The sequence below is a fragment of the Dicentrarchus labrax genome, unplaced genomic scaffold (genome assembly GCF_905237075.1).
Source record: "Dicentrarchus labrax unplaced genomic scaffold, dlabrax2021, whole genome shotgun sequence".
NCBI classification, from domain to species: Eukaryota; Metazoa; Chordata; class Actinopteri; family Moronidae; genus Dicentrarchus; species Dicentrarchus labrax.
In genome coordinates this window covers 15,388,944-15,461,032 of record NW_026136712.1, presented here as the reverse complement: position 1 = coordinate 15,461,032, position 72,089 = coordinate 15,388,944, and the positions used below count along the sequence as shown (strand labels likewise).

The window sequence follows — 72,089 nt, the reverse complement described above, 5'->3', positions numbered from 1 at the left end:
TTTGAGATAGCAATAATACACTGTTGGTGCTGACATTTGATTTCCCTCAGTGCTGTCATCCAACTCGGAACGTGTAATCTAGCAAAATGCTTTTTACAGTGAATCCATTTCTGAAAGTCTGGTTCTTGGAATTTGTTTATTGTCTTTGAGAAAACAGCAACAGCAATGGATAGAATCTTTTATGTGTGTGTATTTTAAGATTTGATTACAATATTCTTCATAACCAATAAGTTCTGATATAGTTTTTCAATGATTATTCATTCTTCAGGGTTACTTTTATCATTATTTAAATGAAGCTGGAAACAGACAATATATATATATATCAGGAAAAATATTTTGTATTAGAGAACTATATGTATGAATTTTGTGAAATTTTATTTATTTTCTGTTGTTCAAGTTTGGTTCGTTCAGCTGATGTGATTTTCAGTGTGGACCCCAGCAAGACTAACAAACACTTAGTGGACGTCAGTGGGGACACAAATAACGAACACTAACTAACAAACAAGTCACATTCTACAAAATCCAAATTAATTTGCATTTCGATCAACTTACATGTACAGTTACACAAAATTAAGTAGACAGTTAATACCCTAAAAATCCCAGTTCACACACATTTATATTTGTTGAGCAACCTTGAAAAGCTGTCATATTTTTTGTCATATACAATCATAGCATGCATTACTGTAAGAAGTATCAAACTAGTACACCCTGTAACAGTTTTTCACCAATTGTTTAATTACTGACTTCACAACATCACTGAAAATGTAAAGACAGGCATGCATCTTCCATTCACTGAATCCATAAAGCGCATTGGCTAAACTGAGGAAACAGCATTAAACTTTTGCATAATAATCACAGTTTGAAGCTAAAGAGGGAAAAGACATTCGGCAGGTTGGATACAGACCATAGCTGTGAGTGTGATATAACCCTGTGTGATGCTGGGCTTCCAGCAGCCATGGAGATAAAACAGCTCATAGTGAGCCATGCGAGAATGCAAAGCAGGCCATCTGATAGCAGAGAGCAGAAGGTAGGAAGGAGGCATGTGTCTGGGAGAGGCAGCCGAGGAGCATTTGTCAGGAGACAGTGACAAAAGGGGGTTGAAGGGGCCTTGCTCGACGCTATTCAGAGACAATTTGTAAGCCCGGCTGTTGAAGCCAGGCCAAAGACTCGCGAACAGCTGGAGCCCTGCCGTGATTGATAAATGTGGGCCTCCAAGAACTTCATTTTGATATGAATGAAGACAAAAGCGCGACAACATTCTGTGAGTGTTTAATATTACCGTCATTAAGTGGCAACAGTGGACAAACGCCCTGTCCTCAGCTGGGGATACACAACGCCAAAAGGGAGGTCAGTACCCCCTGGTAATTAACATTTTTATGACAAAATACACTTTTGTAGCAGATTTGTAATTAATTCAGGTTTCAAGCTGAGTGATTAAAAGAACATTTAATCAGGATTTGAAGGTTTTGAATTACACGAAGGAACAATTAACAAAAAAAGAACATTTTATAGCTTTGATGATAAAACATCATTTTGTTCATTATTACCGGCTGAGATAGCGTGTTAGCCTTCTGTTATATAAATCCAAATTAACAATATAAACCGTAAACATGCCACAGGTTTGTCATCTTTTAATATCGCGACACAAAAAGTCAAATTTTTTGGAACTTATTACATCTTTAGAAAGTCATTTTTGGATCCTAACAACCCTACAAAAGTAAAGACAGGCCTCTCTTTTCTCATATTAATGTGCATGAACCCTAATCCAATTACACTGTAGGCTGTTTGTCATGCTAATCATGCAATAACCAAATTTCAACACGTATTGACAGCGTACCATGAAAAGAGTTTTGCTGCTTCTCTGTCACAGGCTTTTGCAGATGTTGTGACCCATGCTGACATGGGTCATTGAGAGCGAGGGTGACCAGCTATGATCCGTTCACTTACTGGGTTCACTGACTTTTAAAACCTGCTAGAAACATCTTTATCAACAGCTGATTTTTATTTCTCCACAGTGTTGATGAGACTCTCCATTCCAAGTGAAGTTTTTTAAATAAAAGAAATGCAACGAAACAGGCAGGAAGACGAAATTTAATGAGGTAATCCTTTTTTCTTATTGATTATGCTTTTTCAAATAAGCTGTTTTATCAACAGGATTTCCCATCTCTTTTGTAGAATTGAGAGTAAACTATGCACATTCATCCCTGACCTATTTAATGGCTGGATTGTGCCAAAGGCCTACACAGGAAAATTGAAAAGTTTTCCATCATTAAGTGATATATATGGCTGTGACCGGAGTCCATAAAAATTGGGAATTGTTCTATTCTAATTTAAAATTCAATTTCAGACACTCCTCACAGTGACAAAGGAGAACATCCATCCAGTAATACAGTCGAGAATTTGCTGCCAGGATTCACGATGAATGAGTGAATATTGATGAAGTTGAAAACTCCACCGGGTCCCTTTTTCTACATCACTCCAGTGGAGGATGGGATGGGGGGAAGGGCAGGCTTATACTGGGTTTCCATGGAGAGAGGCACCTTTCTCAATATTCAGAATCCCAGTGTTCTGTGCCGAGTCTCAAAAGGAGATCAATCTCACTTTGAAGCACTGGGGGCTTCATTTGTTTGTGAAGGATGTGAGGTGCTGCCTAAATGACTATGCCAATTCTTCAAAACCCACTTGCAGTTGACACTCGGTGCCTCTGCATTCATTGTTTTTGGGGCTCAAGTTCACAGACACATGATTGAATCCAGCCCACTTACTGAAAGGCTTGCTTGGAATACAGATCTGAGCACTTGGAAGTCATATTTGTGACTCAACTGAACCCCAATAATGCTTAGATCAGAAAACCGAACTATAAAAGACACTGAACAAAGAGTAGAAGGAGATTTTGGAAGAGAAAATCAATGTGCAATAATAATTTGCAGAAGAAACCATCATTGGGAGTTTAGTGAGTCTTTTTTGGAGTTGACAAGTAACAAGTATGTTTGCTTAAATAGGAAGTAGGAGCATTTTAGAGTGACAATAATGCAGCACAGACTTTATTCAATAAAATTATGTTCTGGCAACAAAGTGTCTCCTTCAGATCTTAAAAAAAGCTGTAACACGACTTATTAATTGATTTTGGGTATCTGAATGTACAAGAATATCCAAAAAGAATAAATAAATATGTCAAATACAAATACCAAAAACACACATACTAATGCAAAATGTGCAATAAGCCCCAAACTTCTACTAGTGGAAATGATAACTGACTTTTGATCTCAAACTTCAGTCCGCAGTATACTTTGAAAATCTTTGCAAAGTAGATGATTGGTTTATCCAAAACAAAATGTTTTTTACAATATTTTTTGCTTGTTTGTTTGATCAAAAAACCATGAAAAAGAAAAAAAGAAAAAAAAGTAAGATAATATTTTTATAATTAAAATTCATCCTTCGTTTTCCTGAAGTGTTCTTAGTTGGAAACCTGTCTTACCAAAGAATAGCAGAGAAACAAATTGGAAAGTTGCCTGCAGGTAAGTCTCTTCTTACCTCTCTTCTTTAAAACAACAAATAAAGGAAAACTTTTCTATCAGAGACTGCTGCACTATAGGAAACTAAACATAACTCTATGCTCTTTGAGAAATGTCGTGGGGACGAGGGAGTTTGTCTCCTGCTTACAAAACAACCCTCGGATATGAATAAAAAAGACTTGGACCTTGACCTTGATGTGACAGTTTGCATAAATTCACAAGATGCTCTTTATTTTATTTTTTCAGTACATTTTCTGCATCCCAGTATTTAGGAAATGTTACAACAATGAGTCTGCCAGTGGAGCCCAACATAAATAAGTCCTCCCTCAGTCTCCGGTGCTTAAGTAGCAGCGCATCAAGCTATTCTTCTCACAGTTTTAGCAGTGCAATGGCCCATGCGGTTCCCTCACAGTGTGTTTAGAAGAGGACCCTCCATGTCTGCTCAGTTGTGCCTGGTTTACCAACACTATTGATTGCAGGTGATGTTCTGGACAGAGTCCATCTGACCTCTGGAGGGGCTTAAATACATCATTGTCCAGAGAGAGACCTCCTGAGACTCTGCTTATACTGTGTGTGCAGCCCTGCGCTTCACTCCCAGACACACTGATAAAGTGGCAACAAAAAAAGTCAACAGGACACATGGATAAGCACTTCTTACTCCTTTTCAGTGCTCTGCAAAATCTAAAAATATAGCTGGAGGGCAGATAACTATGTTGGGTGATAGTCTGTTCCTCAGCGAAGCAGGTAACACATCTTACGTTTGTCCTCTTTCAACCATCGGACATTAAAAATGTGTTATGAAATGATACGGCCAAGCTGGTTTATGTATATTGTGATTCTTCAGTCAGTACACTTCAGACAATCTTGCTTCCTCCTGTCATAATCAAGCTGATCTGCTCTTCTCATTGCCTTGCTGTGAATTCTAATTGGCGTTATTAATCAGCAATCATGTTAACACTCTCCCTAATCTGTGTGGCAAGCTTTTGCTCCATACACACCTCAGAGCCATTGATGGAAATCCAATGAGACATAGGTTTACCTGCCATGAAAGTACCTCAGCAGCAGTCATCAACACATTGTGGGGAGTGAGGGGGGAAGTACACTTTAAATTAATTAACATCAGACCTCTTGTAGCACTTCATTTCTGTAAACAAACATTCTAATAAGCTGTAATTAATTAGATATGCCAAGCTTCCTTTCTGTTCCTCGTGTTGATCTTTTGTCTTGTAGGTCACTTTTTTGGGGTCAGATTTTGGGATTTATGTCTGGTTACGATGGGAAAGTGCAGAACATGTCAGTCCTCACAAAGAAAATTAAAGACTTGCTCTTGGTGTCCTAATTTTATTTTGAGTTCAACTAATAGAGTCATAATATACTGGACCTGAGGAAATGCAAAGAGCGTCTCCTCAGATGTCAATTTTGGCAATGTCCTGCAAAATGCATTGTATTTCTCCAGTTTTCGGATATAATATAGATATTACATGAGAATATTGGAAACATACAAAGACACATAAGAGTAAATCATTCAGAAATCTGGCAATTGACATTAAATTAACATTATTAGAATATTTAAAATTAGGCTGAAATTGTCAAAATATTAATCCTTAATTTTCTTGGTCATATACATTTAACATATCCACATCCAGTAATTGTCAAGTTGGTCCTGAAGATGAAAATAAAAACATATTTTACGCAATTTTAACTTCATCATAATACAAATGAAATGTTTTTAAATATTACCAATATAAACAAACCTTTAATAGCATCAGAAAAATTAATAACCTATTATAGTTATTTATTTATTTTTAGGCCCCAATTTAAGAGAAATATTAGATTTGAATCCTATGTTATTATTTTTGTTGGTGGGGCGACCTTTTTATGTAGAATCACAGAACCAATCATTTAATATTTTTATTCAAAAAACAACCCAAAACTTATTTGTGAGTTTATTTCTCAGTGACACTTCCAAAAATAGGCCCCTCACTTTTCTGTTTTCCTGATTTCCATTTCATATCTGTAAAACTCACGCGCCCAGCTCTGCATGATAGCTGCTCATGGGTGATGATTTTCGAATCGATTTGCCATTCTCACAAACGAAGGGCACAAAAGGCTGAGCAATCAGTCCAAGGCTGGCTGCTTTTGGCCCAGAGAGAGGAGAGATACTCTGTGAGTGGAGGGCAAGCATGGCTGATCTGAATCATGAAGAATAATGTTTAGCCTGGCAGATGATTAGGGATGTTAATTTTTTTGGAGGGTGGTGGGGGCAAAGGGGGCTGGCACTTGGTGATGTCACTTTGGCTATCTGAACAATCTGGCAGGGCCGATCCTGGCGAAACGCTGCTCAATTTGCTGGGGCTCCTGCTCCATTTGCCTGTTAATGAGCACTGTTGTTGGAGGTACCCATGTGTACCATGTCATGAGGCTAGCAGGCAGCACCTTCACCTGACGCTCTGACCACAGAGGAAAATGGCAGCCGCTGTGACAGATGTTTTCACAGTCCTGGGGAGAGAGCCATGGGAGACCTGTACAGTCAGAGGGCCCGGATATATCGCTGGCAACAACTGCTACAACATGTGTCTGCCTCAGTGTACATCCAGCATGCACTGGAAACAAGGAGTCAGCTCTTTTCTTTAAAACAATATTTAAAATGACAAGTCCCTCAGTGTGACTAAATAAAGACAATTTAACAGCCAAATGACAAAAAAAAAGCTACAAATACTGTTTTTTTCTGGGTCTCACAGGAGTGAATGGGCAGAAATAGCACATATATTTAAATATATAACGGTACATATATCTGTTTGAATAGATAGCGTGCTGTCTCCTGGGGTGTGATTCAGTGGGAGGAGCTCTCAGTGTCACAGGATGGATGGCCACGGTAAACTCATTACGTCACAGCATGACAACAGCACTTAATTACTAATGAAAGGGTGAGCTCTCCACAGTCAACTTCTGTTAAATGAATCCAGGATTAAAGGGCCGTGCCAGTGACACTGATTGTTTTAGCCATTTTACTTCAAATTGTACTTACTTTACTTTTCTTTCTTATTTTTATTTTTTTATTTTTTTTAATGTAAGCTTTATTGATAGCAGACAGTGGAGGCCAAGATGCAACAAATGTCCCTGGCTGTTATCAAACCAGGGATTTTGGGATTGCTTGGTTTGCATCTTAGACAACAGGACACTCTATTTCACCACCTCTTAATGACAAAAGCACTGATCTGAGATGAGTACATGGTGTAATTCAGATGTTTTGTCCTGTAAACCATTGGTTTCCATTCATTTCGTCATAGCATGAAAATCAATTGGCTGACTCTTGAAACTTGCTTGAGTTGTGTAATTCACTTCACTGTGGAGGGTGTGAAGTCAAATACAATGCAGTGAAGGATTCAAAAGGCCTGCTGATTGATTTTTATATCACTTGGAAATCAATGGAAATCAATGGTTGTCTGTAAAGTAGGAAAAACATATTCAAAATTGAAAAAGCCTACAGGCCTGATTTGGAAAATGAAGTACAGTGGTGTAAAGTACATTTACTCATACTTTACTTAAGGGACTTATACTTGAGTATTACCATTTTATGCTGCTTTACTTCAACTCCACTACATTTAAAAGACAAATATTGTGCTTTTTAATCCATTAAATGGAGTTATTGGACCCCTTTCATATTTCACATACAATATATATGATTTTCTTCTAAAATAGTGTCATTCGACCGACTAACCAACAGTATGTACTACCAAACAATATATGCAGTTGCTCTAATTTTCTCCATCCCAACCGGCTAAAGCATTTAAATGCTGGTTCAGGGTCGTTCCTTAATCGGAAGGTTGTGGGTTCGATCCCCGGCTCCTGGTGCCGCATGTTGAAGTATCCTTGAGCAAGATACTGAACCCCAAATTGCTCCTGATGCCATGCATCGGTGTGTGAATGTGTATGAATGAGTTAGTTTCTGTTCGATGGACTTTGCCATCACTGAGTGAATGTGTGTGAAAGGTGAATGTGGCACGTAGTGTAAAAGCGCTTTGAGTGGTCGGAAGACTAGAAAGGCGCAATACAAGTACAGGTCCATTTACCATTTACCATATAGAGTAATATCAACAGTACGAATAGGACCATTCTACATAATGTGTTCTTATATTTTTGATACCCTTTGTACACTTTGTACTGATAGGTGGAGTTCTGCATGACTTTTAGTTGTAACTGAATATATTTTACATTTTGGCATTTAACTATTAGTACTTATCCCACAATTGTAAGAGTTACTGCACATTATTTGTTGTTGGGGAGTTAAAACCTGCAAATACAAGGTTGCCCTCATGCTGAAGGCAACAACAAAAACCACAAGGATTGTGGGATACAAGAAGCCACTGAGTTGAGATGAAAGCTGAAGGTTGCTGTGGTTATTTATTGATGCCACTGAATGAAATGTGCCAATAGCTCGGCTATACATTGTAACACTATTACACAGTGCATCATTAAACAGATCCATAAAACAGACAGGCAACGAGACCAAATTTTAATGACAAATGCGCTGATCTGAGATAAGTATAAATACGGTGTAATTCAGCAAGGTTTCATGCCTGGTTAAGCATGTACATCTTTTGGCGGCCCACTAACTGATATTACTTCAGTGCAATATTTCAGAGCACATCAACATCCCGATGAAATTAACTCTGATGTGTGAGCAGACCCGGGTCCGGCTCTCCAAACTGTCTTGTGATTATATCGAGATAGATAGAGCAAGTCGCACACAAAACTCCCCACAATCTACAAGCTGTCCTGGCAAATTTAAATACGCCTTGAAAAAAAAACCAACAAAAACAAATGGGGAGAATCATTCTCTAATGTTTGTGCTGCTGGAAAATAGGTAATAGATGCAATGCCCCGAGAGTGTTTTTGGAGGCAGTTGGTTTTTCCTCTGTCTGATTACTAAATCCAGGGTTGAGATGTAAATATGCTGCTTAGAAGCCCCCTCCTCCTCAATCCCTCCCTCCCTCTTCTCTTCCATCTGGCAGACAATAGTTTAAAATTCTTAATCCATGAGCAACCATTGAACATTAGTGAATTGCAAATTACAGATGTTTTACTGTCTCTCCCTCTTCTTTTTTTCTGTTTTGATCTGTGCATCCCACTGTCACTCAGTGTCGCGTACGCATCCCTCGCTCCTCTGCATTCATTAGACACCCTGTGCCATCATGGCACCATATGACACTGTCATCATTTGGTAATTAAACCTTTGCTCGTTTAAATATGAAAAGCTGGCAAGGGTGTGATCATAAACAATGTTGTGCAAACCAGATTTTCCAGACTAAATGAGAATTCAAGCAACATCATGGCAGAGATTGATTTTCTTTTTCTTCTTCCTATCTTCACTTGGAGCAAAACAAACATTGGAAAAAGTTGTTCTTGTGCCAAACATATCAGACTGTCACACATTAAAATTCATATAAACAGACACTTTATTTAAAGCACAAAACAATGCACTTTAAAAAACAAACTCCAGCTTTGTGTCTAATGTGACTGACACCATAAAAGTATGTATTTTTATGGTCATAGTCACAGATTACAGCTCTCCTCTCTCACTCCAGAAGTAAACAATGATAATAAACCAGTAGCTGACAACTTCCAACACCAATATGTGCACAATAACATCATGATGGCAGAGGGATTTTTAAATTCTACACTTAAATGATAAGCACAGGACATAACATCAGTGTTGCACTCTTCTATCCCCTAAACACAGTTATGCACTTTATCATGTTGGACCACCAGACGATAAAATCTCCCCGGTGCCTGAGGACAACATCTCCCAGATTCTCATCTACATTCACACAGGCCTCCATCACTGAAGATTTAGCCAAATGGCTGTGGAGAGGAGGAATGCCCGAACCATTACAAGCCAAACTACTGGCTTTTTATTACCACTAAACAATCTTCCTTGCAGCCGTCCTTTAGCGTACCTCTGAGCTCAGAGCCGGTGAGAAAATATGTGGGAGGAGGCCATTCAGTCACATTATGGCTTTCCATAGATCAAGGTCACAATTTTCATGATCATTACACCACTGAAGGTGACAGGAAGCATTTACAGAAGTGATCAGGAGCTTATGTGGGAGTTGCTCATCCGTAGATTTCTGGGGAGAGGAATATATGTGTATACACAGCCTCACACACACACACCCACAGACACACAAACTAATCAGCAAATCACACTGTGCAGCTGACATATTATCATATCATCATTACAATGGAGACAACTAGCAAAGACAAAGAAGAAAAATGAAAGAAAACAACATGACAAAGAGGGAAAATTAAAGAATTTTTTTAAAAAATCAACATTTGTGAGGTCAAAGCCTGCCACCAGGAGGTGACTGCTACATTATGCATTCACATGCCATAGGCTAACACATGTCAGCAGCCCAATGGACAGAAGCTCTGTTTCCCATATTGCTGACATGTGATTTGAAGCTGTTGGCTGTCTGGTTGGGACAGAGGCAGCTGGCGGGACACCTCTGAGCCGCCTCAGGCTGATCTCTGCTGCACGCACACACACACACACACACACACACACACACACACACACACACACACACACTGATCCACTGAAGGATCCAGACGTGGGATCAGCTTCTCCCACAGTGATGAACCCAGGGCCTTATGGGAGGACTGGCTGGTGTGTGCTGCCTTTATCCAGTGGAGGAGAGGCTTCTCTGGTGGTGGTTGTGCAGTAGGTGGAAGTGATGAGGAGGATATTTTAGTCTTTTTTGTGTAAAATAATAAAAAAAGAAATATTAGGGAGATGTCACAGTTGAACTTTTCTTGAAATAGTAAAGATAAATGATCAAATCTTTCGGCTTTTTCTCTCACAATTATCCACAATATTCCTGACTTAAGTTTCCAACGCCCTTACAGTTTTACTGTAAAGCCTCTCCACTCTTTGTTAAGTTCCAACCAGAGGGGCACACATTTAACTATTCATGTGGAAAGTTTGATGGGGAAGAGAAGGGATTTAGCCCTTGTTCCCAGTACAATAAATGCAACACGGAGAATACTTTTGAAAATGACAAGATACAGACCTATTTTTAATCCAGCACTGCAGGGCATATTTAACAATTACTCGCAAATCTGCATAATGAATGAGGAGCGAGAGTGTATTTTAAGTCTTTGGCTCTTCATTCCCCAACTTAGTGTGTTAATGCACGGGAGCTGGAAAGACAGTGTGTCAGAAATATTTGGAATATTTATGGTCATTACATTTTTTTGTATTAATACAAAAGGGGAATAAGATGTGGAAATTAGCTTTGATGCAATAGATTTAAAAGCTTGAAATAATAATAATAATAATACTAATATGTAATGTTTTTTTTGTAATTTGATCCTTCCTTCACGTTTAAATGCAAATGAGATGTTAATTTTTCTTAATGATTTGCTGTACCTGAGGCATGGAAAAGCTCAGAAACTCAACTGTCTGACTGCTTTTGTGCTCAGGGTATGAAAAGTAATTTAACAAAGTGTTTTCTAATCAAAGTAATGTAACCTGATCTCACTTGCATTTGGATCTTTAATACAATACAAAATCACTAGAACCACTCACTATATGGTGTGTGTATATTTGTGTGTGTTTGGGGTGGGGGTTGAGGGTGTGGAGGGGGGTGTTGAGGACTAATGACGAGACAGACCATCAGCTGAACAGCCAACCTGAAACACTGCAGATATAAGAAGAATTTAATTGGAGTTAACACCAGGACTGGATGCAGGTACCTGTGTGGATTTTTTTTTTTTTTTACAGTTACAGTGCAAAGATTGAGAGCAGCTCAAAGTCCTTCCTGTGTGGGTTTTATCATCTGAAATACGACCCTGACAGCTGTAAACTTCCGCATTGACTTTTACACCTATTCTTAATTTTTGATGATTCCCCATCAAAGACAGTAAACGGTTAAATCGGCTGCATTAAACTGACATATTCAGCTTTAAGTACACTCCCAAAGAGTGGCATCGCACTGGCAATCGAACCAGCAATAGAAACAAAACAAAACAAACACAAATGCGACTTTGTTTAATTTTGTTGTGTTTAAATTCCACCCTTTACAAAATGTATTTCAGCTTTTACTTTTATTCTACAAACAACAACAACAACAAATTCATTTTTCTTTTCACCAGCACATCTCTGAACAGAAGATAAAAGCCGACTAAGATAATAATTTATTGTTAATGTCAATTTCTCACAATCCTGCCTGTCATTTATTTACAGAATAAAACGTATAAAATGATAAAAAAAAATATGATTAAGTGCATTAAAAAAGAGATGCAGCCTGACAACTGATGACAAATTAATTGACGATTGGTGGAACCCTACAATAAAATCAGAATTACACTGTACATATAACTGGAAAAACTGGGAAATGATTGTACATATTATATGAATATTATATATACAAAACTATAAGAAAATATAGAAAACTATGTGAATATTTTAGCGATTTTGTCTTAAGAGATGCTGAATAAGACCAGTGTGTGTGTGCCTTTACATCAATAGGCCACATTCTAAGTTTACAATGAGTTTATAATTTTGCAATATTAATATACAGTTTGGTTTTTCTGCATTATACTGGAAGCAGACGCTCAAACAACTAGCGATATAGAATTATAAAACGAGGATTTTTGCTCTAGGATGTTCTTCCACCAAACAAACAAACAAATAAATAAATAAACGAATGATAAGATACATAGATCACATTCTAATTTTACATTTAAACGAGGGGATCAATGGAAAACAGTTGTAATGATCCAATTAATTATGGGCAAAATTAAAAGCAAGTGCAAAATCAATCTTTCACGGTGTCGAGGATAGAATCAAATTGATGCTCCATCTGTTCACGCCAGCAAGATTTGTAGCCCGGAGTATAGTAGCCTCGCTGCTGGAGCACAGGACACAGTGAGGAAATCCAACATACAGTACAGTGTCAGAGATATTTCTGTTAGTGTTACAGGATTATATGTGAAGAGGCTGCAACTGAACTCCTGAAATCTCCTCCTGTCTGTTCAAATGTAAAATTATTAGAATTATCACTCATTTGTGTATATTTTAAGAGCCAATAACTGTGGTTTAATGTCTATTTTTGACCAATTTAGTCTAACAAAGAGCCTTAAAAGACTATTATATAGTTTTAATTTAGGCGTGCAGGAAAATCTTAAGACTCTGCACATGTTTTGATATTATTCTCAGATTTACAGAAGGTGCAAATTCTCAAAAAAAATAAATAAAAAAACATTCGCCACGAATTCATCTAAATCACCATAAATCTCCTGACAGAACCCCCTCCCTTAAATCCAAAAGGATTAATATTCAACTTACAACCAGTGGTGTCAGCTCCCCTCTGCAGGGAAACTCAGATCGATTGGTGACGTTGGAATAACGCGAGACAACCAGCAGAGTCTGCACGAGAGGAGGAGGAAGAAGACGGAAAAAGACCACACGCACACACACATACACACATACACACACACACACACACACACACACACACACACACACACACACACACACACACACACACACACACACACACATAAATGACACCTCTCCCACCTCTAGAAATAAAAGTTCTTTACCACCACACTCAGACGCCTCGATCATCCTCCCCACAGTTGCCTGAAAGTGTGAGCTGATGTTCGGCGGGTGGAGCTGCTGGACCCTCGGTGCTGCTTCTTCCCTCTCCTCCACCTCCTCCTCCTCCTCCTCCTCCATGCCACCTCTCCTCTCTCCTCCTGCACAGGCCATTAGGAAGCGGGGCAAAAGATAAATTGCTCTCTGTCAATACATTACACCTCTCCTAATGGGTGCACCCGGGCTCCAAAAACATTTTCCAAACTCTTGACATGCAGTGGCATCGTCTTAAATACTGCAGTTGTGTGTCAGAGTGGAAGTGAGCCAGTAATTGTGGGGAAATGTGTTCAAATGTATTCAAATGTATTTTTTTCTGAAAGTGATACATTTGGGCTGTTTACTGGCTTTAGTTGTGAGATGATTACAAGTATCGAGGTTTAATTATTAAAGGTAAAAAATGCAACAACAAAACAAAAACAAGAAAAGGAAAGGAAAAAAAGAGATAATTGATTCAGTCTTTGTATTGTTTAAATGGCTTTTTAGGAGCTCTCTGACCCCGTGTTGTAGCAGCTGAATAGAGCGGCCCCCTTCCTAAAAAGAGAGGGGTTATAGGGCCCATCTGACCACAGTGCCGCACGTGCTGTGCAAACACAAACCAAACAAAGTAAACACGTGAAAACGGTGTATTCGTTTGGATATGTGTTCAAAACAACAACTTCAGCATTTTGCACCCCCTCCCCTCCCCTCTCCTTCCCCTCCCTCATCCTGCTTAATTTTTGCAGTGGGGAGATCAAATGCTGGGGGAGCAGGAGGGCATGAGAGAGAGAGGGAGAGAGAGAGGGAGAGAAAACTGAGGGAGGGGGTGATGATGATGGTGGTGGTGGGTTCTTAAAGGGAGGGGGGGAGAGGGAAAAAAAAGGAAAAAAAGAATGTAGCTTTAAGGGAAATGTGCAGCCGGGTGTGAAATTACAGCCTATAGTGCTACATATTGTACCAGAAGCTCACTCCAAAAACAGTAACAAAAAGAGAAATCATCCCCTAACCTGACCAGGAGGCAGAGCGCGAGATGTGGCCGCCTGCCCCTAAGAGATGCCCCCCAGCCCCACCTACCTACCCCACGAAAAAAAATGGCCAAATATGTGGCAAGAGCGCGTGCATACAAAAATAACAAGGGGAAATTAGGAAGTCACCCAAAAATGTGTGTATTTTATTTTGAAAATTATTATTATTATTATTATTATTATTATTATTATTATTATTATTATTATTATTATTATTATTCAGGCACACATAAATATTAAGTTAGTAATTGACTGGTATTTCGATCAGCATGATATTTTAATTTATTTATATTTTATGTATTTTTTAAATATATTTTATGTTGTTTTAAAATGCTTTTGCTTTTATGACTTTCTTCGTTGTTTTCCTTTGTAAAACACTTTGTAAACTTTGTTAAGAAAATTGCTTCACAATTTAAAAGTATTATATAGCCTATATTAATTCTATAATAAGAATAATTGAGTTATGTGTTGAATTAAAACAACTTTTTGAGATTATTTAAGATATTAAAATTTTCTATGGGCTCAAGATTTTTTTTACAAATAGAGTGTTAATAGGATCCAAAGCGATGCACCTTGACTTTATATGATTCCATCATGCATTGTTTAGTTTCATTTCCCATTCCGATGACTTTATACTGCAGCCCAATCTTATCTTCTCTTTAATTCTTTCCAACACCTCACATGAATCTATGGATAATTCTTCCAGAAGAATATTTTTACCTATCAGTTGGACCACAGGCACTCAAGTGCACCCCAAGTTTTACTTTTTTGACTGCTTTGACAGCGCCTTTAAATTTAAGAAACTATACAGCGCCATCTACAGAAGCTAAGCGGCACTGCTGCGTGCAGATCAGTTTCACCTCCAACCTCCAACCACCACCACTGCTCCCAGTTTGGACCACTGCAATCATCACACCATCAGCTGTACGCAAAAAGGTCAATACATCTGCATTTATATACATCAGCTAACCGCGTTTAACGTGTTCTCTAACACATTAAAGCACGAGATAAAGCTATAAACAAATTATTTCAGGCCTACTTGGGTTCCAGAGGGGTTATAAAGACAGATGAGCAAAAAAATTAAATAAAATGATAAAATTCAAAGAGGGATCGAGCTAAAAAAAATCCGGGTTTGTGAGGAGACCTGTGCACACAGAGATATCCTGTATATTCCCAGAGACAGGCTGATAGTCCGTGTAATAAAGGGGGGGAAAAAAGATCAGAAAGACACACAAATTTAAAAAATAATCTCTATTTCATTGATTCAGAACTTCCAACAAGCGAGCATATAATTCACAGCTGTTATAATGTCTAATAAACTCTGATATTTGCAACTCCGAATCCATTCCTTATTTATCTCCCTCCCCTTCCTGCCGGTGTGACAGACCCAGAGACCTCCTCATTTGGACCCCCGGTTTTTTTTTTTTTGCGTTGGCGAATCACAAAGTGTTGGCATCTATTGCCTTTGTCTGACAAGTCATCCATATAAGCAAAAAGGGGGGTCTGCAGAGGGGAGGAGGGGGGGGGAAGTGAGAGAGAGAGAGAGAAGGAGGGGAGGGTTGCAGCTTTTAGAACCACAGACACAGAGAGAGGCTTCATTCCCAGCCCAAAGATCCAGCCTAACGCATCCAGCGCAGGAGAGAAACCCGATGTGTGCGTGTGTGTGCGTGTTTCTCCGCCGTTTTGACGCGTGAATCAAGGCCACCAGGATTTTGAGGAGATACCGGGCCGTCCCCCCCCACCCCCCCACCCCACACACACACACACAACAGCACGCTGGACCTCAACGTTTCATACCTTTGAAAGAAAACGCGGTGTCTCGCTGGTATGCTGAATTTACCTCTGGTCACTCCAGGCTTTTGAAACATACCGATAAACTGAACACAGGTCGTATTCCTGAAACAATCCTTCGGTCATGCTGCGCACCTGCCAGACCTCCGCTCCCGGACCGGACTGTTGAAGAAAAAAGCAAGGCAACTTTTGGGGGAAGAAGTTGCCACCAGATCGGTTGTTTGAACCGGGGGGTGGAGGGGGCAAACTAAGTCCCTCCATCGAGTAGAATCACCTTTTTTTCTTCACATTTTCATCCTTGATAGGAAGGCGAAACGGCGACTTCAGTTGATTATCTGTCTTTCCTTTGCTATCCAATGGATATTCACTGCAAAGCAGACCCCTTTACAGCGATGCACCGTAAGTAGCACAACCCGAGTTTCTCTCTGCCACTGCAGCTTTTTTTTCTTTTTTTTGCACGTATGCGGATAAAAAAAAATAATAACAAGAAGAAATACATCATTTCTGCATATTACAAAAGGGCCTGTAGCAGAGAGCATGGCGAGTTGCATGCGCTAACAGCATCTTGGCGCATAAAAACAGTTGCAGGCTAAATAAACTGACATGCAGCCAAACATGGAAACATAAGGCTGATAGTGGAATAAATAATATCCTCGTGTTTCAACACCTGTGTGCAAATTTCAGCCAATAAACTGCTTTAAAATTCTTTAAAAAAAAACATAACAAATGGCAGCAGCACTTCTGTGCACAGAGCGGCGATGTGCAGAAATTAAACTTGTCTTAGTAAACAAAGAACATGCGTTGGCAGGTACTCTGTAATTTACACGTGTATCACCCTCCAGCTTCCCGCTCACTGTGTGTGTGTGTGTGTGTGTGTGTGTGTGTGTGTGTGTGTGTTGCGAGGCCTAATAAGTCGTCACACATTAGTTACACATGTATTATTCAAATTATTCATATAACAGCAAGATGTGTAAGTCCAACTTAAGTCCACATACAGTGTGGTTGACGTGTAATTTGGTGAATGTGTGTGAATAATTGATGACCTCTTCATTTACCAAATAATACGTAATTTGAGTGATCAAAGCTCGTTCAATTATTTAAAATTACCGTGCAGGAGAAATGAGTGAGCTTGCAACTTAATAGGCAACATGAGTCGTAGAGCTGCTTAGAAAATATGAGCTCTGCGTTTTGACTGTGAGGAAAAAAATACTGGACTTAAATAAATATATATTTTTATTATTTTAAATAGCAGTTATGACACAGGTCCACATATTCATGGGTCAGTGTAGGTTGGATTTAATGTACCAATTGTACAAGCTGCAGAATAACAGTGTGGTAGATAAATATTTATATATGCTGGATGATCAGGTGTTCAGCACTTGATGTATGCTTTTATTTTATTTTGATAAACAATCTTAATTTAAAAGGTTAAAGTTGAACTTAAATTCCTTTCTTTTAAAACACAAAAGGAGGGGGGGAAATGACTAACAAGCATTGACAAAAACAAACATATAGCCTAAATAAGTTTTCAGCTGCAATGTCTATTTTTGCTACATTATAAAAATATATTTATAAAAACATGCACTTTCATTATAGGACACTTGGTTTGCAGTGGTGTGATTATCTCCACTCTTTACTGCCTTTAAAAATCACCAAAACTTCATTAGTTTATCCATTAATTATCTAAAATAATGAGTGACAAAATAAAATATTTTTTTATCTTTGTGCTGTATTTATGAAACGTTTAAAATCCAATGCGCTTCAATGATGGCAGTAAACAACTTTCTGATAACAGAAAATAAATAAAAACAAAGGTTTAAAAAAAATAAACAAAACAAATTGTTGCAGCATTTAATGCACTCTTAATGGCTCCTTTAAAACACCATAAATACATGTAAATCCACATGCTCTATCCAAACAAGTTAGGGGAACTGACTATAAAGGCTTTTTTCCGTCATTTTGTGCCTCCACTATATTTTAAAACTCAGCTGCGCCTTCCTCTCTCTTACGACCTTATGTAATGTTACGGTTGTGTGTGTGCTGCTGTTGTGTCCCACGTAGGGCACGGAGGTGTGAACCAGCTCGGCGGGGTGTTTGTGAACGGCAGACCCCTCCCGGACGTGGTGAGGCAGCGGATAGTGGAGCTGGCCCACCAGGGCGTCCGGCCCTGCGACATCTCCCGACAGCTGCGGGTCAGCCACGGCTGCGTCAGCAAGATCCTGGGCAGGTGGGTGAAGAGTCTCCAGCCAAGTCCTGCAGCCAGGTAGACTCTGCTGGGTGGATGGAGGTGGATGGATATATATGCAGCTATGTGCAGTGGTGGTAGAGGAGGAGTGAGCTGAACTTGCAAAACGCTCAGTTTTTAATATTTTTCAAATAGATGTGATTGTATTTTAAATGTCCTAAATTATAGATAAACGCTATTTTGGAAGATTAGTGGATAGTTTAGGTGGGGGTCTCGTCATTGTATGTGTGGATGTTGGTGTTGGTATTGTTATTGAAAAGATACTAATTTTACAGAATAATCTTTTCCGTCTATGCATGCAAACGCTAATGCGTGTTTGTTGCCTTTTAATCAGTTTTTAAGGAATGTTGGGTTTGTTTTGAGACATGATGAACGATTGGAGACGACAATTATACGCACAGAACCCTCAAGTTAGGGGTTTTGCTGCAGAAAAGTTTAACTTTTGAACACTTTCTTGTGAAAAAAACAACAACAAAAAAAAACCTCCCCAATGTCTGTAACCTATAGGTGTATCATTGCGTTTAAATGGTGTTAAACGCATCACAAGGGGAGTGTTATCGGCCAGAATTACATCTTAAATATTACAAGCTATCATCTTATTGGAGGACATAATTTTTCTTTGCAGATATTACGAGACTGGCAGCATCAAACCAGGGGTGATTGGTGGGTCTAAACCTAAAGTGGCCACGCCAAAGGTTGTGGAAAAAATCGCAGACTACAAGAGACAAAACCCAACCATGTTTGCTTGGGAGATCAGAGACAGACTGCTGGCAGAGGGCATCTGCGACAACGACACTGTTCCCAGCGTTTCATCCATTAACAGGTAGGAAACAAAAAATAACAAAAAATCAAATATAACCTAAAAATACATAAAAATGTAGAATATTCTGTTTTTTTTGGTTTTTTTTTTTACTCCTTTTGTAAATTTAGTTGGGTTAAGCAACGGGCTGCAGCATGTAAACACTTTAATGAAGAGGGCAGGGAGAGCGCAAATTGAAAATCATTCATCACAGTGTACCTATCTGTGCTGAGCGCACCACCCACAACAGAATATTGTTTGACCAACTTTGTGCTGCCCGTTCACGCCGAGGCTGCCTGCGGTCTCAGAGGTGCAATTCAATCTTTCAGACCAAACTCCCTCAACAATCAGCAGTACATCCAGGACTGAGTGAATCTGTCGAGATGAAAACCGATCAATATTCGGTGACCAGATCCCGTGGCGCTATAAAGCAGGCCAATTTTCTTTAGCACATCTAATGTGCTGGAGCTGCTGCTGCACAGACACACAGGGAGAGCAACACTGCCTTTTCTGCAAGATTTTATTTTTGTAGAAATTGGTTTGAATGTAATTTGTTCAAAAATATTGCATCACAAAATAAGGTGATAATAAAAATGAATCAAAATATATTGTAACGCTTTCTGTGGGGGCACCTTTAAAATCATCTCCTGTTTCTGAATAAGGCTCCTGATTTAAATCCTTGCATTAAAATTCGAGGCGATATCTTGTTGTAATTAATATTGATGTAACTTTATGATGATGTATAAAAGTGCAGTATCAATTTATGCCTTGATTGTGGCATTAAAACTCTTATATGAAACGCTTATGTGACAAATCACCATATAAAATATCTATATTTAACATTTCAAGGGTCACAATTTAATGCTAAAAAAATCCTTCCCGTTTCCTTAAAGAAATTCGTAAACAGCACTATAGTTGTAGAAAGGCAGCTACAGGAGGACCCAGAACACCCCAACCCCACCCCACCCCAACCCCTTCACCCCCCCACCCCCACCCCCACCCCACCAGAGATCCCTGGTGATGAACTTTGGTTAAGAGGCACTGTTCCATAGAGCCAGCATCAGCATTACATTTTAATGAGCTGATGGGAGAGCATGGACAGCTCCACACAAGACATCTTTTAAATAGAGAAAAGGCTGAAGAAAATTCATTTCATGCTTCGTGGCTGCTTAAAAAGCCTCATTTAAGGAGGCTCAGACACATGTATGTGATAAATTCAAAACGTACATTAATATCATTAAAAGAGCCCTATAAAGTTTTTTCAATTCCAATTAATGCTTTCTATTTTGGGCCGGGGGGAGCCTTATGTGTCTTTGTTTATGTGGGAAATTAAATTGTGAATACAAAGAACTGTAATTCTATCAGCCAAATACAGTATGAGAGCTACTTTGAATTTCTATTATGGCTTGATGCTGAATATTTTCCTTTTTTTAGCAGAAGAAATGTAAGATTTCACTGTGTTACTCTGTACTCGAGTAACACACACACACACACACACACACACACACACACACACAGACACACACAGACACACACTTACACACAGACACACACTCACACATAATGGAGCAGACACACAAATGAGACGACACGCGCATTTGTTTTGATTTAGCTGGAGGTTAATATTTCAATACATGTTTGAGTTTCTAAAGAAGCAGCCCGCAAAAATCAATGAAAACATCCTTAGTGTTTCAGTCAGTTTAACAGACTTCAAATCATCTAATGCTACTTCAAGTTTCTTTTTTTTTTTAAATATGCAGAAAGAGTGAGTTTGACGCAAAATAAACGAGAAGAGAAGTTCAAACGGGGCTTTTTCAGTTAAGACAATTCAGGAGAAAAAAAAGGAAAAAACAGTTTTCCAGTTGGATGATTCTGACTGGGGCCAGTTGTGGGTTTCTGTGGCAGACAGTCTGACCTCAGGACTGTTGACAAAAGAGGATGCTCTATTTAAACACCTTTCCCCTGCATGCATTATTAAATGCTACAGAGATAGTGTTGTACTACGAGTCAGGGCCCCCACAACCAACAAGTAACGCTATAGCCTGCTGGTAGACATAAAAACAAAACAAAAAAAAGGTCCTCAATGGCGCTAGATATTATTGATTCAGAAGGAAAGCAATTTTAATATTTCTTCAGGGGATTTTCAGCAACAGCCAGGTCATTAATTCATTCTCTCAAATTGCTTATTCAATATCAAGAACATGGATACCAAATAAAGTCTTTGGATTTATGTAGCACACACAAGTCAAGGGGTCGAATAACTGTTATGGGGAGAAGTGAAAAAAATTAAAACATCAATATGCACTCTCTGGAAAGGCTTGTTGTGAGGTAGCTTTGCCTCCAAGGGGAGTTCTCCTTTTTCTTTTTTTTATTTGTGACAGTGTTGGATTTATTCCTCTGAAGCCTTCCGGCACATACAGTAACATCAATATCCAAATCATTTGATGCATTCCTGGATAATATGGAGGGAAATATAATTTTCAAATTGTAATCAAGGCGGTTTTACCTGTAAATACTTTCATTCTATTGAGATAAAACATGCAGAGAAATAAGAACAAATGAAAAACATCTGAATTGTGCAAGAAATCAACGCTATAGGGATCTACAGTCCTCAACTGACCTCTCTTCTTTGTGCTCTAAAATAGCTCTCGTGGCATACATGATGAATAGTTTTAAAGTTTACAAATTATTGTGACAGCTCCCTTTCTCCCCAAGTGCCATTCAGATTAAAGGAATCTAATGCTGGCGTAAGCTTGTGCAAGGCAATAAGGAACTATTGCTTTCCTGTCACATATAATTTATAGCTTTCTATTTGCATCTGTTTGCCCGTGTGACTAATCCCCAACTTTTTCTCCCCAAGCCCCGATCAATACAACCTCATCCGCATTGGCACATGGGGGCCGCTGGTTCTACAGAGATGTTTGATCTGGGAAGTAAAGGGCTACTATATGGCTGCGATCGGCCCCAGTGAAACCCCCTCCACAGTGGGGGAGAGAGAGCTGATTAGTGTGGGCCAGGTAGAGTCAGTGAAGCTGATCATTGAGGTGAATTGATGTGATTTCATGCTTTGTTTGCAAGATCACTCAGACCAAAAGTGCAATGAAGACTTTTCTCCACACCTCACCTTTAAGGTAGAACCACTGACCAGATCCACGTCTTGCGTATGACTCATGTTTGATATCTTAATCACGTAATATCTCCATGCTGTTACCAATAGCATCGTATTAGGGACAGTTTCCTGGAAGGGATGTCGGTCATAGAGAAGCAGCAGCTGACATCTGCTTTGCCTTTGTTCCCCAGGATCATCCGAACAAAAGTCCAGCAGCCTTTCCATCCGTCTCCTGACGGGACATCCCTCTCGACACCAGGCCATACTATAGGTAACACTGCAGCTTACAGCACTAGCTTCAGCACACAATGTACATGCATGTATATTCACTGTAAATTCAAGCTGGTTGCTTATTTCTTTTTCTGTCTATTTCCCAGTACCAAGCACAGCCTCTCCGCCTGTAACCAGCGCCTCCAATGACCCTGCAGGATCCTACTCCATCAATGGGATTCTTGGTATTCCACGATCCAATGGTGAAAAGAGGAAAAGAGATGAAGGTAAGAGATTTTCTTCTGTCTTGAGGAGTAAAAATAAAAAGCTCAGCTCAGGATTAGCACGCAGAAAATGTCTAAAATCCTACAAAAAAGCTAAAAAATGTAATAGAATTCTTTGCAGCTTTACGCTATAAAACCCACTTTGCTGAACTTGCAATTACAGCATTAAACCCTGCTTCAGTTCCAGTAGATGACCCTTATAAAACACCTAAGTCTGAACTCTGTTACACCGCTGTGTCAATCTGCCAAGGAGTCTTTTGATTTGAAGACACGACCTCCGCTGTTGTCTCCTGCAATTAATCTTTATGGAAGTGATTAAAGGGCTTTAGATAATTACATGTCAAGATGATGTAGCCAACCACCCGGGTCAGTCAAGAAAGCCGCTATAGCTCTGTGGAGGGCTTTTTTTTTTCTTTAACAAAAGTGGCTCTACTTCTGCTGCTGAAGTAGTATGTTAGTGGATATAAAGGGGGCCTGAGGCGATATAGATTATTGGTTCTGTAAGCAATAGGCTTCCTTAATGTCACTACATAAGCAGCTGATGAGAATAGCTAAACAGATGCACTCATGTTACAAGGCATGTATGGGTATGGAGGGATGATGTGGCTGCTGAAAAGGGGCAGTTATCTCAAACAGGGTGGGGAATGAGTGCCTTATTTCTGCAGTGCTCTGGAATGAGAGCTAATCAGAGCACGGCAGTAGTTTACATAGCGTCTTCTTTGTTCTGGCATTTGTTGAGAAGCACGGGGGTTTGCGGGATATTGAGTGGAATTGATGTTTTATGTGCGTGCAGGGAGGGAGGGATGACTAATGACCTGTCAGAGGTAGATTTCCTGGCAAAGATATAAAAACCAGCATGACGTGGACATGGCAAATGACATAATCAAGTCTTTCCCTGTAAGAGATGCAATCGTGGCGGCATAATGCAAACGTCTGGTATTTTCAAGGGTTCATTTTCAGTCGTTCGAAGACCTCTCATATTAGCCAGGGTGTAATGTCTAGTCACTGAATGATAGAATGCACACATTTCTATGCAGATTGCTACTGAAGGGCAAAGAGGTATTAAAGGGCATGGAGAAGAATAAGGTGTGTGTGTGTGTGTGTGTGTGTGTGTGTGTGAGGGGGAGAGCTGGCCTGTTTTGTGGAGGTCTTCCAGGTGACAGCGCCATGTTTCTATGGCTATTCAGTCTCAAATGATTCCCCTGATGTGCTGCCATTTCTGTGATTTAGGTGCTCGGCCAGCATTACGATGAAAGAGAAGAAAGGTGTGCGTGTGTGGATGTGTGCGCTCGTGTGTGCGTGTTTCCGTCAGGGTAGGACTTGCACTGAGGGTGACGGAGGGAGCCGTTGGTTCTTATATACTCTCTCAACGGCCAGCTGGTGCCTACCTGGAACCACAGGGTCAGGGATACTTTATCTTTCCAAAACATAAACCCCAGGCCTTGGCCGCACACACGCGGTGGCAAAAGCAATGTCTTGCCTCGAGCCACAGTTTGTAAGAATAGTATATTACATACGATGTTACCCTGTAGACACTATTGTCCTGTTGCTGTCTTCTCTTAAAGTGCACCTTACCTCAAAAACAAAAAAGAATTTCAAGATTTTGCAACTGGGATGATGTGGCTGCTTTGGTAGCCTGAAGTGTCCTATGAAAAAGGGTTGTAGTATTTAGGACACTTAGGTTATATACTCAGCATTTTGTTGGATGTGGAGGTTTTTGCAACCATTTTAGTGGAAATTGGAAAATAGTGAGTAGTTTTATTTTGAAATGAAGGTGGCAGCTCCAGTATGTCATAACCTGAGCTATATGTTATTATTTTTGTTGTACATTGTTGAAAGAAAATCATCACAGATGCCATATTTTCCCTTTATTTCCATAGATACCATCAACTGTTGAAAGAGCCCTTCTGTCTTTTCTTGCATTCATGCATTTTAGTTGCTTTTTTGAGAAACGATCAAGTGCTATAACCATAAGTATACTGCTTAGTATTTTTTCAAACCAAACAAGGCAAAAAACACTTCTTATCCAAGAAAAATACATCTAAGACCCTGAGCATGTGGCTCTGAAATCAAACAAATAGAAGTGAGAAGCATGTTTGTGCTGCTATCGTGGTGTCGATTTTGGTTTCAGTATTTTCTTTAGCTGAGATCTGTGTTTTAGTGTTGCCTTGTTTGCTATTCAGACGTATTTTGCTTCCTTCAGTAGGCAGTAGTCTATAGCCAGTTAATGCTTGGATTAAATTTCCTCACAGCACAGTAGCTTGCCTGAGCCCTATTTAACTTGGTAAGCCTCATGATGATTATGGCACAAGCAGTCATTATCAAGGGTTGAAAACATGAACAAAAATGAGCGAAGGAAAGGAGGGGAAGGGTTAGGGAGGGGAGTGTGCAACACAAGCCCCGGTGAAATGGATTGGCTGTGTAGCCCAGAGTATTTGTTTTAGGCAGTCGCTGTGGCTCTCTGCCAAGCAGGCAGACAGCTCCTAAGTTTCCAAGTCAGCAGTGCCCTTAAAAAAAGGTCCCCCCATTACAGGAGGGATGTAGAGATAATGTAGTGTGACACACGTTATGTACACTGGGTCTCGGCAAGAGGAGCTTCAGGGACACAGGTGTCATAAGAGCCATTAATCTGCTATTGTCACGTGTTATTGCAAATTAAAAGTAGCATGTTACACTTGGCAGCCATTGTTGCGGACGGACAGAGTGGGGGAGCGAGTGGGAGAGAGACCCCTGGAGATGGTGTCTTTGGTGACCACGGCTGTCCGTTTTACAAAGTGACATATATTAGAATTTGCAATTCTGCAGAGAAAAGCTATTACCTCACAGATTAACATCCGAGTACCCCACGTCCCAACTCCTCCACCCCCACTGCTTCTGACACTGTAGGCTTCAGAAAAGACAAAGGAGAAGCTGCTTCTCTCGGGGTGAAATACAAATCTTTCATACAGTATCTCATGTTTAAGTACAAATCTGCTTTCATGGATGTTTTTGTTCACCTTCTTGTTATTAGTGAGCGTCTGAGCGAGCTGAATTGACCTGAGCAGACAGCTTGGAGGTCTGTTGAGAACATGCAGTGTCCATGAAGTGTGTCCAGTCTTTCAAAGTCATATTGCACGTCCTTTCAGAGCAGCCCCCACAAATTGCACAATCAGACCTGTAGATGATTCTTAATTTCAGACGTTGCGATCGCTTTCTCTCTTTGTGTCGGGGCTTTCTTCTTGATTTATGAGAGAAATGCCAAGAGAGAAATTTCATGATAAGATGATCATCATAAATTTCAAAAGCCAACAACAATAGCCAGTGGCAGTCAGAATGGATGTGATTCTGTGCTTCAGTAGCTGTTGAATTAATTATTTCTCCTCTCTGAGCGTCATGAGGACCGAACCGATGTGTGTGGATGGAGATGAGTGATGGAGCGGGCCGCCATCACACCCTGCTCTGTGTATCAGCATCTGTTTTTGGGGGGGGGAGAAGAATCCACACAGGAACACAGAGCGCAGCAAAATGTCAGCACCTAAGTGCAGCCTCCAAATTCGATTAATAAAGCCTTTAAAAGCTCAGGAACATCATAGCAAATTGATGGCCAACAAGCAACATTTCCAAAATGTTCCCCTCTGAATCATATGAATAATCAGACATAAAGCTGCAATTAAGGAATACCTTAATTATTTTAATTCATTGTTTGACCTATAAATTGTCAAAAAAGAAATGCAAATTTATTACAGTTCCATAGAGCCAAAAGTGTCTCATTTCCTTGTTTTGTTTGACCACAGCATAAAACCCAAAAGACTTCAAATTACAATTATATGAAACTGAGAAAACCAGGAAATTTTCACATCTGAAAAGCAAATAAACAATATTGGAGCATTTTTAGATGATCAAAATTTAAATTTCCATCGATATACTAATCAATTTATCGTCGTATCCCTTTCAACACTAACCACGGACCTTTGGTGATGCAGAACAAACGTATTGCTTTCTAAATGCAGTATTTCATTTATGTTTACATAATCAAAACATTCAATTAGAAAAACAAAATGCAGCTGAGTTCATCCAATTTGTTTTAATTTGATTTCATTAACCGAGAATTGAATCAGGCGGGAAATTATAGAGGTGTATTATTGTGAAATACATAACAGTGTGTTAAGGGAACGAAAGCGTATGTATGTTGACATGTTATTTAAACAAAGAGCAGACTGAGAAGGGGAGGGAGGGGTTAAGCTCTTTCATCTGAGGGGGGCTTTCATGACCTGTAGGTGCCAGCTCTCCTCCTCATGCCTCTAACAAGAACTTAGAAACTTTATTTTCATTACCTGAAAAAGTGAAAAACTGGCACTTTCTGAAAAGATTCTCTTCCTTCAAGACTTTCAGAAAAAGCTACAATTCATACTCAAGCTGCACTTTATTCATGGTAATTGTTGTGTTTTTCAGTCACTCAGACTCCCTCACAGTCTCAGAGTTACACTGGCTAAAGCCTCCTGCGAGGGGTCGTGACCTCTGGGTGCCAAACCCGCAGAGAGGAGTCTGCTTTATAGAGCTGGTTATCTGATCTGATGGAGGCTGCTCCCTCGTTACCAGAGTGTTAATACAGACTGATGTCAAGATGAATACACTCAACTCCAGAGATGATCAATAAATGACCACAGAGCGGGACAAGTGTGTAACGCACCGACAAAGCCACTGTGGTCAAGGATTAGTATCACAGCTGTATAATGGGCAGATTTTGAAATGTCCAAACAATGCATCCGATTTTTGTTATGGTGATAAGTCAGCACCGGAAAACTTTTTCAAATGGTAAATATTTTTATTTAGCTTTAATTATTTGTGACTCAAAAGTAAAAAAAAACTAATTTAGTTGAACCTTACATTTATACTTTTCATGTTTTTTCCAACTTTAGTCTACATAACCAGGTCTGTGCATGGTGAAGTTTTATCATATTTGATTGGCCAACATACTTAACAAACAACCAATCAAATGTGGATTTAGATTTTTAATATATTTGAATTCTGAATTGTGCATGGTAATACTATGGCATCAGCTTTTTCTGCCAGAAATCTTTCAAAAAATAGTAAGAAAACAACAAATAATCCAAAATTAAATATAATATGTTGTTTGTAACTGCTTTTCAGAGCGACACACAGAAGCATTTTCTGAGCTTACACAGTTTTGGTTAAGGTGTGGTTAGGTTAAGGCACAAAAACGACTTGGGGTAGGGTTAGGGGCAGTGGGGTTTTGGTTAAAATGTTAAGGTTAGGTGACCTTTGTCATCATGGTTACAAAAATAACCAAATGGTTAAAAGGTTATGGTTAGGGAACTATCATAGTCATGCTCGAAATAAACCAAACACAGGAAACAGAAAGCAAACAGTCTGAAGTTTTGTTGGCTCAGAAACAACGTCACACTACTTTCTCTTTTGCTTCCGACGGACATGAGTCATCACTTCTGTGACCACTAGAGGGCTTTGACACTTGCACGTAAACAAACTGCATTTTTGGGCGCTTGCTGAAATGACTGACGCTATAGTTTTCTTTGGAGGACGGTCTCGAAAATGATTAAGGATGAATTAACCTGATTTACGCTGTTTAAACATTCTAAATGTCACCAGAATCATCTTCATCACCAAAAACACAGTTGTTGCTGATTTGTCAGATGGGAATCAGTAGCTGGGAGGGCAGATGGGACTGTCTTCAGTCAGAGTGGGAGGAAGAGAGTGTAGGTTGACCCAGGATGGTTTGACTTGTGTGTGGGAAGTGTATTCCACAGTGGCGAATGACAAATATGGTGGGGGGTATTGATCAGGTGTTGTGGCTCGGCCGGCTGATAGAAAGTAATTAATGACTCTATTTGCTTTGGTAGCAAGAGAACAATTGAGTTTGATAAAGTGACAAGCAGCAGCTATAGTAGGTGACGGCCTTCACTGAGGCTGTGCAGTAAATATGCTGAATCTACCTGAAATGTTCAGGTGAGCAACAGATCAGAAAAAAATCTGAGTTGTTGGGTTTTTCTCATGTAGGAGACGTGTTAAAAGAATAGTTAAACCGATTCTCTAAGAGCTGGATGAGTTTTACCCGACATTAAACATGATGCTACAGTCAGGAGACGATTAGCTTACTTTAGCATTAAGACTGCCAGCAAAGGATAAGAAGATACTATAACGTTTTAAAACGTGACCTTTAGAGGTGCTGGTGGGAAAATTATTTTGTACAGAGCCAGGCTAACTATTTCCCCCAGTTTCCAGCCTTTATGTTAAGCTAAGCTAACCATTTTCTAACTAGAGTTTCATATTAAACAGACAAACATGAGGGTGGTCTTGATCTTCTTTATCTAACTCTCCCAAAGAAAGCGGAATAGTGTATTCTCAAAATGTCAAACTCTTCCTTTAAATTTTACTCTGGTCCTGCTTTGTTCAAAACATGAAACGTTTCATGTTATAACAAGGTTGCAGTACATTGTTATAAAAAAAATCTTGTTCATAAGTTTGTATGTTGTAATTATGTAAAAAACATCTTGTAACAACAATAAACCTTTCAAGTTATAAAATGATACCCATCAGTTTTGGCAGCAACAAGCTTCTGTAGTAAATGATAGTAATGCACCAATTCAACCTTTTCTATCCCAATATGATACCTCAACTCAGAGTATCCGCTGATACCAAGTAGTGAGCCACTACCTTTGCTCTTTCTTATCAGAAATTTAAAATCTGTTTACCTCACTGTGTCAAACTCATTGGAATCCTTTTATATAAGGTAACATGAGGACTGAAACCGATTTCGTAGCCTGAATGAAGTGATCGCAAAAGCCTTTGATGTTTACAATGATTATGATTGTGACAAAGAAGCTACATTTTATGCATCATGGCAAAAAAACCTGATATTGAATATCGGCACTGATAACAATCCAGCGTATCGAAGCATCGTTTTTAAATAAATTCTGCATTCATTTGTGCAGTGAAAGCAGAATAAACAGTTAACAAGACGTTGTTAGCAAACTCATAACGTTTTTATTGCTTGACATTTTTGCAGCTCTCAGCACAATTTCAGGTTACACACGCTCACACGTGCTCAGACACACACACACACACACACACACACACCCACTCACACACTCTTTTATAGCTCCTTTAGCTTTCATGGGAGAGTCGGGTTCATCCTCTGGCCTCAGCCGGTGAAAAAAGGTCAAGCAGCAGAATAGAATGGCAATAACCCTCCCAAATGGTACTATCACACAGACATGATTGATCAATTGAATTCCATGGCAGAGAAAAATGTGGGATTAAGTAGAGTATTATACGCACAATGAGTTGAGGCATGATGTTCATTTCAAGTTCATTTCAGCTCCCTCTTGCCACCAGATCGGGCAATCAATAGGGGCCTTGCATATCATATATCACCACTCTCCCACTGAGGGGAGAACATAATCTGCTGCAAATTTAGAATGACAGATTTGTAAGGGAGCTGAAGCTTTCTGGGATCCGGGGAGGAGACCTACAGACACAGCCACTGCAGCCAGGGAGAGGTGGGGGGTGAGAAGGAAGAAGAAAAAAGGGAGATATGGTAGGATGGTCTGTAAAGGCTTTAAAGCGAGTGACAACGAGAAAAGCTAAGGCATCCTTCTCCCAACAGTCGGGTAATCAGGTCAGGAGTCAGGAGAAAATTCCTGTGTTTGGAGAGCAGGATGATTGAACTAGACTGTACAATTTTATTCAGCCTCTTGTCCTCCGCCGCTGTTTCCAAATGGAACCACACACCGGCAGAGAATGAAAGCGGTATTGAATTGTGAAAAAAGGGAAATTGTGCTTTTTAAAAAAACTGCTCTTGATTTCAGCAAGCACCGGTAGGGTTTTGGGGAGGAAAGAAAGATGGGGGGAAAAAAATCCCCTGGCTGAAATGAAAAGGCACTATAATGGGCTAGCTGCTGCTTTCATTAGTATACATGCTTGCCACAACATGTATATATTTGCAAGTGATGGTAATCCATCAATTACCAGAGGGCGCTCAGATCATGATGGTGTTACTACTGTGGTGGGGGGTGCAGGCAAAAGCCTGTGTGATGTAGCCAGTGGCTCACTACAGCCATTAAGGAGTGGAAAAACCTGCACTCCATCCCTTTCTGTCCTCCTCAGATCCCCCACAGAGGTGGTGCAGAAAAAATCATGAGGAGAATATAAAGTGCATAGCTTGAAGTAAAGGCCAGCTTCCCAGGGTCAGTGTCTCGATTGTTGCTCTTTCTTCTTGTAGATGGTTCAGATGGTTCTGGCCCAAACAGTGATTCTCAGGGTAGTGTGGAGAGTTTACGGAAACACCTTAGGGCAGATGCCTTCACCCAGCAGCAGCTGGAAGCGTTGGACCGGGTCTTTGAACGCCCCTCGTACCCTGACGTCTTCCCTACATCGGAGCATATCAAACCCGAACAGGTTAGTAGCACTGCAACTCATCACTTCTGCTTTTTCTTCAGGAAATACACACAAATTGTGCACAAATATACCTTTGTCACAAATATTCCCAAACCATATCCAGAAACTAATTAAACAAACGTCTGAGATGGCCAAGCACTGGATTACAACCAAGCATGTATAATGCTGGAGGGATCACCAGGAAAACTCCCACACATTATTGATTTTGTGATGAAAAACACATTCCTTGTATCCCCTATAATTGAGAATAACAGTAAGGCAACATGAAATAAATCAATACCTAGATTTTTCTTCATTTTTGCCGCCTTATTCAACTGCTTCTTCTTGCCTTTGTTTACTTTCTGTCATATCTTGATGTTTAATGACTGACGCAGTCTTGAAGGCTGCGTTTATTGTAACATGTATTCATGAAATGGATGTATGAAACCCTATATTTCTGCTCCCTCCTTCTGATATTAAAACCACACTCGCCATCCATCCTCATTTCAAAAATTAAGAGGCATTTGGGGAACAGCCACCCCCACGCCAAAACGACAGCCACAAACCACCGCTTATTAAAAGCTCTGGGCTTATTACAATGGATAACCTTTATTTACTTTCATTATACTATTAAACAACAAGAGACTATTAATTTCTCTCACCAAACTACAAGTCAGACCCATAAAGCAAAAGCAGTCGCCTAATTGAGTTCATTTTAATTTCTCTCCAATCGGGGCGAATTACGCAGGTGATAAATCAGTGGGACAGGCCTCACCTCCAGAAGAGGGCCTAATTTGCAGCTAATTACAAAACTGATTTCTACTGGAAGATCAATACCAAAACGAATTGGAAATGACTTGCAATCACAAAGAGCGTCAGGGAGAGTATTAAAAGGCAGAGGGAAAAGGGTTAGACTAAAAAAGGGGGCAAGTAGAGAAAAAAGAAAAAAGGAGGCGAGGAACAGTCTAGAAAAATCAGGTTTAATTTAATGCAATATTAATCAGAGCACTTTCCCTTTCATGGTTGCCTCACGTTTTTTTTTTATTCCTCTGGAAAATGTGGCCCTATTAGCCAGTGTCTGGGTTCTGTAGTGAGGCATTAAAAACCCATTCTGGAGATGCAAAACTCAATGGATTCACCCCTCCCACACTTCTGCTAGCCATTTGGTCATCCCTTTCAGACCTATCTTTTCAGTTTTCCCCCTTCTGCCCTTTATCTGCATGATAAAACGTCTGTTTGGCGTCTGAAGCCTCTGAGAATAGAGGAAAACATCCGACATTGTGCCAGTGAACAGTTGTAGCAGACAATTAGAGTTTATCGGTGATAGTGGCAGACAAGAGCGGGGTCACGGGCGTCCCCCTGTGGGAGCGCGGCCCACTGAGCCACTCAGGCTCACACTGGGCTTTGGACAAACATTGTCAACACTCAGACTCCGGAAGTCTCATCTCATTAAAAAACCCTGCTAACATCTGCCATGAGTGTCTTTTAGTGGATTTACAAAAGCAAACATGACGATGAGAGACAAGCTGGGGAGAAATTATTTTTAGATGGAGTAAAATTATAATTTTCTTAATTTTTAAAGGGTCAGTTCACCCAAATTACAAAAAGACACATTGTTGTTATTTGCTGAGGGTTTTAAATTTCTGCCTCTGACATTAATGCTTGAATGGTATTTCCATTTGTGGAGCAGCGACATGTCTTCCAAGAAACAATGTCCCAGTTACTCTGTATAATCCACAGACCAACTGAAATAGATCATCCGCAGCACTAAGTAACAGAACTCTCAATCTCAATCTAACCCTTAACACTGAAAGTCGGTAATGCCTGTTAAGAATCTTGTTTACCTGTTTTTGAATCAGATATTATCTGATTTACATTATAATTTTCAGACTTCCTAAATTTCAGATTATTTAGGATTTCAACTCAGAGAATATAAAACTTTTCAGAAGTTTTGCTTCATTTGTTAAATAAAAAGAAGTATTAGTTTAAATTAAAAAGGATGAAAAAAAGTATTGTTTTGGTACTCATGTAACTCAGGTATCACGCTGGCACCAGTAATAAAAAAAAAATTTACTTAAAGTTTTCAATGTATTTTTGAAAGCTTAGACTAGCACAAATGCAGAAATTCCACTCACCTATGTTAAAGTGGAGTTGAAATGGAAGTTTCAGAGGTGGACATCTCAAAACTTGGGCACTTAAAACCAAAATTATCTACATTACTAGATACCGCTAGGGCTAAAAATCTGTTGTTTTGTTTTCCATTTGGGTGAACTAGTCCCATCTGAATGCTGACAAGAGGCAAACTCTCAAACAGTTAAATGGTTACAAAAGTGAAAGTTGTACAAGTGATTCTATTCAGAGATAAGAGGTAATGAAATTTAAAGGTGGTTTAGACTCCGAATTAAAAGCAAAAAAAGAGGAAAAAAAAGAAAAAAAGGTGAATGGTGTCTCTCAAACAGGGCCACATGGTGTGCCTGTAACAAAGCAGAACTGCTTTCTCCCTTGGCTGATCAGGGGTAGGACTGCAGTCAAGCACAAAGGGCCAGCTGACGCCTTGGCTTTTCACTCATCTCAAAATCCCACTTCCTCTCAGACAATACCAAAATACATTCATGATATGCTTGAACTGCCACCCTGCAGCTTGAACACACACACACACACACAATGCTCTCATACAAATTTATACTCGCACAGGCCTGTGTGGAGCGCTTAATGGAGGAGGAGAAGGGAGGATTTCCATCTAGGTATTGTTTGGTTGTGTAATGATTCAACTGTCCTTTTCCCAGGCTAATGAGTACTCGCTCCCTGCCCTGAATTCCAGCCTGGACGAAGTCAAGCCCAGTTTATCCTCTAGCGCCAACCCAGACCTGGGCCCCAGTGTGTCGCAAAGCTACCCTGTAGGTAAGATCAAGTGCCATACAGTCCGCCTTTATGCTGCCGAGCCACAGCTTCAGCTGAGGGGGTTTGAACAATGTAAAAGAAAAAGAAAAAACAATGCTTGTGCAATTGACTAAAAAAATGAAAATAAAAGCAAACCAAAAAGTTAAGTGTGAAGACTTTTTTAATACCATTTCACTCTGAGCTGAAAAGGTGGTACGATGATGCGATAAAAGCTTAGCAGCTGTCCTCCGTCTTGCTTTTTGCTGAGCAAGCAGGGCGGTAAGAGAGATTGTGTGTTGGGGGGGGCGTGCGAGCTGTTCAGTCACTACTGGACAAGGACCTTTGGGTGTCAGCACATCAGAACTATGACTGTGTATCAGAGCAAGGTCTCGCAAAAAAAAAGGCCACCATGCAGGACTGACTGCTTGTTGGCTGCTGCTGTGTTGCTCCTGTGATTTGTTCGCTGGGAGACAGTTTGTGTGTCTCAAAGCACGAGTAATGTGCCTCGGTAAATACGCTCTGGCATTTCTGCCGCCTAACTCTAACACCATGATCATTTATTTCACCCTCCCTATCTCTCTCTCGCTCTCACTTTCTTTCTTTCTCCCCCCTCTTCGTCTCCTCTCCTTGTCACAGTTAATGACTGCCTGGCTAATTGAAATATTGTTTCGTTGTTGCCGTGTTATTACCAAGAAGAAGGTTAAGTTTACTGAAAGTTTACGATGACTGTCGGGGGCCTGAGATTAATATACAGAGCTTTTATTAAAATTCATATAATTATGCAGCAGCCATCAAAGGCAACGAGTTCTGCGAGGGGGAGGACAGGGTGATTGAAAATTGCAGCAGCCCCCCTTCTCAAATGATAGCCAAGCAGTCTTATGAGAAAAGAAAGGGCCCTTTTCTCATTAATATGTGGGAGGTAGATTTCCCCTGTAAGGCAGGCCTCCTGAGAAGAAAGGTGTGTGTTTGTCCTTTGTGCACTGATGGCCTCTGTAGAAAGCAGACCTGGTTCTGCAGGCGGCTTTGTTTGCACCTGGGATACTTTAGATGGTCTCTGAAGAGAGGGTCTCCTTACTGCTTTACAGGTGCAAAGAGACATGTAGAGGAAGAAAGATGGGATTGTATGCATATCGGTGTGTGTGTGTGTGTGTGTGTGTGTGTGTGTGTCTGTGTGTGTGTGTCTGTGTGTGTGTCTGTGTATGAAAAGCACATCTCTTTCTTTTGTGTTAGTAAATAGGTTTCTTCCATGCCCTTTCGGTAGATCTCATTCTAAAGCGTACAGAGGTCAAACTAATGGAACAAACATCACTATGACTTCCAGTTGGTAATTAGTATTTAGTTAGTGGCTCCTATGCTTGGTTTTCCCTCAGTGCCTGCCTCTGTGGATATTAGGTGATATTCAGGTGTGTGGTCTCTCTAATGGCTGAGTGTTACAGTTTACTTGCCAGCGATAAGCCTACCAGAGGAATTTTAAGCCATGCAAAAAGTAGCAAATTATCTCAAGTATTTAGGCCGAGATCCAATTTCAAATTAATTGTGTCTTTACGGGGGAAAGAACTGGAGATTATGTTCATCCTTAAAATGTTTTCGAACACCAATTAAAACGCCTGCAGTTATTGATCTTGTTGATTTTATGTCCTGGAATTTGCATAATCTATTAAAAATGAATGATTCATGAAGTGCTCATTGCCAGAGATCGGGATTCTCAGTGAAGTGAAAGACTTGAGCGATAGAAATCTTTTGTGTCCTCTGCTTATCCTATTAAGGCTCAAAAGTACCTGCAAAGCAGCCTCAAATAAGAAAGGGATTTAAGGGCATTGTGCACATCATCGAAATTCAGAGGCAAGAAGCCACTTCCATTAAAACAGCTTTTTTCTCTCTCCCTCTCCTCCACATTAATGCTGTATTACCTGCTAAATAGTCCCTCTTACCCCATAAAAACACCAAAGGGTTCCATGAATATGTGGATAGGACAATTGCATATTGTGAGGTAATTTCTATTGTTGATATGGGAAGTAATTTCTTTGATGAATTCCCTTCGAGAGATGGATTTCATCTCAAGTGCTTCTTATTCTTGTTCATTCAAACTGCTTAAAATTCAAATAGTGTGAGCCGTGGGTGAATTTATGAATAGCAGAAGGAGGAGCTCTGAACTTTTTTGTGTATTTTGAGAAATAAATGGAGAGATGGCCTTGATACGGCCAATTGTCCACTATTTCTATAGAGAGTTTCTGTATTTCCTGAAATTAGTCAGAGCCCACCTGTTTTCTTGATGGTGCTTCAGACTTAAGAGCCATCTTTCGAGCGCTGAGCGGATTCCCTTGAGCACTCAGTGGGAGTTTTACACATCTCCACTCAGTGACTGCATACTGAAGACTCTTTAAACATATTCCCTGCTGGGCCTGTTAATGGAGGCCTCCAGAGGCTTAAAGCCCCTGTGTCAATGACACTTCTCCTCCTCAAGCAGCTGCCTCTGTACACTCTTTTCATCCCCTGCCTGACAATTTTCGAAACAAAACTTCATCCAGCAAACACAACTAGCCTCACTTAACGTTCAATTAAGGCGAGTGAGTGATCTCAGGGTGAACTACACAGAAAGTACCAAGACCTGCCGTTGCCCAGTGAGCAGCGAGCAAAGATCAGAAAGCGAACCTGCCGTCAGTGATGTGTGGCCTCATGACAAACCGCTCGTCCGTCTCCCCACAGGCCCCGGCTCCGAAATTAATGCTTATTTCGTCTTCACAAAAGCAAACTAACCTTTGAGCACACATTTGATAATGAATGACTTTCAGCCGGTGTTTGGGGAATTAAAGCAATTTGGCTCTCCAAACATTCTTTACTTAGTTGTAATTAATTAGGGTGCTGAGATTTTTTGGCTTGTGATAAATTGCCCCATTCTGCATATAGCCTAGAAAATGGAGGTCAAAGATTTTTGGTTGTTGTTGTAGCAAACATGAAGGTGTCCCTGTCATGCTAAATTTAATACTCTTGCAAGCAAAAGAGTCATTCACAAACGACTTTGTTCCTGTGCCAAATAAAGAGAAGGTCACCCTGCTTTTCTGTTTGTGTTTTAAGAAACTGAGTTGATGCTAATGCAAAAACTGAACATCACCTCTCTTGTCACGTTGTAGTGGGTTGAGACAAAACCAAAGAATCATCGTCTTCTCACAGTGTAATAGCGCTGGCAAGATAATTTAAACTGCATGATGTTTTCACTCACTCTGTGTGGTTCAAATCAGGAAAATTACCAGTGGTACTTAATGGTTCATTTGTTCTCAGTTTGCACCTTTTTGTCAAATACCTGCAAAAGCACAATATTCAAACGATCTTGTCCGTGAAAATCAGATATTTCAAGGCATACTAAGAGCAGGAAATACTGTATTCCCAGCTCAGCAGTGACTGTTACAAGCCACTTCTCAAATTGAGACGGAAATCAACAGGCTTTTGTAACAGCAAAACAAAAAATCTTTGAATTGATTTTTGCAGAGAAGGAAAAAGAGGGCAGAGGAAAATAAATAGCTTGATTTGCTGGCGTTCAATCTAAGGGGACTGTCAGAGGAAGCAGACAATATAAAGAAGGCCATCTTTTAATGAGAATCTGGACACACATCTCTGTTGTAAAAACAACAAAGGCTAGGAAGCAGCTAATGAGGCTATCATTGCTGTACAGAGAGTTCTCCGAACCGGCGCCTCTCTGAAAGAGGGCTTTAAAATGGACATAAAGCAACAGTCAGAGAGCTGCTGGCAGCCACTGCCAACTGTATCCTGGAATATACAAAAACAGGATTCAACAGAGCCTGTGATTATTATTATCAGAGTCAACAAGTGATGAAAAAAGACTGAAGTTGATGGCCAACAGTCAGCATACACAGACTGACATTCACATTTATTAACTGGGTAATACAAAACATTTAGGAAACATATTGTGCTTTCATATATTTGCATTGAAATAACTGCTTTTACCAAAATGTGTGATGATTTTCACTCATCTACTAAATCAAAAAAACCCACCAAAATGTGTGTTTTATCATAGCTATTTGAGGGTAGAATGAAGATCTAAGTCTCCAATGAAGGTTAAGTTGAAAGTATTGATGCCCTGATCGAATAAACTGGATCGGTATCGGGGCTAATCAGGCATCGGCTAGAAGTGACCGACCCACATTAAATGCAGTTTATCAGTCAATCACTGATGTTAGAAAATTATAAAAAAAAAAACAACATTTTATAAACCTTCTGGAACAATATCATTAAATTTTGCGCAAACATTAACTGGACTTTGGTGTGTGAGAGTGTCTACTTGTAGTGAAGAAGTCGTGCGCTGATACAGAATTGATCAGTTTCACTAGTCAAACAAAAAAAAACAACTGGTATTGGATTAGTGTCGGCCAATTCCGATCAGAACCATCTAAAGAGGAAAGGTAGAGGAATACGTTTTATTTGATCATCCCAGTATCCCCAGCTTTTCCATATCTTAAAGAAATTAAACTAGATGTTTCGCTTGAGACTGTACAGTAAATGTCATCTCTTTGAAGCGAGGTAATGAAGAGATAAGAGTATTTACTTTTATTAAACATGCACGACTGCTGTAGCTGCTGCAATCATAATGAAGAAAAGATTGGGTCAGTGTTTGCTGAGACAGTTAGACAATAGTTACCAGTGTCTACACACACACACACACACACACACAATGGCCTCACCCCTGCTGGACCCCCCACCTACAGTACTCCCACGGCTCCCTTTGACTTATGTGCACTGGCTTGTGGCTAACTAATTCTTATTATAAATGAAAGGTCCAGCATGACCTCACTCTTCTCTGTAAAGCTCTTTAACTCCGCAGCCCTCGAGTCTCAGTGCTTTAACCAAAAGACACATCTCAACAGGCCTCGTACAATACAGCCATCAGTGCTGAGATTTGCAAATAATAGAGAGCAGTTGTTCAATATAAGACTGAATCGTTTCTTTATCATACAATTTATTTTTTTGGCATGTGTTTTAAGGGAGAATATACTCCTTGGACTATGACAACAGTGTGGTATTTTTATTAAGACACAAAGTGCATTTTCTGCTGCAGAGATGGAAGCTCGGCATTAAAAATGCTTTTATGGTGGAAGTAGTATTCACATCATTTACTTGAGTTAAAGCAGCAATACCACAGTGTACGAATACTCCGTTACAAGTAAAAGTACAAAAGTATTAGCATCAAAATATACTCATTTTGCAGTATGGCCCATTTCAGAATAATATATATTACATTATATCATTTGATTACACTTATTGATGCATTAATGTGTTCATCACTTTAATGTTGCAGTGGAGCTCATTTTATTCATTTAATGTACCGCTGGGTAGCTTAATCTATAATAACTAGTAACTGAATGTATCAAATAAATGTAGTAAAGAATAAAAAGTACAACGTTTGCCTCTGAAGTGTAATGAAGTAGAAATATGAAGAAGTATGAACATAAAATGGAATCACTCAAATAAAGTACAAGTACATCAAACGTTTACTTAAATACAGTACTTAGTACATGGTTATTTTCATGTCCTGCCTTAAAAAATGTTTATATATATATAAGTAGATCTGCAGTATCAAAAGTCACCCATTATGCAGAATGACCCCTTTTAAAACTGTATATTATTGTCCATTAATGATTATTTATGATATATGATTTAAAATGTAAGCAGCACCTGAAAGAAGTGGTAGGTCAGCTCATTCTAATCAATTTAAATATTGTGTAGTAGTTAAATCTCTGGTAATGCATCATATTCTGTAAGCTGATCATAAAGTATGATTTGTTTGTAAAGTCTGCAAAATAAGATTTAGTGGAGTAAAAATACAGTATTTCAGAAATGTATTGGAATAAAAAAACTTGAATAAATGCACCTAACTGTTCTCCCACAAAATAATTAATTAGATCTGCTAAAAGTGTCACATGACAACGTCCTTAAAAACAAGTCCTTTTGCTTTGATTTTTGTGGATTAGTGTAATAGCACAACTTATTGGCTGGATTTTCCCCTTTAAGTGGTCACCTTTACGTCTGTGTATGATATAATATCTAAGTATGTGGCAGAATATAAGGTCACATGTGCACCTGTCTCTCTCCTATTGCCTCTTTATGTATCTCTCCTCCATTTATAAAAAAAGGTCTTCATCCATCCATCATCACCCTACATTAAGACAGAGCCATACAAGGCTTCCATGACTCTTCCGACCCCCACTTCCTCCTCCTCCTCCCCCTCCTCTTCCCTGGCAGGCCAGAGTCCTGTGGACCTCCAGGCCTGCCACCCTGCCTCTTCACCAGATTCACCAGCCGTTTTACTCCCCGGCCCCCATGGCCCCCACTGCAGCCAATATGCCTGCCAGCCTGTAGTAGCAGGTACTTCAGTACCCAGAGGGCTCATTCGCTCAACCCTCAATTGAACAAATATATCTCTCATGATATTGCACATGTATGAATTGGATTTTTAAGTAAATATCTAAATTTTCCAGTGGTTTATGCTCTCATTACCAGTGGTAATTAGCAGCACGATTCAGTTTTTGACATTTGGACATATAAATGTGTTTTGTACTTGGGAGGTAGAGTGTTGTATTAGAGTTGTTTTCTCAGTATGAAGCATAACATTATATTATTTATTTATTTTTTATTATTTCTTGCTGGGTTTTTTTTTTGTTCTATAATGTTATATTTTTCTTTGCATATCCCAGAGTTGTCACAAACACTTTAAAGTTAGACCTTTAGCAAACTATTAAAAATAAAGTAGGAACATTAAATTTAAAAGCTCTGACATTCTTAATCAAAAAATACTTCTGCCTACAGTGATGTTAAAGGTAAAGCTGACTATTAAAAAAAAGTTTTTTTTCTTTGGATCATCTTATTAAAAAGTTTTCTTTTGGGTCGTCAAGAGTTGCCCTGTTCTGCTGGACTTTGTTTGTAAAGGCAACAGCGTGGACAACAGTTGTTTTGTGGTGTTTCATTAAAGCTCTATTGGGAGATGATTTTCCCTTTCAGACCAAGTGGCCCTCACAGCTGACAATATAACAGGGGCCTCTCCTACCCGGCCCCTGTGCAGATTGGGGTTACATGCCGTTGTCCAAAGGTTCCCGTGGCTAGCAAGGACGACCCAACCGTCACTCTCAATTACAGAGCTGAATATCTGCAGCCGGACGGGTGGCGCTCTGCAGAGAGGCCAGTGTGCTCGGACTTTACAGCCACTGAGGGAAAAAGAGGAGCCTTATGGGATTCAGTAAAGGCTGCCATAGTTAGACAAGTTTGAACTGTGTAATGAGGAGACATATTAATGCGACCAGTATTCAGTTGCCTCAGAGCAGCAGCTGGTATCTTGTTTTCAGTTCACTTGTTGGAGAGGCAGATTGATGCTTTCTGGTGTTTAGAAACAGGTTTAAAAGACACCGTGTTCTTTAAAACGTTAGACTCAAACTACAGTAAAAATCGAGTTGTTGTGCTGACTGACTTGCGGTGGTGGTAATGAGACATGATGTGTATAGTAACACATTTTGTCGGTCAAATGTGGTGAAATTATATAGTTGAAGTAGCTGATTTGCATTTTAGAAAGTAACTAAACACTGTATTTAAAGATCCCCTCCAAACATGTATGAAGACATATATAAAAATAGTCCAAATTAATCAATATGCAAATTTGTTTATTTCTAAAGTTTTCCTTCTGTCCATTCTCAGTGTATGTGAACTGATGGCTTCTAATTTCTACGTCACACTTGTATAGGTTGTGTACTGGACCAGGTTTGACTTCAAAACTATTTGTGATGTCACAAATCATGCTTGTAAGCCCCGTCCCTTAAAATCCGATTTTCGGTGAACACTTTCCACTTTTAGCACGCTAATGTGAAAACATCCTTCTGGTGTCAAACTCTACACATACATCTAGGAACTGTAGGAACAAGAATAAAAACATGTTTTTGAATTTGTATAGATATAACTAACTAATATTGATGGATCCATAATAATGTCCCAGAAATTCAATATATCTGATAATACTTATCTCCATGATGAGTTACTTTGGATATTAAGTGGAAGGGCATTCTGACCATACGTAAGTAAAATTTTGAAAGCAGGGCTTGTAATGGAGTATTTATGCAATGCTATATCGCTACTTTTACTGAAGGATCAGAATACTTCTTCCACTACAGATTATTTAATCCAAAACGTAGGGAAAAAAGCTCAGAATCAGAAAAAGATCCAAACGCTCAGTAAAATCCCCACTGAGTTCTATAGAGAAGCTGTTTCTCCAGGTTCACAGATTAAAACTAGAAAGCGCTGATGATGTGGTTTTTGTGTTGTGTTTTTTTTTTTTGTATCTCCAGGTCGAGATATGGCCAACACAACCTTACCTGGGTATCCCCCTCACGTTCCCCCCACAGGCCAGGGCAGCTACCCAACCTCCACGCTCGCTGGAATGGTTCCTGGTAAGTGAGAGACGACGTCACTGCTTCATATTGTCATTAGGGTCTGTTTAACAGGTGGCACTGCCCTCAAAACGAACAGGTGTAGAAGCTACAGAAGCAGAGGGAAGAGACTTTAGCGCCAAATTACGCAGAGAGGCGATAAATATTGACCTGCAGAGGCACACACATCCTTATATTAGCTCTGTGTGTATGATTGGATTAGACAGGCTGAATAAGTGATCAGAGACAGGGGAGAGGACAGTCGCTCTCACTTCCTTCCTGCTTTCCTCTCTTGCCTTATTGGCTCATTATCTCCCTGCGTGGCTGTTCGCACAGAGCGTCGATAAACAGCACTGCAGCCCTCCCCAGCCTCTGAGCTCCAGAGCATATCCCTTTCCCCTCCTCTACTTAACCTGCAGTTCAGGTTCACAGCAAACAGTTAAGGGTCAAAAGGCAGAGGCATGGGAGCCTGGTAAATATTCAAATCGCTGTCTCTCTGAGGAGGTCATGCTTGTGTTTCACTGCCAGGAACAGAGCAAGGATGCAGTTTTTTGGTGCTGGGTTTATACGCTTCTTCAGCTGTGGCATCACCACACACATTTTCACCAAAACACAGCCGGCATTTTGCTTTAATGTGATTAAACCACATGGATGGGGAAACCAGTGGAGTGTGTCCTGCGTTAGCATATCATTTACCAATCACACAACCCATCTCAGTCTCAGGCTGTTCCCTTTATGAAGGGCTGCCATGAGGAAGAAACACCTCATGCAAACATATTTCATTGAAACTTAAAAATTACAAAAGATAAATATTTCTTCGTACCTTTAGTAGAATCTTGCACTGCAGACAGTTTTATTTGTCCAGATTTTAAGTTATCCATCTCTTATTTTTCTGCCTCCTCAATGAAAGTGAATTGAACTTTGTTTAAGGTGGTGTTAAAATCACAGGCTACAGAATCATTTTTGCTGAACTACTACACTAGAATCTACCACATGTATCCCACAATGCTTTCTAATTCTATCTCTTTTTTAAGCATTTGCTAATATTTAAATGATTAATTTAGATTAACCTTTAAATCTAAATAAACTTTGGCACTTTGAAAATATAGAGATTTTCTTGACATACTTCTGCAAACAGACGAGTCCATTTAACAGCTACCAGTAAAAACAAAGGGAGATGTGGTAGCACCCAGTGGCAGTGCAGTCTGGATTTACTTTTGGATTTTCACTAATAAAACTGTTAAATCATGTTGGAGGAAAAGCGTCAAGTCAAACATACTTTTACTTTCCATTTGTTCTTATGTGCCACAAAGCAAAAGATGAGGGCCTTAATCCCATGGCTTGTGGTTTTGTGTTACAACCCATTCATCCTATACACAACCACTAAGATTTAGTGACAGGCACAAAACACTGTTAAAGCAAAGCCATTTCTCACCAGCTTCATATAAAATCTAGCCTTTATTGTCTCGTAAAAGAAAGAAACGTGTTGAACCAACAGCAGTGCTCACTGACATGCTCCAAGTTACTTCCCCAGCAATGAAATTCTGTCATACCAAACACCAGAGCTCAGACCGGAGGGGGTTCAGATTGGAGATGTTAAAATTTCTCCAAGAAAGGCTGCAGGATTTATTGCAGCATATCAAAAATGTATGCATGAAACTGTTTATTACCACTCTGTATTTATTAGGCCGGTTTGGAATATACTGGAGGAAGAAGAATGGGTAGATATCCATAAATGGGCCAGGGAAAGCCGCCTTCAGTGTCACATCCTGTATTGTTCAGTGTTGCATAACTTAAGTGAAATGAAAAAGAAATAAATTACTTGCTTGACTGGTCGCACAACGATGACTATCATTTTCCCCCTCAAATTGCATCCTGTTTTGACTGACGAGAAATGACTGCATGTGAAGGGGTAATGGTTTGATGCACTGAAATGCTAATTGATTTGTTGTTTTGTTTTGCAGGGAGCGAGTTTTCGGGGAACCCCTACAGTCATCCACAGTACACAACCTACAATGAAGCCTGGCGATTCAGCAACCCAGCATTACTAAGTGAGTAGACCGAGAACCTGGATGAGAACCATTAATTGACCGTTTGCTTAACCCCTCCCCCCGAATAGCAACCGTCCAATTGTAGCCTTAGCAACCGTAACCATGCACAGCAGGCTTAGGATTTCAAGCTTTGGGTTTCTCCACATGCCAAAGCGGTTTTCATAGGACTGTAATAAGTAGGATGCTTTTAATATAAAGAGTTTGCAGGGTGGTGTTTCTTTTCCCCCTTGGCTTTCCAAAACTGAAAACACAATAAAAGTGTAAGGAATAGATTAAACATTGTGTTTATTTGCTCTATCCTGAGCTACTATTGTTAGCATGCCCAGCTAACTAGCTTACTATTTACAGTAGTGGCATAGCATTAGGCCGTCGCTCCAGGATTTTGCGGGCTTTTTGGGGGGATTGTTTCAGCCTAAAATGCATGATCTCACAGTAGCTTTTCTTTGTAATGAAAATGCGTGCGAAACTGAAACTTGCTACAAACACATATTGTAGAATATAATGCATTGCAGAATTGTAAAATGCAACTGCTATGATTGGTGAAACTCTACAGTTATTGATCAAATTTGTAGAAAAGTTGTGCTGATTGGACAAAATTGCAAGGTTGTGCAGAATTCACTGGGATTGGTTGAATTTGCGTTAATTGCTGCAATTGCAACATCGCAACTTCCTGGAGGGGCTGATGTATTTTTCTAAATCCAGGGACTCATCTTTAACCAACTACATTATTATGTAGGGGGGTACAGATTACCAACAAAGCAGACCCACTGGTTGAAAGCTGGTCCTGTAAACTGTCAGGGTTTAGGCTACCGCTAGTGGCTACATTAACAGTTAGTCCTCTTCCTGAAAGCATTTTCTCCTGTAACATTAAAAGTATGTCAGCTACGCAACCAAATATTAGAAAATGTTAAAGAAACCCCCCTTGACAGCCAAGTTCTGGGCCTAACGTTTGCTTAATTAACTAGTAAGCTAATAAGATTCTGGCATCGGAAAGTTATAGTTCCAGCCTCCAAAACTGACAGATGCTGGATACAAATGAGAAACCCTTCTTTGTCTGTTTCTGTCTGACAACAAAGACGTATTGTTTTAAAAACTATTAGAAATTTTAGTGCAGAACGGAAAGGTTCGGGGGCATAGCTACAGTCGCAAAGGGGTGGGGCTTAAGCAACGGTCAATCAACCATAAACATTTAAAGTAAAAGAGCTTAACAACAATTAAACTGATATATTGGAAGTACATTTGGTTAATGGCAGTAAAAACTATATTTGTTGTTTCAAATGGTTCGTTCTTCTGTTAACTTTCAGGTTCCCCTTATTATTATAGTGCCGCATCGAGAGGCTCCGCCCCTCCCACTGCTGCCACTGCCTATGACCGTCACTAGTTACCATGGAAACCAAATCAACCTGCAGGACCATGGCCTTAGCCTCCATATTGCCCCGGTGTGAGCGGCATGGTCCACTGGACACTGAGCAACTGCGCATAAAATGTTCCTGACTCACACAATGAGAAACTTAACGTTTTTTGGGGATTCCAGACGACTTCTCTCCTCTCTCCTCACAGCTTTTTTTGGTCACTCAAAGCCAAAAAAAAAATACCAGACATCACCAGAGACACTGAAAGTCGCTACACACATGATGAAAACTGTGGCTAATTGCAGTGGTTTAAAAAAAAGAAGAAAAAAAAAGAAAAAGACTGAAAATAAAAATATCAGAATTTATTTTCTCCCTCTAGCAGTGTCACAGTTTCATCCCATCATGGATCAATACTGTACATTCCTTTTCTTGACGGCTCTCAGCAGGGACGCTGTCCGGAGCTTAAAATGTAGCAGCAGCCTTTTTTCCTTTTTCCATTCGTCTCCCTCTCGATTCAGATGGCAGCGCAGTGAGATCAGAGGAGATTAGCAGCAGCACATGCAGGCTGTGGCAAGCTAATGTTGTTTTTTATCCATCTGAACAGTCACCGACCAAACATCCAGCATGAGTAAATCGATCGCTTTTGATGCCATGAGAAGATTAGGACATGTTCTCTGTGATACACAATCAAGATGTAAAAATGAAAATGAAATAAATAAAGAAACATCCGTTTGAAAATAGAGGGAGCCATGACAGTATATCACCATGGCCCGCTATTTGCAAGATTTCAAGAAACTAGTAAATATATTCTTAAAATAATTTTTTTATTTCATTTTTATAATTCGTAACGACAAGATTGCTTGGCTAGTGTTTTACTATTTTTTATTTGTCAGGATACAAGAGGTCATCAGGCAAAACCTGTTTTGTGTTTTTTGTTAATTTTGCACTATTTTGGAGGTTTGCAACACTGGAGCGTTATTATGCAGAAAAACGATGATGCATATTTGCTTTATTTCATGAAACTTGACTGTAAGTCTAATACGTCTCAGTCTGAAAAGGCACTTACAGTCTCACAGTTTTTCCTGTAATTCAAGGCCTATCGTGTCACTGCCTTGACGTGCACTACTATGTTCTCACAGCTTACATTTTTATTTAAGTTGATTAAGTCTTTGGCATTCAACCACAGAAAAGGATATAACAGCCATCCCAAGTCAAACCAGTATCATCATTTGTCTAGTCTGATGCCAGAAGCGTCCAGATTCACTCTGATTGGATGATTCTGACGACTCCAGTAAACGTCAAAAAGCAGGGCGATGATTTCAGCTAAATGCCTTAAACATGTTCCCTCCTAACTTCAGCTCCCTCACATGTTTCAGGCCAAGATATTTCTTTGAATCAAGCTGGAATGATGGTTTCTTCATCTGTCAAGTGAATGTATTTGCATTTGCCAAAGACTTAGTTCTTGTTAATGTTTTATTTACAGGCCGCCTATATGCATCATGAGAGCAGTATTATTATTATTATTAGGAAAAACCCACATTGTTCATGAGGAAAAGTATATGTATAAATTCTATGCAGTGCAGAGATGGTCATCATATGCATATTCAGCTGTAAACCTAAAGGTAGGTGGAGTTTATTTAATTGTTATGTTATTTACAAATTGTTCATTTTGTAGAAGGATTTTTTGTGTGTGATGTGAAGACACTTCTCTGTAAATACAGTAAGAAAAAATGTCTTTCATGTTCATGGGTATTATCACTTTCATTATGCTGGTCTCACTTGTACAATAATAAAAGTGTCTGAAATCTTTTACGCAAAAGGGGCTGCATGGTGTTTCTGACTATCTGGACTAGAGATGAAACTATTAGTCAGTTAATGACAACATTTCTGATAAATGATTAATCAGGTATTTCATTTATTAAAAAAAAAAAAGTGCCCAAAAAATTTTGTTGTTTCAGCTTCTCAATTCGATTTGGTGCTTTTCCCTGTGACTGCTGGTCGGACAAAAAAGGCAAATTTAATGAAACAATAATCAAAAGATGAAAAAAAATCTTATTTGTGGGACTAATTTGGTCTTGAATACTTTAATTTTAGAAACAAAAGTCAAACAAATGGGCCTCAGATGACCTGTTTATTAATATGTTCTGCTGCTTTATACTTACACTTCATATATTTCAGAGGGAAGTATTGGACAAAATATGTAAGTGTTATGGATTCAACTATCCCACAGTATATAAAGTAGCTAAAATTAGATCCCCGGCTCCTCCCACTACATGCCTTGAGTGAGATACTGAACCCCAAATTGCTCATGATGCCTGCCGTTGATGTGTGAATCAGTATGAATGTCTTAGCTTCTGTTTGTGATGGCCGTTGTCATCACTGTATGAATGTGTGTGAATGTTGTATGTAGTGTACAATGATTTGAGAAGACTAGAAAGGTGATATATAAGTACAGTCCATTTATCACAAGACTGCAATACAGAAAAAAACATCAGAAATAAAAAATAATAATAAATAGAAAAAGGCCCAAAAATTACAATATAGCATTGTGAAAGTTTAACTTACATACATACATATTCTATGTATTTTTAAGTTGTTTATAACACGTCTGTCCCTCTACATACTACGTATTCAGCAGCTGATAGAGTTTGTCTTAGACCATAAAGACGTATTTATTAAAAGATAAATACATTTTTGATAAACACAATTAGTGTAATAATATAATTAACTAATATAAAATACATACTTAATTATTAATATTTACGTAAAATGTTTACAGTTGTTTTATATTATCAGTCATTTATTATCTGTATATACACATATTACAGATGCTCAACAGGAGAAGTTATAATTGTTTTTGGCATTTAAGTTCTCGTTGTTGTTTTTTTTTAAAGAAATGCTTGGATACATCGCAGTAAGAATATGGTTACAGGGGTTTATACTATTAGCCACAGGATATGGTGTAAGAAATAAAAGATAAGTTAAATAAATAGCACATACATAAACACCCAGACCTCAACAAAAGCCACTAAAAAGGTCCCAGGAGGAAGTCCCATCTTCTGAACTACCCTTTAATCTACCAAGCACGGACTTATATGCGATCTCTGTTGCATATACCCAATCTTTCAAATCTGGAGCTTTAGCTGCTTCCCAACACCTGAAAGGCTGTAATCATACCCACAGAGATAACTGAAAATGAACGCTGAATGCTGAACCAAACTAACGACAGTGACCCACAATGTTCTCACAGATGTACATTCCCACGTACAATGTAGGAAAATCCCACTTCCATTCTGCAAAAGTTAATAATTGTTGACGAATAAATAACACTTAAAATGTCCTTACTGTTGCTTAAAACTACATTAAAGCGTGTAATTGTAGTGTTCTTCGCAATGGGTTAAAGTGTTACCATGTTAAGTACAAATTTAGCTTGACATGACAAATAACTTATTTTCTGTGTGTTGATGGGTGAAAACCAAAACATTCAGGTAGCTAATAGAACTATTTTGAGATAAATGTATTTACTTTTCAGGTATAAAGATCACGTGGTGCACGGGGACTACAGTGAGAATGCCTCTAAATGTTTTCTCCATGATTTGGATCACTGAGCAGCACATAAAGTGTTTAACCTCTCCTCGCTTTGTAAAGCTGAATTAATTTTTCTAGCAGTGTGCCTGAATTCAATTTGTGCTAAGTTGCAGGGAGAGATTTATGCATGAAATCCCTCTTAGAGCTTATTTTCACTCTTTCTTCGCTCCGTAATCCCTCTGCCACTGCCGCCTTGTATGACTTAGTTATATCATTATTGATTTACAACAAGTGGACACTGTCCTGATTAGCGGTGTGCGATTTGCAAAGGATTTGGGCTGCGGGAGCACATGATAAAGCAGAATGTACATTTGAAATGATGTCAGACAGGATGAGAATATATTATACAGTTGTTGAGCTTTTCAGTTGTTAATTCAGACATCCATTTCTCGGCCCAAATGCTATTTTCAATCTTGTTTTAATGGCAAAAGAGTGAGTTTTACTTTCTGGTCCTGCATGGATAGCAGTGATATGATATTAAATTAAAATAATATGAGGTTTTGTAGAAGAGAATACTCCATTTCTATCCATCTATCACACATTTGTCCTCAAATTTCAACATTGTAAAAAGAGAAAATAAGCCCCTCTAAAACATACTGTGCTGAGCTGGTTTTTTTTGGTGCACTCTGATGCCTCTGGGTCTACGAGGAGAGACCCCCTTTTTGCTTTGTAATTCAATTTCTCTGCCTGTTGTTTATTTCATAGCTCCCCTGTGAAGCATCAAAAGCTGATGTTCTGTCAGCCCCTAACTGTCGTATATGTTTGTCATTCACAGCCCTTGTTAAAGGAGGAGGGAGGGGAGAAAAAAGGGAGCTTGACTCTTCCCTCTCCCCAGCTGAGAATTCCCAGAAGCAGAATTATTCTATTTAGATGGAAACTTTTTTGTCACTTTCCTGTCTAAATTGGCATATCTGGCTCTCTCCTCCGAAACCAATAAACTGTGAACCTGGATGTATCTGTCAATCAAGCTCAAATTGACTGCAGCATGCCAGATGACAACAGCATCCTCTAGAATATAAATATATTATTTACTGTATATATATATATATAAGAGCAGTGGGATGATCTGATTGGCTCTCATTCGCACCTGTCACTGTCATTCCTCATGAAGCATTCAGTTAGTAATAAAAATCTGAAATAAAAGCACAAGAATTAAATTGACTGTTGCAAACAAAAGTGTAAGTTTGGATACAAAATTGCGTATTTGATTTTAAAAACAATAAAAATTCTGCAGAGGATTTAGTACAGAGATTTTTATTCAGATAAAAAACTAGCTCAGTAATCAAGTTAATGCATAAGTGCTGAAAAGTTGATTTACTGCACATTTTTATACATGGACCAGGCCGCTCTGCAGCTATGATTCATCTTTTTGTACTCAACTTTTTTGCTCCATACCAAACTGTGACATTAATGCTATTAGTCCTCATTGGATAAGCAGTAATTTTCTTAATGTGTAGACCTCATTCTGTAGATTGCTCCTGAGGAAGTTGAGTTATTATGCCTCAAAACTTGCACAAGACAAAAACGTGCACATATCGAGTGATTGAACTTGAATAAGTATGATCCGTTAAATACTGTTCATCAGTAATTTATAAAAAGAAAACAAGTTGGAGGTCTTCATGTGGTAGGATGTGTAATAAAAAATACCTTTAACAGTGATGAGAAACTTCTCTATTTCAGGTCTTATAACACTGAACCTCATCATGCATAACTTCCAACCACAGTGTCAGATCTAACTGTTGACCTTTTCGAGCTGCTCCGCACTAATACATGCTGACTGAACACTCTCTCTGTACGATTTGTACAGTGGTTCTATGAATATGCCGCAGCAACTGAATTATAATTTGGTTACTGGTGTGTCAAATGTACAATAAATCCTCAGGATGTTATCATTTGCCGTGACACACCAAGACGAGGGGGGCTGTGGAGAAAATATGAAAATGCATTTCACGTCTTTATATCTGAGCACTGGTTTGGACGTTATGAAAAGAGGGAATGGATCTGCTGCTTTATGTGCTGTATCTAATTGGATACGGCAATATATAATACGATTCTACAGTATCCATCAATTCCTGTGTTAGACCTGTTTGTATGGCCGTGTCACTGGGGCAGCCTAGCTTGTTATGATGCCTGAGCAGCAATTATGAGGTAATTTTTGACTCTTGCTGTGTGAGGCCATCCAGAGGATACTTGAGGGGAGGTTCCTAATGAGTGAGCATTGATTGATTGGACATAATAAGTGCCCTGCTTGACTGAAAGCAAGTGTGAGAAAAAGGAGAAAAAAGGGGGTGAAAGTGGGGTTTGCATGACAGGATATTTCCAAACGAAGCAAATGTCCAGCGATTATATCTGTTAGTGTATAGGTGAGTGCCACACCTCTGCCAAAATGAGGCTAGCTGCCTGCTTGGCTCAGCCCAGCGCCAAACCTCATTTACCCTTCACCAGTAAATAATTACCCTAATGGCTATTTTGTGATACATGATGCAATTAAAGCCTAATGCGATGCACCTCTCTTAGTGAACGTGTCAGGTCCCACATAACAGGCGCTGGTGGTCCTGGGCTAACGGGGCTTGCTACCTGACTGGCCAGTAATGAGGATATCCTCCAAAGCAGACAGAGGAGCTCCCTAATCAGCTGGATCTGTCAGCCAGGCGTGTTTGTTTGCAACCGGGGGAGCTGGGAAATATTCAGAGAGAAGTGACGGGGGAAAGCAGAATTTGATGCAGGCTATTCCTGTTAGCAGAAAGGGGAATAATAGAAGCGGGTAGAAGAGAGGGCAGAATCATCAACCCCCATCCTTTTCCCCCCTATAACCCCAGCTTCTCCTGCAGCTCCCTTCACCCTCGCCTCCCCCACCACCACACTCCCAACACCCCAGTCACTGTCAGGCCAAACACATGATGAATTGCCCTGTCAACAGAATTCATTCAGGGACCAATTAATTCAGCAGAAATGAACTAGAGCCATCAGTCGCTGAAAAACTCAGAGCAAAGAGAGCAAAGTAGCTCTCTTTGGAAGAAAGAGAGACAGTGTGTGTGTGAGAGGGGGAGAGAGAGGGAGAATGAGAGAGAGGGTGCCAAGGGAGTGCAGTGGAAGTTAGCCTGACAGGAATTGGTCATTTAATGCTTTAGCGCACTGGAGACAGCCCCTGTCATAGAGGAAGCCATGACAGGACTCCCCTGGTACTTTATTTATTAATTATCCAGAGCAGCAAGGGGCATTTAACTGTCTCACTCCAGGCCTGTCAACTCGACTTCTTGTCATTTCCTCTCCATAAACAGGTCCTTTAGAAACAAACCCCGAATCAAAGCAGGAGAAAATGTAATTATTCACAGAGCAGACAAATATTTTTGTTGTGACGGCTGTTACATTTAGAAAAAAAAAAAATCAATTGTCATGCTCAGAGTAAATGTAAACACCCAATTGTCATCGAGGAAACAGTATCGGGCCTTGTGTTGTATCAGGTGATCAGCTGTCAGTAGTGAAAGGTCACTCTCACAGCCTCTTGATGAGAAAACAACACAAACATAAACGCCGCTCCAAGAATGCATAATCCTGTTTTTTTTTGCTTTTGACACCCCTTAATGCAAAGCAATACATCTGCGTGGCCCATGTGTGTGTATAAGCTCGGGCAGGGAGGTCAATGAATTTTGTTTCACTTTTTAGAGACTTGGAGATGTAAAACTGTACAGTATTTGGTCCTGTAGAATAGTTTGGTTTAGCAAAATTTTGTTATTTTGTTATTTTCTACCTGGTTCATCAGCTCGTTTTTTTCTTTAAATTCCTCTTATGACACCTTGTGAGGGTCCCAACCCTCATGTTGGGAACCTCTGATCTAACTACTCTGCCGAAAGGAAGGCACCCAGAAAGATACATTTTATGGTCAAATAACCAAATTTACGAACTTGTTCAGTATGCTATTGAAGTTTTGAAGTGCTCCATATTACTGTATTTCACTGTAAAGTCACCTTTAAAACTCCTATAAATATACTGACATACTTTGTCATCAGTGATAACCTTTACTTTACAGGTAATCTACTAAACACTGCTCAAAACACTGTGAGTTTTTAGTTCATATGGCAGAGCAATCACTTTTCATTATTCCCCAAATCATAACAACACAACAATGCAGTCGAGGCTAACTAATGGTGGAGCCCAGTGTCCATCTGAAAGAAAACTGCTTTAAGTTTTAAGGTACACAGCTAAAAAGAAACCTTTCTAAAAGAATTAAAAAACGATGACACCATGAGGATTTCCACAGAATGCAACAGTGCAACTACTGCCTTTCTCCTGTACGGTCCTATTTTCTCTGCTTGAAACTCAATGAGTCTGTGGTTGACCTATTCAGTCAAAGGTCTGATCTTTTCCTATTGTGTTGTGTTGATCAGGTGGTAAATATTTGATGAAACCTTTTCTTTAGCACATTGTGCATCCCAGTGTAACAGGAGGATGAAGTGGCAGCTGGGAAGCTGCTTATGCCATCAGGTATTCCTTACCAAGATGACACAACAACCCACAGAAAAACAACAACTTTACCTGCCCCAACAGCATTACAAAGCACTTTTATGAAACAAGAAATACATAGAAACTTAAAGGGATGTTAAATGATCTCTCATCCAGTCCTCCCTCCATTATACAATACTTTAAATAAACACCTTGTAGTGAGTTGATCGTCTAGACAGTATGTTAAATCTACACCCACAACCCTAAACGGAGCACCAGCACCTTTCTGAGAGCTGATCTTCTCTGCAAGTTTGAAACAAAGGCGATGAAATCCAGAGGAAGCCAGAAATAAGGAGATGTGCTGCAGTATATAATTAATTAAATGAGACTAATTAGGAACATGAGAGCAGGTGCCAGGCTATGGGCTGACAGCACAGACAGCCAGACAACAGGAAGGGGAAAAAAAAAACTATGGGTAAGGGGTGTAACGTGACAAGAGGAGGGACAAAGCAACTTTCTGTGTTTTGTCACATGAAACCTCCAAGGAATATATGTGACAGAAACTGTAGACCCAGACGCCATGGGGGTCTTTCCCTTTGTTTAAGACAGATTTTCATTTCGCCAATTTGAGGTTGATGCAAGCAAGAGATTTTCCTCCTCATTATTTCTGTGTGTGGATTGAAAAAAAAAAAAAAAGAACTGTACGACTGAGGGACTCGTATATGAACATGTGCAGTAGCTCACTGGAGACAGCATAGAGATGTTGTGCATTTAAAAATACTATGCATATAAATGGTAACGCGGGGCATATATCACAGACTGCACAGTCTCTGGTGTAATACAGAATTCCAGCATTATTGATCCTGCAGAACTCAATGTTATTTTTTGTCATTTTTAGGTGATAAAAGTAATTCCAGCTCACTAGTTCCTGTTCCAGAGTGATATCAGGACCCCTAACATCACAGTTATTTATATGAAGGCTTCTGTTACATAAATATTGAACAAGATAGAAGAAAACCTGTATTTTTGTACATAGAAAGCACCTCTCATTCTCTTTTTCTTCTGCAGCGATGTGGTTCCCAACATCATGGACAGTCCAGCTTGTGCAGCCAGAGACGCTCAGAAGGGGCATCAGCCTATTTTATCACAATTTGCTCGCTAACCAGTTACAAATGTGGCATGTGATGACAATAATGAGGCTTGATGTCACTTAGCCTTTGGGCCGTGTGTGTGGAATAGCAAAGCAGGATGTCAGGGTGCTGCAGGTCCTCTACTCTGGCACTGAGAGGCCTCCTGCATGCGAGGTGACAGACACCTCGGTTAGAGAGAGAGCCGCCTCTCTAACAGCATTATAAATTACTGTAGATCCTATTTGTGTCAGTGGAGGCAAGTGAGGGGAAAATTCAACATCAGCCTATTTATTCATTTACTTATTCCCTGGCTCGGTCAGGCTCAGTGCTGCTGGAGAGGAGCTCTGCTCCGCTCTGCTGTGCCACTCTGCCTCAGAACAAATGCTGTGTGTTTACAGGGACACATGGGCATTTTATTTTAGAGGCACTGGTGATATCAGAGTCAATCAGGCCAGAAAAGGGAAAACATTACAGTACAGCAGATTCTTTTTTCTCCCTATCTGGATGGAGCCTGAATTTTTGAACAGCCATCAAGTGAAAATAAACCTGCAAGTGTAGAGCATGTAGAGCACCATGGGCAAAAACTTCTTCCCTGAGATGTGACAGAAATGTTGACAAAAATTCACTCACAGATGATGTTTTAAAAAAAAAGTTTTATTTACAACCTCATATATAATGTCAAATTTAAGTGGAAAAGTTTGTAAATATGTACAAACGAGTATAATGTGATTGTTTTATGATAGCAATAGGTTTGTCCAAAAGGATCCATATGACGATCACAAAAGAAACTCATATGTGTGTATATTATATATAAGACAAAATCAACATAATAAATCAATCAGTTGTCCTTAAGTCAGTGGTGGTTGCAGTGTTGAATGTATGCGTGGTGTTGTGAAAAACAGACCAAAAGGACAAATTGCGATGGTGAGAGAGAGAGAGAGAGAGAGAGAGAGAGAGAGAGAGAGAGAGAATGAGGAACCAGCCTAAATAATCTAGGCCCAGCCTGCCCATGCATGTGCAAGACATCAGGTTAGTTGGCTCCACCCATCACTACCTGCATGTAACAAGCAAAGGAAAAACACTAGACAGCAGCAGCAGTCAGAGGCCGTCACACCTGATCTGTCAACCAGGTTTTGGTTTAATTTGTTCTGGTAAGTTTGGGCAACTAAAACTTAGTTAAGGTGAGATCATTGTCATGATGAAAAGAAACTAATGTTGACTGTTAGGAGGAGACAGGGTGCGAATTAGGTCATTTTAAGCAGTAAGACAAGTAACCAATGATTCTTCATTTATCCAGGAAAACCTAGTTCAGATTAAAAATGCTGACAATGCAGGCAGCAGTAACAGTGAGTTACAGACTAAAAGCATAAAACAGATAACACAAAATATGCCAGAGAAAGAAGTAAACAAATAAAGATTAATCATAAAAAAGTGCCCCAAAAAAAAATCACATGATCACATGCATGATCATAAAGCCATAAAAAAGAAACAGTTATGACCAATAAGAACAAAAATGTTGTGAGAATATGAACATATGCAGATTCTAATATTCCCCAAAAGATTGACACCCAAAACCCAGAGAATTAAAGACTTGGTAAGTGAGAGACTTTTGACTGTGTGCTCAATAAACCTGGCTCACCTGACTAAATGTTCAAAACAGGAATGTTAACAGTTCTTACTTTCCGTAATCAATAACAAGTGATAGGGAATGGATTTTGAAAAAAGTCATTTCCCAGCTAACAATGCCACAAGTGATTTAAAGGAACAAAGTGGCCGCAGCTCGATATGTTTTTGCGTGCACCTGTTAATTCACACACACACACACACACACACAAAAAAGGCGAATACAGGAAAAGAGATGGAGCTTTCGTTTAATTATCAAGGGATGGCTTGGACTGTGCATCATCATTAGTTTGACTAAATAGCGTCGGTCAGTGACTCAAGTAGTGGTAAATGGCACAATTAGCAGGCTGAGCAGGGAGAGGTATATTCAATTTGAAAGCCTTCTTTCTTAATCCATCTCCTGTGATCATGAGAAATGCTGAGCTATGGGCTTTTACGCTCATTGACATTAATCAGGTTAATTCCAAGTAAAATGTCAACATTGTAATCAAGAACTAGCACACTCCAGCAAAACGTAAATGTCTATGGATGCTAAATTTAAATGTCCAACAGCTTTTATCTTCCCTATCTCCATCTTCATGTTGTCCTCATCTTTCTGCACAGATTCCTCTGTTGGCATGTTGGCACATTTCCTCTTCAGCTGGGCATATTTGATTAACAGCTAGGAAAAAAGAGGCACAGATTAGTTTGAAACCTACGTAGCAACCAACAACAATGAATAGCTTAAGTACAGACGCCAGGGAGGTGTTGACATGCTTCCTTAACATGAATCTGTTGTTCCTTGTTCTACTCCCAGTGCCCCAGTGCCCCAATGCTTAATCCCTCAGTGCACTTGCTCTGTAACCCCAGCAGGTGCAGTGGGAATCTATAAACACAGCTGGTGCGTCTCAGCGTTGAAACTCTCAGATCTACCCTCACCTCGCACCTCACCCCACTGAAAAACCCACAGTTTACCCAGAATACCACGCATAACCCAGATTCATGATGCTGGCTGATTCTTTTATCAGGGCTGCAGGCAAGACAAGGGTTCATGTCAACTAATTACAAGTACTCAGTGTTTCCGTCAGGATTTTCAGAAATTTGTCAGGGTGGAAAAGCCACTGAAACAGCTTACAGACTCTTACGGGACACTAAAACTCTCAGAATTAATGAAATTCCTCTTTGGTTTGCAACTTTTTAAAGCAAAGTGACCCATAAACACATATCCACTGCCTGAGGGGCCTGATACATTAAGATTTTAAATAAAATAAAACATTTACAAGAGCATAACAAAGAAATAGAGAAATACTTCCAATGTGTAGCAAAGATTAAGATGAAACATTTTGTCTGGCAGTGTTTAGGGACAATCCTCCATTTTATTGGCACTGAATGACACTGATAAGGCTTATGTCAAGATTTAAAAGTATATTTAATATTTATTTATACCACAAAGGAATGTTGGTTTAAATTATAAAGACTACAAAAGTCCAAAACCAAGTCTGGTTGCCTTCTGCTCGAGCTCTGCATGAAAGAGGTTTGAAACTGTAACAAAAGACTCCAAAGCAGAGTCCAGTTCAAGATCATATTCAAAACCATGCATGTCTCGGCCGAACATAAAAAATAAAGCTATATGGAATTCATCATGTATAAAAGAAATTTGGATCTAGTTGTAAGAGTTCGTGCTCAATGTCCAAACAGGGAAACAAGGCCTAAGCAAATAGCTTGTTTGTCAGTGCCTTCCAAAATTACATATATAAATGTAAATGAATTTTCTGAGGTTTGGTTACGTTTAGGCAATTGAAGGTATAATCCTTAAATTTTCAGTTCTGGTCAATTTAGTCACACCAGGAACATCAAACTTCAAACTAGCCATTTTGTTTTCTGCAGTCTATGAATCAATAAAAGGTAAGAGGCTAGATGAAAAGCACACTGATGATGAGACACTCACTTTTAACCACTTCTGTTATTTAATGACATAGTTTATCTTGCAAATTATTTTCTACCTGAGGGCCTGCTGTTGTCTGGGACTGGCGAGTCAAACACATCATCCACCATATATACAGCCGTAAGCGTAATCAGTTCTTGGTCGCTCGTACCCAGCTGTCTATGATTAAAATCCAGTTTAGTTTGTTGAAATCACAGTAATTCAACCATATCCTGCTAATGCTATAAGCATTAACATCTTCCAAGCTAGTTTCTTGCTTGGTAAAATGCATGATTACATGACCTATGAACATACGTACAAATTACATGCAATACATGCAAGCACCAGCTATTGTCTTCCAACTTTTGTCTGGTACGTGCATGTATCATTTACTGTAAATCCAGTATGGCGGACCCCGCCACTGACAATGCAACTAGAGAGGTAACTAATGAGAGTAGATACATGTAATGGTATTAAATGGTATTCTAAAAATTATTATAACTCCTATTATAACTAAGGGAATGATCGTGGTCATTGCAAAAAAAAACCTGCACGTACAGCCATCTACCCCGGCCTTCTCCCTAAGAGATTTGTGGTACTATAACAACACCACACTACTTCCAACTCCTTACAGTCATTATTTGCTTGACCACAAGAGATTGTTTGCAAGGAAAACAGAAACTTTATTTTAGTGTATTTCCAAGAGTGGATGAGTCAATATCCAAGTAAGTACTGTATTGGATTTTGAACAATTAAAAGTTTAACAGCTTTTTTATCATGCACATACAGTAGTTGGCAGAAACTGATCAAAGGCAGAGAATTTTCTTCTTCTAAATATATATACTGTACAAGCAAGAAAAGAAAACTCCCAACAACACCTGAGCTCAAGATACGTCTAAGAAGAAAACAAAGTACAACATATTGGAAAAGTTGAGACTGAGATTATAAAGCTTTATAATGTTTGTGCATGTACAATTTAATATTATACTCCGCACTTGCTTCCGTCTGTTGTATTTATGTACAGACCTGTCACCCACCATCTCTTGTCTTTCCTAGCAGCCTGATGACTTAGGGTATTGGTTGTCTAATTCACTCTGATTTAATGTTCTACTTGCCTTTGCATTTTAACTCGTTAAAGTGTCGTAGTCTATATACCTGCCCGAGAACGTTAGTCCTGATTGCTTAGGAAATTCACCACTGCCTGCCTGTAATGAGAGTGGACAGAGGTTAGAACAGCTCAATAGCAGAGATAACCAGTCTTTGATCCAAACAGCCATGCAGAACATAGGCCTACAGGCAATACCATCAGAAAATGTACTGTCAGGAATTTTGGATTTTAAATTACACCTGACTAACCTGAAGTGAAGTGGAGTTTGGTGGACTTGGACACAAATATGTGGTAAAAAACCCTGTCAACTTTTACTGAAGACAAAGAAAGAATTAATGCTAAACATATACCGTTGTCACATTTTGAAATAAAATGCAAGCCCTTGGTGATGAGGGATTTTATTTCATGCACCTGTCATTCACTTCCATCTCAAGCGCTGCAGAAGTGTGAGAACAGCCCTTGCTGATCAAGATCAGTGAACAGTCTCATGTCTGCAGATGTCTGCTGTGTTATTGTCAGGAAAAATGTACACATCAGATTGCCACCGAAACATGCATCATAGAGAGGTTTGATTCAGTCACACAGAAATTTTAATTATCCTCACTTTTGTGCAAGGAAATTGATACTGCAACTATTGTGCATGTTTTTGTTTTTTTTCTATTTTTGAAAATAGCATAAAGCAGCTCCGTAAGCTTTCTCATGGCAGCAGTTGACAGACGTCTGAGGGCCAATGTCGCTATGAATAGAAACCTTTTCCCTCTTTTTTCAACCGTCCCACGTCACATAAGAAAACAACCAACAAGGATTTAGGCCATTGCTTTACAACATTCAACAATTGGGGGAAGATCATGCTGTTAAGTTTGTATTCTACTCAGAAAGTGGAAGCTAACAAGCTAGGCTAACTAGTTTCCAGTTGGAAAGTGGAAGCTAATTAGATTAGCTTGCTAACATTAGCACTGATTGTTTAATAGAGATATAACAATTCCCCTTGCCATTAGACATTACTTACTTCTAATTGGATGTATTCTTTTTCACTTTCTCTTTTTTAACATTATTATTTACGATTCTATTTTTGTTGTTTGTAATGTATTTTAATTTTCCCTATGTGTCTTCACAGACTTGAGGGGTGTGCTTCAAACTCTGTTACCAATCTACTGTAATAAGCTCCATTAAAATACCTTAACAATACTGCCATTTCATTTTGAAAATGAATTAACAAAGTTGCATCCTGAATAAATGGCTGCTCAGGGCCAGCCAGTGCCGGTTTGTGCCTCATTCAATACAAGAGACAACTGCAACACTACTAGATATTACTTTTTGTTCATTTTGACAGCTCGCACACTGAGTGCTGTGATTGTCCGGCATTAGAAAGGCGGTGGGCCATCTAGTCTAAACTCACAGCAAGTAGTCCCGTAGCATCAGCACTCAATATGCGACTCTGATTTGAATGATAATACAGAAAAACAATCCAGAGTCGCGGAATAAAGTACGTAATTTGTGTTTGTGTTTTAACTAGTATACAGCTTGGTCCAATGACACAAATGTAGAGGGTGATATCACTGGAGAAAAATACAATAAAATATATTTTAAGAACTTAAAACACCAAGTCTATATATATCGATTTATTAGAAAAAATGCATTCAAATTTATTTAAATTTAAATGTCTTCTCAAAACTTGCAGTATAATCTGGGCTATTAAAGGATAATAATTAAAACGAGGAAAGTGATTTATCTTCTCTAAAAGGAAATTATTTCCCAGTAGACTGGCATGAAAAACATATCTGTTGATGAGATATGTCATGACCTTGTGTAATTAATATTTTTTCTTTAATCAGGATTATGTTTTGATAAATCTCCTTGTCTGACTTTTATTAAAACTGTAAATTGATACTAAACATTGTCTCAAATCCCTCGGCTCTTGAATATTCACAAGGGTCAGCTGAAAACAGATTCTGAGTTGCCACCGCAGCTACGATCTGACTGTGCGTTCCAAAACACCTGAGGGGGAAAATGATTTTCTCATTGCCAGGCTAATGGTGTTCATTTCTGTTAATCTATGGCCCAGTGTTTTCCAATTTGGAGGGTGTATCCTTACTCTCCACTGTCTATTATGCTCCAGGGCCAGGGAGAGGCCACTTTCTCCCCATCTTTGTGGCACTTGAATTAAATGGAAGCAACTTGATTGCTGGGAAGCACAAGGCTAAGTGATAAAGCAATTAAGACACTCCCAATTCTTAGCCAAAGGACGGGGCAGCTACAGCTCAGGAGAGAATTAATTTGTATATAATGATATCCTCTAGTCGTTTTGTTCACATTTTTGTTTCATGGCTCTTCTGGGCTCTTTTGTGTGGAAAGTGCTCTTCTTTTTTTGGCTTGTCGGAGAGATGAAAACAAATCTGTGGTTAATAGGTCCTCTGTGGACAGAGGAGGTCAATTAAAGAGTCGTCTAGGAATGAATGGGCGGACTGACTGAAGAGACTTGAAAAAGGATTTTAGACCCTGATAACAGAGTGGACAGACTGCTGTTCTTCTGCGGGATGACTTTCCCTTTCCAAAGGCTGAGTCCTACTTAGATCCATTATTCAAATCCACTGTGAAGAAGTTGTGGTTTGTTGCTAGTTTACAAATGTAGGAAGTGCCGGTCCCTCCCTAAAGATTCAGTTCATCCAAAATTACAAAAGCTTTTCTCACTTACCTCTACTGGCACATCCATGCAGATAGTTTGGGTTTTATTTGCCTAGGTTTTAAGATTTCTGTTTTTCCATCCTAATACAGCAAAGGCAAATGGGAGCACTGAAAAGTCATCATTCAATCATACATTTCCTCAAACTTATTTGGTAAAGCAAATTAGTATTATATAAGCATATTTTCAAGGAGAAAATTAGTTTCACTGTATTAATCTGCATTGTACTGGGGTGGAGGCAGTCTAAGAGACAGATATCTCAAAGCCAAAACTATCAAAATAGATAGATAAGAAAAGATGTTTTTTGTAATTTGGGATAACTGACTTTTTAATTTAATTCAGTTGGTTATAACCAACTTACTATGCACAAGGATGTAACTATACTTGTTCCAGAAAAAAAAAAAAACAATATTAAGGAGTTCGAAGAGTGATAATCATTTTCTAATCACAAGTGTGATGGCTTATAGACACTAAATGTTTGAGAGCAAACAATTTTCTCTCCAGCTGGCCTTTTTATAGATCATGAAAATATACTACTTAAATCAATGGGAGACATCCCACACACAATGGCAGCCCTGCTGTTCAATGATGGCTTTTGTATTGGGGATAATCTACTAAGGTCATCAATCATGTCATGCATCCTCCTCTCTGAAAAAAACACTGGCTGATGTAATGGATTGAAACATACCTATTATAAAATGACTCCCTTTTTCTATTGTTCACAAAAAGAAGATGTGAGTTAATGTGAAAAATCTGTGAAGAAATATATATGTTTAGCACCATGCAAGGGGAATACTTTACACTAAACATCAAGGGAGTCAATAAGGCAAATTGTTCCAAATTCACTGTCAGGCATGTGGCGAGACAGGCATTTTCACAGCAAAAGACTCCCTGGTTGAGCTGGAAATGTACAATTGACCCTGTCTGCCTTTTCAAAATGGTGCAACATTATAACCTGGGGGAATGTGTTGTCATCCAAATGAGATAAGTTTATTTTCTGCGATGTAGCATTTGTTCCATCAGGCAGGGAGGCTATAAAGCTAGAAGGATCAGTGGGGAGTCGAGCTCGGCACATGTGGCACGAACGAGGAGCTCGACGAAAAGGCTTGGCCACCGCCCAAATCTCTGCCTCTGCCTTCTGTGCGGGCCCAGCTTTGGAAAGCAGGAGGCCACAATATTGTGGAACAAATTTCCTCTAATCTGAGCGTGCTGGTCCGGGGCTCCGGTGGGAAGGCTGCTCTCCTGTGCCCTCCCCGCCTGTCCCACAGATCAGCCCAGTTTACCCTTCACAGTGCCAACACACTGCAAGACGGATGAGATGTCGACGGGGGGTTAGAGCTGTCGGGATCTCGGCACTTCCGTGGACCGCTCATGTGTGCTCTCAGCAGGCCAGCGCTTTGCCCTGGAGAAAGGAGCTGTGTGGAGAAGAGCTGGCACGGGATTGGTCAGCTCCCACCTGCATCCTCACAGCCAACAGTGATACAACTTTCACAACTTAAAAGCATGTCACTGTTAGTCTGACAGTAATTATTGCTGTTCATATCAAGTCAAACACTAAAACATGAACTGATGTTCTGTTTTTTTTTCTCTCTGGGTCCTCAAATTAAACCATTTTTACCAAGATGACAGAAAACAGATGGTGTAAACTGTCCAATTTCAGGATGAAAACCATAAGAAAGAACATATATATATAACACATTTTCAACTGCAAAGATCCCACACAGCCAAGCAAGTATCCTCCCGTTGTCAAGGACTACATTTAGATTAAATGTGGTGCCATAAGCGCCAATGGAGACAGGTCACGTGTTCTGCTGGGGACTGTATCCATCAGCTTCCAGTCATTTTACAGCAGCATGCAAGGCTCCTCGGCTCAGGATTGATCGAGACAGGAAAGGAGTGGGAGTGATGAAATGTATAGCATATAATTATTTATGGTGGTGATGCTATGAAACTCCTCCAGCACTTTTTTCAGGCAGCTTCCCGGGGAATAAACATTGTTTATACCAAGAGTTTGAGTGCTAAAAGTTAAAATTGACAGCTTTAAGATGAATTCCTGAAAATACTTTATAACTTGTGGTTGAAGGCTTACTCTTGATTTTGGGATGAGTACTGAAATCATGACATTACAGCAATTTGGAAATGTTTAAGCTTAAAATTAAAGCGCATAAGATCTTTCAAACGGCTGAATTGGCGATATTTCATTCCTGTCATCCCCCCGGTATATCCTGAAAAATGTGCATTACCAAAAACCTTTTATCCTCAAGAACTTCCTCATATAACTGATGTTGTCTTTTGATTAGACTTCCTGCTATGTTTACAGCTTCTGAGGAAAAAGTTCCTGACATCATGCAGGTGGAAGATGTCAAAATTATACATATCCCTCCTGCAGTTACCAACAGGAGTCGGATGAACATTTTTTTCCCCAGTCAGCGGTTCATATTTACAGAACAAGAGACATGATGGGATGTTAGCAATGAGTACTTACCAATTACCTCATGATAGTTCAGATAAGATCTTTGAAACTCTTAAGGTGAGATCAGTGTGATTGCCCCCATTGGAGTGCAGCTCCCTTCAAAATAAAACACATGACACTTGAGAAATGTGTATGTATGCATTTATGTAGGTATTCATATCTACTGTATATACTGAAATATCTAATGTGTTATGAAACATGATGCAGCTGGGCTGGAGTTTAAAGCCCTATTAAAACCTGTTAAGATATATTCATATATAATATGTAATAATTATGACTAATATTTGACACAATGAATAAAAACAGTGCTACAAAGAGGTTGCTCGTAGTGATGAATCAACAAAGAATTATCACCTTATTCTGCAGCTTCCCTCTGCTTTTCTAAGTTTCAGTTAATTGTTTAATTATTTTGGTTCAACTGCTCTTCTTAATCTTTAGCCGCACAGGGCAGCTGTTTTCAGCGGAAAAGCTCTAAAAACCTATTGTTTCCTTCCAAACAGCAAACTCACAATGATCCCTAATGTTGCTACATACTGGTTTGCTAGGGAGTTCGCCATATCAACTAAAAGGTGATCACATGTCAGTGTTCTTTCCGCAGCCCCCAAGAAACCAAAAAAATCAGTTATTGCAGGGTTAAGATTTCAAAACTGATTTGGTAACACGTATGGTGGTAACTGTTTGGTAATGATACAGGTCCCACAGTTCTGTTCAAAATTACTCCTGGTTTGCAAGCAGCAAGCACACTTTGAGCAATTACACTGTTAGAAATGCAACAGAAAAGGGCAACTTCTGTATGTGTTAACAGTGCATCCTAATAAACTGTGGACTGGGAGATTTTATCTTTTCATGCTGTTTTAACACAAAAGACCAGCTTTTCTCTAACGCATCTTGAATCCAGAATGTGTATTTATTGGCACCCTTGCACAGGACTTGAATACAACTTATTAGAGAAGCAATTACTGTATTAAAAAACAAATATTGAACATAAAATGTATCAAAAAAGAGTAGTGAAAATTATAGGGATTATAACTTTTGATAAAACAATCAATCATCACACTAATTATCTACAGAATTCATATTACCAATAAACAGTATGTACTTGCATTATATTTCTATTGTGGCTATTTAAAAATGAGGTAGAATGTGAAGCAAGCACTTTCTGTCTCCATCTCTAGTCAGTTTACAGGAGCCCATTCTAGGAAATTTTCCAGCTGCAAAGCCGAGCTGAGCACCGTTAAGCACCCGAGTGCACCTCGAGCCATTTTCCATTTGCAATAAACCCCGTTTGAAACAGGGCAGAACAACACAAAAGTTGACTTGTTAACACAGGGAGAAGGAGGAGGACTTGTATGGTCTCAAATGAGCAGTCTGGGGCATTTTCATGCACTCGGGGGGTGGAGGGGCAGGGAAGAAGGGGGGTTGATTTCCATAGCAACAGTCAAGTCCCCAGCTGTCATGTTTGGGCTGAGATAGGTGCTGTGAGCATAGGGACCACTTAACCCCAGCCACACTTCAACTTAGGAAGTTAAGATGCTGCTGAGTGTCTGTGCTGTGCCTCACTTAAAATGCAAACTCTATACCCATGGGAAGATAAGGGAATGCTTCTGAATTAACCCGGGGATACAGGAACTATGCAAAAAGCCTCCTCAGAAATAATTAACCATCAATGTTTTTGGATGTCATTGAATGAAGTGTAAAGAGAAAACCAGACAGTGAGAGCATCGAGCCAGGCGCACAAACACAAAGAATTCCCAGTTTATCGTCATGTGTCACTTGAAACATATTCACTGGTTGACAATTATAGTTTTTGGGATTTATTGTTTAGTAACCCAAGTAGACACACTGTCAGAAGTAACACTAGGATAATATTTCATAGCTGTGGGACATCAAAAGTATATTTTTTATCTTGCTAAATAAATTATTTGTCAAAGTTGAAGAAATCCACGTCATACTTCATGAATACTAATTCAAACCTTTTCATAGCAGCTTTAATGTTGTGTAACAACAATTCTAGTTTATTAAGCTGGAATGTCAAAATAAAAGCCTTGAAAAATGTCCTATTTAGCTATTTATTACATGAGCCATTCTCTGTAAAATGATACTCACCTTACTTCTTATTCTCTGCCATTGTCCAGATCACAGGGTTTATCTCTCCAATTACAAGCACCTGAGAGCCCTTGATGCTCAAATGAGCCAAACTGAGTTCATATTATGTCTGAAGCTACAAGTCTTAGCTTAGACAGAGAACATGGTATTATTACAGTGTTTAAAGTGAGGTTCTTCAGCTGCTGAAATAAGTGTAAGCGCTCAGTGAGAAGCAGGGTAAAATGTAGAGAAAGTGTAGAATGAGTGAACTTCAACTCTGGAATTTTACAACAAACAGCAGTTGCTGACAGGACATTTATTTTGAGTTTCTCAACCAATAAATTAACTAATGTCTAATGTTTCACAGATTAAATGTGCATTTCATTAAATTGGAATCAAGGTTGAATGCATGTGATCGGCTGACATTCAGATATTAGGACTCTGTTATGGATTTCAAATAGATTTGTGTTCTAAATAGTCCAAAAACAATCATTTAATTTAAAGGAAAACAGTACTAAAAAGGCTTTTAAACCCCACTTTCGTCAAAACAAATGAATCTATTTTTTATCGTTTCCTAAATGAATAGTTAAGCCTTTTGGGAAATACACCTTTTTGCTTTCTTGACAAGAGTTAGATGAGAAGATTGATACCACTCTCATGTTAATATGGTAAATATGAAGCTCAGCACAAAGACAGGAAACAGGTGGAAACAACTGTCAAAAGATAACCAAATTAGCCTGCCAGCACTTCTAAAACCCACTCATTAACACATCGTAAATTTAATAATATTTAGAGGTGCTGTAGACTGATTTTGTTGCCACTGGACAGGTAAGCTTTCCAGTCTTTATGCTAAGCTAAGTTAGCTGACTATTAGTGGTAGCTCCATACTTAGCATACAAACCTAAGAGTGCTGTCAATCCTCTACTATAACACTCTACTTTTTCCCCAAAATATTTTATTTGTGTGTCAGAATTATGATCGTTACACAAATTTACACTGCAGATACACAAGAAGAGTAGCGAGTAAAGTAGACACAAAAATAGTTTTTCTTCATGTTATCTAGGATATATATTTCAAATACTCATACTGCAGTACTATATCAATCTACTAATATCATCAGTATTACATTTTTATATTTAACATTATGAAACTAAACAGATAAATTGGCTTCTTCCAAACTCCTACAAACATGTATTTTTGTTTAAATGGAGACGGCTGCAGTTTGAACAGTTGTCTCAACATGCAGGATCACTCGGTCTCCTCTGAGCTTTTCAAACAGCCTTCCTCAGCATAACAGATATTGCTCACGACAGGCCAGACAAAATGTCCCTGTTGTTTTGCAAGGGAAAATGTGGCATTGTCCCTCCACGGCGGTCCCCTTCTGGGTGTGAATGGCCATCTAATCAAGCTCTCCCTTTCACTGCAGCTGGTTTACAGCGAGCAGCGGGGCTGACCTCTGAGGGGCCCGCCTCCCCCTCCCCGTCCTCTGGGACCCTTCAACAAGCTTTAGAGGCCAAATGAGGTGTAAGTCTATTAAAAGGGAGTTTGTGTGTAGATCACAGTCCCTCTGGGGGTGGGAGCCTTTGCCTTGTCATTCAGGTGCGGCTAATTTCCTTCTGCTCCACACGCAGACATGAGGCCTGCCCACGGTCCTCATCGGGCTCAGACGAGACCCGCTGCTAGAATTTCAAATGACAGCTTCTTGCAGAGGCAGCAGGTGATTTATTAAAACAGAAGAGTGAAACAAAGAGACATCGCCTTTATATTGTGGATTTTATTCACAATGAATGCAGTGTGACTGTAATGTTCCAATTCATACATGAGGGCTCATAACTACAGTGCAAATATCACTCAATGCAAATTGGATTGAAAAACAAACTGCGATATTTTTTGCTCACACAGGTTTTAAAATCTTTTTTGGAAGGATAAATAATTGGTCCCGTTGACTGCTGTGTTTATTGAGCTGACAGAGGACGAGAGAAGCTGAAGAAGCCAACAAGGGAAAAGGGAAATGGAGGAACAAGGCCGCAAGCAATGCTTGAGTGAATGTGAGTTAGAATTTGTGGCATAAATTGATTGGAAGTGAGGGTTGTCAGAATAACATGATGTTCTACCAATCAGGGTGCTATCGAGAGATCTGTTTATCACAGCACGCAGTGAGGCACCTTAGATCTCACAGCCACAAACACAGCAGAGTGTTAGTCACGTAATACCTGACAGTTACAGTGCAGTCAGGACCGTGATATGATTTTCTTGGTGCTGGCTCTGTACTCTGTGCTCTGTACTCCAGCACATTGGATTTGAAATGAAATAATGGCTGTGAGGTTAAAGTGCTGACGTTTAGCTTTAATTTGAGACTGCATGGTTACATTCACATCAGGTAAAAAGTGTTTGACCTGTAGCCCCTACAGGACAGTGCAATAAGACAAAAGGAGTTTTATGATAAAACAGTAAAGTGTTTTTGACTGGCCAGCTCAGTCACATGACCTCAATCCAACTGATCATGTGTTTGACCAGACTTAAGGGAAAAAAACCTTTGAGACAAGTGCAGAAGCAAATGCTGATGTCTGGGTAATAGACTTCAGACAGCCATCTCGTCCTATTCTTTTCTGTGCCTTAAACTTCGTGGACAACAGAATGTATGTAGGGGTACATGGTTCATCGTATATGGATGCAAATGCCATCAAATTAACTGATATTTCTGTTTCTTATTTCTATTTCTTATGTCATTGTATTCACCAAAGTACATGCTGAGATTTGGGAAAAGTGACATTGCTACAATAAAGTTTAGGCAAGAACAGGTGAGATGATCAGACAGGTTGTAAACAAGGCAAGATTATGGAGGTTGAACCAAAAGTGAGTGCACACAAAATATCTGTTACAGTTCACCTTCGTTTTATCTTCTAATTAAGCTAACATGAGGTGGTTGCTTTTGTTTCACACCCCACCTGACTTCATTTTCGTAATGAATCAGGCGCCCTAGTTGAGCCACAGTAGAGTGGGTTAACAGCAGGGTCAGCAGTTCGATGCCTGGCTCCTCCTGACCACATGTCGAAGTGTCCTTGATCAAGAGACTGAACCCCAAACATCTTCCAATGGTTAGGTCAGTACCTTGTATGATAACTTGCTGCCGTTGATGTGTGAATGTGTGTGAATGTGTAAATATGAGGCAAAATTGTGAAACACTTTGGATAAAACTGCTATCTAAATGATACCATTTACCATTTGCATTAGATCTCAACAATGAATTTGATTAATTCAATCGGTCAAAATTATGAACATAAGACGCTGAATTATCCTTTAAAGTTTAGAGGTCAAAATAACAATTGGCAATACTTTCTAATACATTACCTTTTATAAAGGGATGGATCCATCAATGGTTAATTTAATAATGCTTTATGTAACAGTATTAGGTCATTAATATCGGTTAGAAAGTAGTAATGAACATCACTGTACCATGAAAACAGATTATACTGACACATTACTGAACTTTTGGACTCATATATGAATCCCTGAACACCCATCAAGCAGCCGTTGGAGTGGACCGACCTGATATTTGGCTGAGGAAGAGCTTTTCCGAATCGAGCATTGACAGTGTTTGTCAGTGGGGACTGGGGTCAGCCGAGCAGCATTAACCTCTGGGACACCATCTCTGTGCAGTGCATTAGTCACATAGAGGAGGAGGAGGGATGTCCTGTAATAGATTATTGACCAGCGGGCAGTGGCCTGCACCGCACCATGTGGTCCTAGCCAGCTACTGACCTCTTCATCACAGATGAAGGAGCCCACCTGCAGTCCAGAGCAAAGCCAGAGGACACTCACACACACGAAGAACACACACATACACTCCCCACAGCAGTATAACCCCAACGACTAATGAGAAACACACAAGTAATATTCTCTGGTTGCAAGACAGTTAGCAGGACAAGGAACCTGAGGGGTATGAAACCATATTCATTCATAGCTATAAAATGGGAGTCCTTGGCTCATCAAATTGAAAGTGCTGGGGAAACAACAATTGCTTCCATGAACTTAGACTACCTAATTAAAGGCAGGCAATTTCTCTCCGAGAGTCACACTCAGGATCTTTAATTGAAATCAAAATGAATATCGCTAGAACACAGAGAGCAGGGTGGAGCAAGAGTGGGGGTGGGGATGGACACATCCTTTGCCATTTCACTGGTCTCACTGTCAGCTCATGTGACTTCACATTTGATTTGTTGATCACTGAGAAATAGATAAAGCTTTAATTTTCCTACAGTTTGCTCTTAAAACAGCTCCTGGTGTGCAGAAATAGTACAAAAACAAAAGAATAAAACAAATAAGAGGACAAACTTACTGACTTAACCCAGAAAGACAAGATCATCTCCAAAACCATTGCCAATATCATCTGTGCTCTGTTTCCCTTTGGCTCAGCCTCTTTTCTGCTTTTTTTTTTTTTTAATTGTTTGATAATTCATCTCCGAGCTCTAATTTACCCCCCATCGTCAGCCCTGTATGTTCGACCATTGTGCGAGACATTCAGCTGAATTTCAAATGAGCTTGTAGCATATAAAGTCTTTCTTCCAGGGAAAGCACCTATTTATGGACATGTTTGTTTGTTTTTCATCAACATTAACCCTTTGGGCGAGGAACGTCCGTATGCCGTCTTTTCAAGAACGGTCCCAGGAACGTCCTTGGGCGGGAAGTCACACTGTTTTAGTTAGTCTGGTTCCTCAGTGACTCCTAGGGTGGAAATACAAGATAATTAATTTTGTTTTCAGCATCAAAACACGTGACCTATAGGATGGTCTCTTTAAGCATTTATCATACAGCTTTGTGCAAAATTACCTTAAAAAAATACAGCTGAAATGAATCATATCTCTTTAATATGATGCTATGAATGGGAGACAAAGGTGTAAAATAATGCAGTATCATTTTAGTTGCTCTGTATGATGACGATGAGTGTGTGTGTGTGCGTGTGTGTGTGTGTGTGTATGAAGGTTGGTTTATGAGTGAAATATATAATATATAACATAAATGAACACTTTTTTATCTAAGAGTAGTGAACCCTCAGCATGTAATTGACAGCTAGTAAAACATGCACCAGTTTTATGGTAAAGACATATATAATTGCATGATGCATGAAGTTTATGCCTGGTTTCTATTATCTGCAATGATATTTTCATTGGTCCAGTTCAGATATATTTACCCTTATATAACAACCCTAATCAACTGAATGTAAAATAAATAACAGTCACGCTTATAGCTCATATTCATCTGCAGTCCCTTGGCAAGTCATAATAAAACTGTGCACACAATGATGTTAACAACACTATCACATACAGTACACCAT

General features: G+C 39.5%; 1 protein-coding gene across 4 annotated transcripts; it reads left to right on the top strand.

Annotated features, from left to right (window-relative positions):
- Nucleotides 1-15,779: 15,779 nt before the first annotated feature.
- On the top strand, nucleotides 15,780-47,537 carry pax2b (paired box 2b). Of its 4 annotated transcripts, none has more exons than XM_051418432.1 (10): nucleotides 15,780-16,370; nucleotides 18,033-18,198; nucleotides 18,842-19,039; nucleotides 22,316-22,395; nucleotides 22,502-22,621; nucleotides 30,858-31,033; nucleotides 33,799-33,913; nucleotides 42,235-42,336; nucleotides 44,280-44,366; nucleotides 45,690-47,537. In XM_051418432.1, the coding sequence occupies exons 1-10, from the start codon at nucleotides 16,328-16,330 to the stop codon at nucleotides 45,809-45,811; spliced, it is 1,209 nt and encodes a 402-aa protein (XP_051274392.1). In that variant the 5' UTR covers nucleotides 15,780-16,327; the 3' UTR covers nucleotides 45,812-47,537. The 4 variants fall into 4 exon arrangements, with proteins under 4 accessions (XP_051274392.1, XP_051274394.1, XP_051274391.1 ...); XM_051418434.1 differs by having other exon boundaries at nucleotides 45,671-47,537; XM_051418431.1 differs by having other exon boundaries at nucleotides 18,033-18,234.
- The last annotated feature ends 24,552 nt before the right edge of the window (nucleotides 47,538-72,089 follow it).

Excerpts from the sequence above, each read along its gene's own strand:
- pax2b (XM_051418431.1), top strand. The coding sequence starts at position 16,328 with ATGGATATTCACTGCAAAGCAGACCCCTTTACAGCGATGCACC. Across the intron at positions 19,040-22,315 it reads AGCGTTTCATCCATTAACAG|GATCATCCGAACAAAAGTCC; the intron begins GTAGGAAACAAA and ends TTTGTTCCCCAG. Across the intron at positions 31,034-33,798 it reads AGCATATCAAACCCGAACAG|GCTAATGAGTACTCGCTCCC; the intron begins GTTAGTAGCACT and ends TCCTTTTCCCAG.